General features: G+C 40.5%; 2 protein-coding genes across 2 annotated transcripts; one reads left to right on the top strand and one right to left on the bottom strand.

Moving 5' to 3' along the window:
* Window positions 1-22,858: 22,858 nt before the first annotated feature.
* LOC133533904 (uncharacterized) lies at window positions 22,859-51,663 on the bottom strand. Its single transcript, XM_061872986.1, has 15 exons — window positions 51,335-51,663; window positions 47,557-47,658; window positions 47,107-47,231; window positions 40,623-40,759; window positions 39,543-39,670; window positions 36,583-36,689; window positions 33,373-33,486; window positions 32,454-32,623; window positions 30,219-30,341; window positions 28,860-28,982; window positions 28,464-28,569; window positions 28,108-28,163; window positions 27,164-27,389; window positions 26,412-26,529; window positions 22,859-26,013 (listed from the first exon to the last, which is right to left on the bottom strand). The coding sequence occupies exons 1-15, from the start codon at window positions 51,485-51,487 to the stop codon at window positions 24,982-24,984; spliced, it is 2,820 nt and encodes a 939-aa protein (XP_061728970.1). The 5' UTR covers window positions 51,488-51,663; the 3' UTR covers window positions 22,859-24,981.
* A 332-nt stretch (window positions 51,664-51,995) lies between these two features.
* LOC133533905 (uncharacterized) lies at window positions 51,996-60,764 on the top strand. Its single transcript, XM_061872987.1, has 7 exons — window positions 51,996-52,132; window positions 52,284-52,508; window positions 53,643-53,785; window positions 54,560-54,719; window positions 55,005-55,176; window positions 58,810-58,911; window positions 59,597-60,764. The coding sequence occupies exons 1-7, from the start codon at window positions 52,111-52,113 to the stop codon at window positions 59,757-59,759; spliced, it is 987 nt and encodes a 328-aa protein (XP_061728971.1). The 5' UTR covers window positions 51,996-52,110; the 3' UTR covers window positions 59,760-60,764.
* Window positions 60,765-72,089: the final 11,325 nt, after the last annotated feature.

The raw sequence follows: 72,089 nt of genomic DNA, 5'->3' as shown, positions 1-72,089 counted from the left end.
ACCTTATTCAAGAGCACAAACACTTTATTAACAAATAAAATTACACAAATTACAAGCATATTGCATACATTTAGTAAACCAAGTTAACGTTATATTAATATTACTCACAACTGACTATAAAACTCGTCCAATAATTTTAACTACTAATAAAATAGAAACCTACCGCAAGTTGAACTTGAATTCAATAACGTCATAGAAGGATTTTCCTTTGGACATTTTGAGCACTAATGTTAAAACAGGAATAATGACTATTTACGCTACTGCCACTGTAGACCTAATCGGGTCGAGTTAAGGTCCAATTTTGAACGCCTACAAGTTTACCGTTTATTACAATATATATATTTAAAAGGAAAATTGAGTCATGACGTCGCTAAGTCGCTATATTTTCCCTTTGCTTGCTAAGCATAGGCATTTTTGACAAACTTTTATTTAACTTGCAATGTACAGTCAACCAATTTGAATCCTAGGCCACTATAGAACCTTGTCGAGATTTACATAGAAGGACGGAGTCACGGGCAGAGATAGACTCTAACCACGCTAACTTTGCACCTCAGTAGTAAGAACGCATATATTTATCTATAAGCTCCATACTCCACGTAGCATCCGGCATAAAAACTTAGCGTGGTCAGGGGGAGGAAACTAGAGCGTTCGGGCGTTCTCGGTTCCGTTCGGCGCAGCATTGCTCCGAGCAATTATAAGAGTTGGCAAAATTTGACGTCCCTTTGCGTACACAGCCACAGATAAGATACTCACTTGAACTTTGACAACCCTAAATAGTCAAAAGGGAGAGTTCCATTAATTAGAAAGGGACAAGATTCGTCCCTGAATCGCTGTCAAACTTCGGTTTTGTAGGAAGTTTCCTTTCTTTACGGTACTTATTTATTCTGTGGCGAGGTCTCTAGCCTTTATGAGCCCTCTAAGTGTCCTTGTGGTAGACTGGATCTTAATTAAAATGACAAAAGGTTTGAAAAACAACTACTATATGTTAATCAGGTACGAATGGTACAATACTGGATCAAACTGGCCCCAAGGCCACTCGTACGCGCTCAGCCTCGTTTTAAAACGATAACTGCCTGTGTTGATAACGCGCGAGGTTCCTAATGGGTTAAATTAGAGGGTTGTAATGGGACTTTGCTACTGTGAACTCTGTAGTTTAAATAAATAAACTATACATATTTTATACATATTTAGTTTATATTTATATTTAAGTTCTGATATATTTAGGTTTAGTTTTTTTATTAGTTTTATGTTTAGATATATTTTAGTATGTATATTCTACTCATAGTGTTGTGTTCCTGCCGGTGAGTAAGGTTGCCAGAGCTCAAAAAGGGGCGGAAGGGGGTTAGGGTCGGTAACGCGCATGTAACTCCTCTGGAGTTGCAGGCGTACATAGGCTACGGATACTGCTTACCATCAGGCGGGCCGTATGCTTGTTTGCCACCGACGTAGTATAAAAAAAAACTTGCTGTTACTTATTGTTACATATTAATGAATTATCAAACGCGTTATTCAATAAAAATACATTTAAAAAAAAACGATTGTAATTAATAATCAGACAGAAGTGTTTGTAGCAAAAACGAGTGCTTGAGAAAATGAAACACCGACAAATAATAACATCGATAAGTCAGTCACAGATTCATAATTAAAAGGTGTAAATTCTATTTGCTGAAATTGACCGGGAAATTTCAAGACTGCTAATCAATTACAAATCCGACCATAATTTTTTTCTTACATATATTAGGTATTTAAAAATAAAAACGTAAAATACAGTGTCAAAAAGTAAGAAAACTACCAATGGGTGTATCGAAGAAGATATCGAACGTGTTGTGTATTTCGCGGTGGCTATCTTTTTATACAATGTTAAAAATATCTATAACGCTAAGGTAACATCGATAATAGACATGTCGATATTTGATTTTGTCAATCACTTTATTTTCCACATTTTTTTTTATGTCTGTTAACAACTAATTGGGCCGCCTTTTTTTTAATAGATTTCTATAAAACTAGCGACTCGTCCCGGCTTCGCACGGGCTACACAAAACCTTAACAAATTACGCACCTAAAACTTCAAAATATCACTCTATTGATAGGTGAAAATCGCATGAAAATCCGTTAAGTAGTTTTTGAGTTTATTAATACAGACAGACGCGGCGGGGGTCTTTGTTTCATAAAGTGTAGAGATCTAGTAGATAGATAGTTCCCTATTCTGTATATTCTACTATATACAATACAATACAAATCCTCTTAATAACATTTACAGAGAGACAACAGGCGTTCTTATCGCTACAGAGCGATCTCTACCATTTAGGGTTACCATAATTATTTGGAACTGATACGGGACAATGGGTTAGTAATGGCGTTACAAATACGGGACGCGATCCTTCAATACGGTGACAGTCCAGTATATACGGGACGTATAAACTTAACTATATGTATAAGCGCAATTTCTAAAAATCTTCCACTGAGCGAAAAAGTATGGTATTTTAGTAACTCAACGAAAAATCATCGTAGCTCTCAAACGGAAGGACCGATTTCGATGTGTTCACGTGAAAGAGTTTCCTTGCGGTGTTTCTTAGCTATGGTTGATAGAAATCGATCCAGCAGTTTGAAGAGTGTCAGCTCTTTTCCAAAATTTCCCTACGCATTATTGGCAAAATTGTTTTTTTTTTTTTTTTTCATTAATTCCACGCAGACGAAGTCGCGGACAGAAGCTAGTATTTATAACACCTGTCTCACGGATGTTTCGTTAATAAAACAAGTCTTGCGCAGATAATTCTGAGCACACCGTCCGCGTAGTTATTTGCAGACACGCAAACCAAGGCCAGCAGTGACACCTGTCCGTTTTACCGTCTGTGCGTTCAGTCAGTTAGGAGCTATTTTCAAACCCATCTGAACTTGGGGCCTCCACAAGGCCTAGTGTGATGTAATCTGTGATTTAATCGCTCCTTGATAAAAAGTATGTGTCAATTATGATCGGTCTAGTTGAGGTATAGATTTAAAAAAAAAATGGTCAAGCGAAAATGATTCTTGCAGCTATGGTTAGGTATTATTGGGAGCACGTTTTTTTATCTCTACCAATTGATTCTGTGTACATAAAAACTAGTCTAGACACTTAACATAGTTTATACTATAGTATGTATATATGAAATAATATATACATAATTACTTTGGGTATAGTTTTGAATTACTCCTTTAGGTATAGGTGAACTGGAAGACTTTGATTGTACTACACAACTATGTTTTATCTGATGTAATCTATATTTATTTTTTCTCGTACAGTAAAGTGTTTACTTAGAGATCTGTATCAGTTATGGATCTGACCTGTCAGTGTTCAAGTGACATTTCTTCAACCAATAACGTCACTTTTGACACTGACAGATCAGGGCTATAGCCGCGAAATTCGCAGTTCGCAAATTGTGCCTTCATTGGAGAAAAAGAGAAAGATGCTCGCAATTTTCGAAGTTCCGTGTTCGCGGTAGGCCCTCTGATCCATAAATAACTGATTAAATAATAACTAATTCGTGCCTTCTTATTGAAATCATAATACGCCTGTTAGTAAAACTATTTCCGTTAAGGCAATTTCGCTAATAGCTCTTTAAGCCTTTAAGCTACCACCTACAGTAGAGTTACTAAGAGAACTACAATCATTATGACAGTAAATAACGAAGCGGAAATGAAGCAGTTGACATCAAATTATAATACGAATAACATGATCTAGAAAATGTAAATAATATATTTACAATAAAATAGTTACAGTACCTAAAAATCGAAATAGAAGTGCAATCACTCTGACGTAACTTTTTGCTTAGAGAAAACTTTTTAGTTTTACTTTAGACCGCAAGTAAGTTGCTTAAGAGGTGGTGGTAGGTTATTCCAGCATTTTGTGGCGGTGTTTGTGTCAGCATTAGTGAGATTGTACTGTAATGACATTGTTACGCTTTGTCATTACGAATGCCATGCAGAGTTATGTTGGTTTGACTATTTATGGACAATAACAATCGCATAGTCATTAGTGTCAAGTTTATATATGCAGAAGTGGACCGCTTTTAATACTTTTCAATTAACCTAAATAATGTTGTCAACAAGTCTAATGACTTGGACAGGCAATTGTTCTTTAAATAGGACACGTTTAAATGTGTACGACTATTTGTTTTGCTTCTTAAAGTGTATATGGTTAGCTGTTCGGGATACAAGTAAATGCACCCGGGACAATTGGCTACTTGACAGGTTTTTGTAAATAATGTCAATCTATCTTGATTTTCCTGAGGATCAAATGTCTATATAGGAATCATGGTATTTAAGCAACACAAAGGTCAGAAATGAGAGTTTTAAAGTCTGGCGCTCGTACTCGACGATTGAAACGCCTCTACAAAATGATAATGTAATGTGACGTCACATTACATTAGTCTGTGCTAATCGCCATCAGATATATCGGTACAACCGAGGTGCTCAAAAATATCTGAACACGTACTATAGCTCCTTGACAATAGAGGCGTGTTCAGATATTTGTGAGCACCTTGGCCGCTCTGATTTATCTGATCGCGAATGTACATTGTAGATCTGTAGTTGTGACTGTGGTTTTTTTTACCTATTTCAAGAGCCAAATATCTAGTTCACAAGTAATTCTGGACACCTACCATCTGTGTTATTCATATTTTATTTCTAATACTGAAAATAACTGTCTTCTGGCGTAAACAACACAGTTAACCTCACACCCACTCTAGATTCGGTCGACACCTTGAAAACATTCACAATGCAACCAGCTTATAAGACTTTATTTACAATAACAATATACGTAATGGATATATACAGAGGATTACTATAACTAGCTTAAATCTAAAATAGGCACTTGAGGACTAGACCAAGGATGCTGGCGGCATTTCCTCGTTCTATCACAATACGTTGTGCGAGGAAGCCGCTCTTCCGCTTATAAGACTACTCTTTATATTTAATTTTTGCCTATTACTGATTCGCTGTCCGTCCGTCCGTCTGTCACCAGGCTGTATCTCATGAACCGTGATAGTAGCCAGTTGAAATTTCTACAGATTATGTATTTCTGTTGCCGCTATAACAACAAATAGTAAAAACAGAATAACATAAATATTTAAGGGGGGCTCCTATATAACAAACAATTATTTTTTTTTTGCGTTTTTATAAATAATGGTACGGAACCCTTCGTGCGCGAGTCCGACTCGCACTTGGCCGGTTTTTACGTTTTAATCACAGACATTATGCCATGAAAATTCATATGAAAAGTAGATTGTATTCACAAAGGTAGACATCAACCAAAACATAAAGTGTTATATATAAGCGGTTACAAATTCATTTTCTTTAAAAGACACTGCACCTACTTAATCTTTCTGGTTTAACCCATTGGTTCACTGGTATATAGAGAATGCCTTAAGGCAATAAGTTCGCCATTTGTACCTTCATGTATTGTGCAATAAAGATTAAATAAATAAATATGTTGTCTCGATAGAAAAAAAAATGAAAACATGTCTAATTTTCATTTATTTTCAGTTGTATATCATTACACGCCTACTATAAATTTAGTATAAAATAGCTGGTGATATAAATAACCGAGAGATCTGACTAGCGACATTTTAAACAGAAGTTATATTTTTAGAGTTATTCAGTTAAAACCCGCAGAATGGGCATATCTTCCGTCGCAAGATTCGCGCGGGGCGACATATCTTTTGTTCCCTAATTCCCTCTGAAGAGTGTAGATAATTACAAGTCAAGACTTTGTGAATGTTCCAGATATACATAAACAAAAATGTGGGCAAACGTCCATGGCTTTGACTCTATTACGAACTGTTACGTTATTTTGTTGTATAAACATTGCGTATTTAAAAAGGTCGAAAGTACAATAATAATGGGTGTTCTAGTTCTATCGGCCAGTCAGTTATTCGCAAATGCTGACAATCGCGAATAACTGACAGGCTGATATTGTCCGGCGAACTGGGGCCCATGTCTCGAATGATATTAGTCTAATATTATTAGTGTGTTGCCAAGGGGCCCATTTCTCAAACGGTATTAGACTAATATTACTAGTCCGCAAACTGTCAAGTCATATGCGTTACCATGCTAACAAACTAGTAATAATTAGACTGTGTGTTTGTGTGTGTGTGTGTGTGTGTGTGGTGTGTGTGGAGACACTAGACACACGTTCGATTTATCTGTACAGTCTGAAATCGCTACGATATATCGTTAACGTGTGTAGCGGGCTTAATACCGTTCGAGAAATGGGCCCCTGTTCTTGGACACTAATATTATTAATCTAATACCGATCGAGAAATGGGCCCCAGGTAATCAGTGGACCCCTTTAGACTAATATTATTAGTAGTCGAACTGTCAAGTCGTATGGGTTACCATGGCAACGCACTAATAAAATTAGACTATATAATTCCTGCTCTCATCTTCGCCTCAGTGGAAATGCAGTCTACCAGGCCAATTCGAAGGTACACTGACATCAGAATTACATCTTACTGGAGCCCATTTCTCGAACGGTATTAGACCAAGACCAAAGACTAATGTAATAGACATCCAATGCAAAATATATCACAAGATAATTGTATATAAAATGACTTGTAAATGTAAATATTTACCAATAAATATCATATCATATATATCATATCAATATTAGTCCACGAACTGTCAAATCGTATGGGTTACCACGGCAGTACACTAATAATATTAGACTAATACCGTTCGAGAAATGGGCCCCTGATGTCATTCAGTTGTAGTGTATTTCGCTCGTACTTACTTGTCTGTACATGTATTGACTAAATAACATAATTCAGGGCTATAACCGTGAAAATCGAAGTTCGTCAATTGCGGGCATATTTCTCTGTCACTCTAATTACGTCTTAGTGAGAGTAAAAGAGAAAGATCCCGCAAATTTCGAATTTCGGTTTTCGCGTTAGTCCCCCAGATGTCAGTGTATATACGTTCGAAATGGCCTGTTGCTCCGTGTGAATTTAATATCTTACGTCAGTAGGTGTTTGCTTGCTCATTATTATTATTTGCGTAACTCGTCAAAATTAACATATTTTCGATATTCGAATGCTTTTACAACGAATAGCTTCGTTTGTTTTTATTTAAATATGGCCGTTTATCGTATTATTGAGTACATGTTAAGTGATACAAGGTCAAATGGTATTTCTGGCTTCAAGTTGTGAGAATAAAATATAGAAGTAAATATGTAACAGATGTCTTATTATTGTGGCAGTTCCAGTTAAATTGAGAGTTAATTCAATCGTTTGTAGCTCGTATTACCTTACAATCTTTTAAAAAATACCAATAGTTATTTTCTCGTAAGCTCAGAAAAGCTTATTTTTAATCATCTCTTTCATACCATTTTATAATCTTTGGAAAACCTATCTTTTGCGTTTTTCAACCCGCCCCGTAGTAAACAAAAAACAATACCTATAGTATATAATATACGGTCTAACTTTTCAGGGTATAGTGAAACATATCAAAATTAATACATACTGACTCACAAATCAACGGCAATGCAACTCTATACATCTCTAAGGATAATTTGATAAACGATATAATCATTTAGTTCTGACATTTAGAGATATTTACACCTCTAAATAATTTTAGATTTTTTTTCTATCTGTTGTGTTATTATTTTTTGTAATTCGACATTCAGAGACTTTATATATCTAAATAAATAGAAAAAAAAAAAAAAAAATATATCTCTTAAGTAATAATAATACTTTAGTTTGCATTAATGTTTTCAGTTAATTGTATTTTATAATTGTTGATGTGCTTGTTTTTACTTGTATGTAAATTCCATGTTGAAGTGTAAAAGTGCCCTTGTGGCCTATTTGCTGAATAAATGTTGAAGTTGAAGTTGCAACGCACATCCAGATGCGAACGTGCCGCAAGACGCGCAACCTCCACACAAGGCCGCGTCGTCAACTGTTTACTAACAATTCTGAACCTTACTACAGAGACATAAGGACTAACGATAGTTGGAGTGGGTACGTGCGCGGACGCAGCGGGGCCGTGAATTAGGTCGCTTGCGAAACTGGGGTCAGGCCACCATTGTTTTTGGCGACGATTAATGAATGCTCGAAGGACCAGTTTAGGTCAGCTGTTATTATACTTGCCGCAAAACTAACTGGCGACTGAGATCATAATGCTATCACCTTTACCCTTTTTAAGACCCACCAAGAGTGAAAGAGATGACATTATGACCTGACTCGACAGTTAGTTTTGAGGCAAGCTTAGCTTTTTGTTTTGGCGACGATTATTGTCGGGGTCGAAGGACCATTTTTGGACGGTTTTTAATATGTAGCTAGCTGATATACGTTTATGAATAAAATTAACACCTGAACTCAATACACTAACATGGATTGTATTAGTCGAAATAAAAATATTGAATAGAATAAAGTACTCATAACCCCAAAAATTATATACGCTATTCTGCAATATGATCCTTATTTATTTGTGTTCACTCGATTACCGAAGCAGTTTAATTCTTTGGCACACCAGCAAGTGTCATTAGAAGTATGTTTTGTATTTACCTATATAATAATAAAGCTATATATATTATTAATAATAATTCAGCCTATATACGTCCCACTGCTGGGCACAGGCCTCCTCTCATGTGCAAGAGGGCTCGGGCTATAGTCCCCACGCTAGCCCAATGCGGATTGGGGACTTCACATACACCTTTGAATTTCTTCGCAGATGTGTGCAGGTTTCCTCACGATGTTTTCCTTCACCGAAAAGCTAGTGGTAAATATCAAATGACATTTCGTACATAAGTTCCGAAAAACTCATTGGTACGAGCCAGGATTTGAACCCACGACCTCCGGATTGAAAGTCGGACGTCATATCCACTCGGCCACCACCGCTTATTTACCTATAATTATGACAATTATTTGGACTGTGACAGACGTTAGACGGGGCTTATGTTGATAAGATCGAATATTCACTCGATGATCATTCATTAAGTAACCTAGATTACAGCTGAATCAATAATATTTTCAGGAATTTTCTGCGAATTTATCGTGCAGGACGGATGACTGATAAAGAAATTAAGTTTCAGATCTAAAATTAGGTATAAATCTTATGTACATATATATAGGTACTTTCTATGTTTATATTTCTGTTTGTCAATCCACGTACCCTTGACATCTTACCCTTTTAACAGCGAAAATAAGGTTAATACGCAAACTTTACTCAATTTAAAATAACATTCCCTATATTTCAGTTTTTGGGTACTACAGAGTACCCGGACCGGAGAGCCGCAGAGGTAAAGGCAGGCCCAAGCTCAGATGATTGGACGGCGTATACCAGGATATCAGGACCTTAGGAATGACAAGTTGGAGAAGGAAGGCCACGAATAGATCGGACTGGAGACATTTGCTTGACCAGGCTAAGGCCGCGGCTGCAATGCCTCAGATGATGATGAAGATATTTCAGTTTTTCCATGGGGCATTTTAGATAAGTGTCGGGTATGCGAAATTATTTTTTAACACTTCTATTGAAGCTAAGCAGCCGATTTTTAACATGATAACCTTCGATAGCTTAGCTTTGAATTCAACGATATATAATACAGATTTATGCAGATTATTGGTAATAGCTGCCATACGAGCTCGACGAGAAAATATTCCGGGCCTAAAACACTTAACTCCTCTGACGCACTTTTTTACTACGGCTACGTAGTAACTATGTTACACGTGTATTATCTTCACTATTTTAAACATTTGATAGATTTTATATCTTTGCAATAAAGTTTAATTTTCGAATTCTCATTGAACTGTGAGGATGGGACACATGTTTACGCACGAAAATCCAGCACGCATAGCTAGCGTGACAAGTAACTCATCTATACTATACATACATATATGTATATATGTGACGGTCCACGGATACAGGGCTATAACCACTAAAATCGAAGTTCCTCAAATGCGGGCATTTTTCTCTGTCACTCTAATTACGTCTTAGTGAGAGTAAAAGAGAAAGATCCCCGCAATTTGCGAATTTCGGTTTTCGCAGTAAGCCCCGAAATCCCTTATGTCGGTAGTCGCATACGTCGCGTAGCATCGCATTAGTACAGAAGCGTGTTTAATCATAGAGTAAGCGACAGCCATAAAGTACCTTTTATCCATGGAACGTCGCATATTATACAATCATATCTTACCTTTACGAAAAGAAAACATTTTGAATGCGAGCTAGATTATATAGCGATATAGAAATATAAAAGTAATGTTGTTTTTATGTGTTATCTCTCACCTTGAATGTTTTTGCGCGCAAAAAGTAGAAGGAAACATGTTGAGGCCCGATAGGTTTGAGATATTAATTTTATGATTACTATATGCGTGTAACCTTTGGCTTTCAATTGAACTTATACAACTAATTATTTTATTTTAGCAGTTTAGCTGATGGTAACAATGATAAAATATACCCAGTCCTTCTAACTTCATATCAAATTTCATCTGTATCAATTCAGCGGTACGTCAAGAGGTGACAGACAGACATAGTGGCTTTCGGCGACTTAATATTGGTAGGAATTTTGTGTAATTACTACCTAAATAACCTAATTAAATTAAACACCTAAGGGTAATCTACTTTTAGTATGGACTTGTTTACAAAGTTGTAGGCGCGGTACGGTACAGTTTGCGTATTATCCTCGACCTTCCAGCATGTGACCTATTGTTGTATTGTAAGTAGACAGATGGTGTAGGCATTGATGTTTATAAGCTCTCGAATAACCTGTAACTTTAGCTGGTTTTTGAGTCTGGGACGTCATTTTACATACATACAGTTTATTTCTTTTAATTTTAAATACACGATGAAATTTAATCGGTGAATAAGAACCAATTTTTCTAATTTAGTCATGGATGGCGATCACCTTTAACTATGGCACCAACCCCGAAATCAGATAAAAATTGGCTGTTTCATACATTTCGGCTGGTCCAATGTTGATATTTTCTATGTCAATTGTTTTCGCGATTCTGGAGTTGGTTATTTAACATTTGAACGCCAAGAACACCTAAAGACGTCGTAACTTGTCGGGCCCGCAGCGCCAAGGACAACTTTTTTTTTTTTTATTATGCGTTAAAAATTTTGGGTCCAGTCCCCGCGAAGTGTACGGGCGGCTGGATCCGTAAGGTCTGTGTGATGTTTTATATCTCTAATGAATTAATTATGTGACACTGGGATGATGTTGTGTTGTTATGAAAGGTGATGGTGGTAATGAATGTTAAGATATGAAGATGGATGGTGTAGATGAGTTGTTATGTGTTGTTGAACTTTTTTAGACTGGACAACTATAGGTGTTATGACGGACGATGTCAAAGTAACCTTCACACTTTCGAGTAAGCTTCACATTAGCTCCTTTGCGCCCGGGAGCTTGGCGTTTGAGTGTGATCGCCATCGATGACTGATTAAATTTCATCGTGTACAGTGAAATTGAATAAAATACCGTAACTGATAATATAATTTATTCCGGCACTTTTCCATCAAAAAGCCAACTCAACGTCAACTCAACTTCCAACTTCTCAACCAATTCAAATTTCAACTTTTCAATCAAGACTCGATAAAAACGCATTCAAGTAGGTTCATGAGTTTGAGAGCTACGTCGCTCTAAGCCTCCGAGGACCTACCGCGAAACACGAAAAAATCGAAATTTAAATATATCATTCAAATATGCAAAAGATATCAAACTTTCGGGGGCTCTGGGCCTTAAGGTGATTCACAAGTTGCCCGGAAGTGGTCAAGCCAGTCTACAGGGAAGCAGATGCGCAAGGGAAAGGCTTCGTAAATCGATGCCTGCAAACGGGTTTGGGGCTGCTAAATGCAAATTTACTCACGCATAGGAAATATTAACTAAGAAGCGGACAAGGTGTTGAAAATTACTAGAAGGCCTACCGCAAACACCGAAGTTGGCTATTTCGAGCATCTTTCACTTTTACTCCAATTAAGGCGTAATTAGACTGACAGAGATGGTTGCTTTTTGGCTTGGATTTATATTCAATAAAAGTACAATTTTTTTATAATGCAATGCAATTGACATTTGATTTCAACAATACTTGGTCTGAAATGCGGAAGCTAATATGAGAGCTTTTAACTGAATAATATGGCATATATAGCTGTTAGCCGTTGCTCGAAGTACTAATTAAAAAAAATTACTTTAGTAGCTTGTTTATTAAATAATTAAGTGTGGTGCGTGTTGGTGTCTGTATAGTATTATATCAAATATGTGGAGTCGAAAACGGCCTACAATAAGATAAAGTACAGTCAGCATCAAAAGTAGCGGATCAAATAACGTTTCATAAGTATCTACATACTGTAACAGCTTAACAAAAAGTGATGTCTTTATTATAGAACAACAAAGACTGTAAAAGATATACTTTTGAGCGCGAATTTTAGAAATTTCTCTATATTTCCAAACGTTATCCGGAATGTCAGATACTTTTGGCGCGTTGTTTCATCCGCTACTTTTGATGCTGACTAAACACATACAGACTATTTTTGGTAATCGGTAAATAGTACCAGACATAGATACATGTAAATTGATTTTAAAACTAAGACGCGACTATGAATGAAAATCGTGTTGGTTTAATAACTATTATTACTCAAATTGACTAAGTCCCACGGTAAGCTCAATAAGGCTTGTGTTGCGGGTACTTAGACAACGATATATATAATAAGTACATATATATTTATAAATACATAAATACATAGAAAACAAATCAGGAACAAATATCCATGCTCATCACACGAATAAATGCCCTTACCAGGATTTGATACCGGGTCCATCCACTAGGCCAGACAGGTCGTCAAAATCAATATATGGAAATTGAATGTTCATGTCTTTCATACTAGTTCAGTTTGTCGTTATGAAATGAGAGCGTAACTCCAATTGTATGGCGGCGACTAGATTCGTATAACTTAAACCGTTTATGACATCATTAAACAGCGAACGCAAAAAACGACTTCGCGCATACACCGTCTGATAAAACATTAACTGGCTATTCACACGTAGACACTTAGGTTTCTAGACCAGACAATGGTCATGAGAATTACTGTCAGAGATAAGGAATAACAAAGACTGTCAAGTTGTATGTTTTGTCATTTTTGTAGGGCCATTGACTTTTTTAGGACACTGATAGAGCCATAGTTGTACGTCCAAAGAGCTGAGGCACTACCGCAGTAAACCTAAAATCTAAATTTCATTATCTGCCTGTCTATTAAATATGCAAAAAGGTAACCAAATTTCGATTTTCGTGGTAGGCCTTCTGCTCCTTGCCAACCCGTTCCCCTGCCCTAGGCCCTCAAAATGTATGACTTAATGTGAATCTACAATAATAATGAGAAACGCATCTTGTTTCGAGGCTACCAGTTTTCACCTTTAAATTGTAAACCTGTATGTCTGATTGCCAGTTTCTAACAACCATAGCTTTCAAAGACACATGATTATATGTTACAGGTCTCTTATAAATCCCAGTCTTTATAATTTAATTGTTGCTGACGCACACTAACTCTGATTATTAAATACATTTAGAAATCAATCTAAAATTAACTTTAACGCGCGTAAATAAGTCTTCTTTTGATTTGGTTCGCGCCGATTAGTTTCAGTTTTAAAGGGGAAACTAAAACACCCTTATTCTGTGTAGGTAAGGTTCGCAATCGTAAAGCAATGATGCGGTAAAATATTGTATGCTTTATTTTTTACGCGTTTAGGTGCAGATTTCATTGCAGTGTATGCAACAGATGTGCACGGTCGAAGGGTGTTGACCTTGGTGTATCCCTAACCTCTGTTTAAGACCTTGCATTACCTGTGTTTCATGCAGTTGCTATGACGATAGACGTGACAATGTCAGATGTATGCGTCATGCATTTATATTTTATCTTAGTGATGCATTTTAAGAAATATTTAGCTTATATTTTATTGGAGTGTCCTAAAATACGTTATCCTATATATGATTTTCTTCCTCGTGAGATTAGCCGTCCAGTAAATATTAACTTTTTACTAACTTCAGTTTTTACTCCGTTTTGTGGTATTTTGAGTAAATTCCTAGCTAAAAATAATCTTAAATTGTAGTATGTATCATATTATTGTACAATAAGTTCGTAGATTTAATACTTAACTGTAGTTTGTTTTGTACATAGTGTAGTGTTCATATTGTTTAATAGTTGTATGTAGTCTATTAGTTAGTCGTAATTTGTATTTCTTTGCAGATCGGATACTCCACCGAACACTGTCTATGACCGTAATAAGATTCATATACTAGCCGTGTCTTATCCAACCTCGACATTGGCAGAATCATCAACACCTCGATGGAGCCATAACACGAAAAATTGATTGATTGAGCTTAAGCGCTAGAATGGATGGACATATTTAGAGTTGCCATAATTATTCAGAACGGTGCAAATACATATTCACGTAGGTTTTCTGCTATATCACTTTGTACAAACTGCTTACATAGATATGATTGTGAACATTTATTCCAGCTATTCTACAGCGGTATTGATATATGGAACAAAAACGGGACAGGTGAAAATACGGGACGCGATACTTAAATCCCGTATATACGGGACGTATGGCAACCATAGACATAGTCAAGGGGATAGGGCACGAGGCGCTCATTGAATCACTTGTGACTTGTCATAGTAATGTATCCCACAGCCGCCTCCCGGGCGCCTCTTTCGTGCGCATACTGTTGCATATTCGAGCGAGAGAAAAAATCCGCCATAGACCCTCAATAAAATTACAGTTACATTGCCCAATCTACTACCCAATAGACATGCCCATACAAAACCAAATAAATTTGTAAACTGACAAATCGAATGGTCATAAGTATCTTGGTAATAAAAGCATAGTACTCAGCGTATAGTAGGTATTTCAGGGGCTAATGAAATACCAATTATACGCTGAAGTCATTTCCGAATACGGAAAATATCGTGTTTGCCCGCGGCAAACGTAGCTGAAAATGTAACTGCGTAATAAGTCCGCCGGCCACCGGCCACCTGGGTAAACACGTATTGTGTGGAGTTTTCGGATGAGAGCGCCGTTTTTAACAATGTTTTCAGAACGCTTACAGATTAAGTTAGCAGAGTTTTGAATGGCGATTAGTTGCCAAACGTCCCGTATTTTGAGTATAACGTCCCGTATTTTTTCCCGTCCCGTATATCAATACCGCTGCAGAATACGCAGAATACGTATATAAATGGTCACAATCTATTTCGGTTTAAACACCTATAACCTTTAAAGTTGTGTTAAGTTGTGTTAAACTCGGACCCGGGTATGTCCTTAAACTACGTCCAAAAGAGAGGTATGGGCAATGTGAATGTCATCTCGCCTTGTGTGGTAGGGCACAGCACAGCAGATGTCATTCCAGATCTAGAGCAGAGCCCAACTGGGGAAGTACCTCCACCTTACAGAAAACCGCAGCCAAATAACACTTGACCCTACTCATAGTGTTGTGTTCCTGCCGGTGAGTAAGGTTGCCAGAGCTCAACGAGGGGGGTGGGGTTAGGGTCGGCAACGCGCATGTAACTCCTCTGGAGTTGCAGGTGTACATAGGCTACGGAGACTGCTTACCATCAGGCAGGCCGTATGCTTGTTTGCCACCGACGTAGTATAAAAAAAAAAATGTGAATATGTATTTGCACTCCTATGTCGGCGGCCGATCGTAAGATCAGGTAGATCGTGATGTTCTTGTGTAATGTTTTGGCGGTAGGCATATTAAACCAATAGATAGGTAGGGTAGGTTCGTTAGGCTGCTTCAGATGCCCGCGGGGCAACCCGTCCAGTAATAGGAGATACGCGGGGCTCCGTCGACTCAGCGAACATGGCTATGATTTTCACAATACGCCTAAAAATTTCACGATGTGTCTGATCTTACGATCGGGTGCCGACGACATATATACATCGTGTCATTCACGAAGACGCGTGCCTTAATACGTATTGTGATGTTATTAAAGGTTAAATTTGACAAATCTGCGATAAGATGTGTTCCAATATACTTTGGCAATTTCACAACCTACACAAAACGGGGTCAGATAAGGTACTTCACACATTTGCCATATGTTCGGTCATAAATTTTTTTTAAACATATGGTTATCATACACGGGTACTGCCTTTTAGTTCTGAGCGGTGTTATCACCGTCCCAAATGCTTATCAGCATTCTAGTTGGATTATTAAAGGCTGTTTAAATAGAAACCATTTGCTCAAATTTGAAACCTACTTGAATTTATTGATATTGTGAGCCATATTAAATGAGGAATTAGCAGATAGCTAAGGTGTTCTAATGATATCTATTTCGGCGACAGTAGAGTTGTGAAATTCTCGTGAACGTTCTCCGTTTACTGTGGGAAATATTATCTAGCGAGCATTGACATATATATCTACACATACTAAATCTTGTCTGGACATTACAATATTCCAAATATTAAAGACCTATACATATTAAGCTAGAATGTAAGGTTGAGAGAACACTCTAAAAAACTAGTCAAACCTCCATGTGCTAGTAAGTTAGCAACCCTAGGAAACACTTCTTGCCAAATCGTGTAGTAAATGTGTGGGACTCTTAACCAGAAACTGTTGTTAGTGCACCATCGGTGAACTCTTTGAAAAATAGACTAGATACACATTTTAGAACATTAAAAAGTGCTAAATAAACACAAGTGCTGCGATATACACGCATCAGCTCCAAGAGCTGCTAGTGTATCAAATAAAATAATAATAATATCCAAGGTACGGACAATAAGAATGGGGCCAGTACAGCGGTGTCACGCACACGAATTCGAGCCAATTCGTGCAGTAACGTCGCAACGCGATTGGTTGGTGAGTTCGCACCAAGCGCGCGACTGGTCGCAACTAGTTACGTTAGACTGCACGATTGCCTCGAATTCGAGAGTGACACCACTGAACTAGCGCCATTCTTAGTGGCCGTAAAGCCTGTCCTTAGGTATATATATGTCAATGCAAGCGAGAATGTCGCCCATACAAATTGGAGAACATTCTCGAAAACGGCATAACTCTAGACGAGGGCTACTAAAGCACAAGTTTTACAAACAAAAATGTCTAGAGTTGCCTAAGTGTACCGACGTCAACCGCGACAATTGTTATTTTTTTTAAATTTTATCACTGGAACACCAAGCTTTAACTGGGGACGTATGGCATCCCTTGCCAAATTCTGATCATTGACTGGGACAATTTGCTTAATAAAGGGAACACTGGGACTCCAAGCTTCAAACGGGGACACATACCTACACATGTTGAAAGAATTAAATTATACCAAAGAGAATTATTTATATATTTATTAATTGATTGTGATAGACAGGTAAAGTCCATGAAAAAAAAGTACCCCCCAATTTGACATACAGAACAGATGGCGCTGTAGCTGTACTGCCCCATATGTTTTGTGGTCAACAAATTGTCAAACATCAACTTATGTTCATCAGAATTGCCATAAAATTATTCGAAACACGAAATTATCTTAGATTTTGTGCATCTTACTCAAATATGTATCTTTGATTATACTTAAAGACGAATGGCCAACATGCTCTTTAATAAACTAAGTGTCTAGCAGCCTATCAGAGAAAAAAAATTGGCAGTAATTTTTTTTCATAACTCTTCAAGTAGCATATGTCGTTTAGAGTTGTTGGAATTTTGATTTTATTTCAATTAATCAAATTTGAAATTTAAATGAAATAATCAGTTGGGAGCCGACGGCCTACCACTCCAAGGGATAAGCTATGACGATACTGTTCTCATAATTGGAAATGATGTAACATGAATTAAATCACCGTGCGGCTTTACAAGATTTTCCTCGCAACTGTGTCTATGGGATTAACTCCCAGACAAACTTCCCTCAAGAGAACACAGTATGGTTTTAAGAAAAAAGGAGTGTTCAGTTTTCACAAGTGGCCAAAAAGCATGTGACACCAGTGATGTGTTATCAGCATATATATGTAAGCAACTACCAAACGGATGGTCAGTATTGTTTCTCTTTTAACCTGAAAATTCGCTATTGCAAGAGCCAATTCTAGAAACTTAGGAATTTAGATGCTGTATTATACCATACTAAATATGTGACATGACTGAAAATGTTAAGTATATTAAATTGTTGAAAAAAAAAACATCCTCGAAACTTTGGGTATTCATATTACACCTATGACTAATAGGTACCTACCCTACAGATGATAAATTATTGAGCAAATTCCTCAGACAGGCTTGAACAAGTTCTCTAAAAATTTGGATTGGATATTTTTAGAAATTTACTCAAAATATTCCTACGTTATTATAAGAAAAGTTATATCTATTAATACAGCCTCATAGAAAATTCTCGAAATCATCAGAAATCTGAACAACTTGTTACTACGCGCGACTTTCTACCTACATCGAAGGCAGGCAGTCTAACAGATTTCACCTACGTAAAAGGAGCTCTGAGTGACGATTATGCAAATTTATCCAAGTAAACACTGAATTACTGACGAAGACGACACTGGTTGACCCAAAAAACGAGTCCTTACGGTTGTAAGACCCCATTCAGGTTAGGTTCCGAACAAAGACAGTTTTCGAACAAAACACAATGAAAATGATAGAAATAATTATGGGAAATGACAATTTTCCACTTACCCGGATGCCTCCGTGATAATTTTTCGCGTTTAAAACACCCTATGAGCGGATAATTTTTCTGTTTCCACCTCGGATGAATAAGACTGAACGCTTGACAGATGACTGGCTGTCCAAAAAAAGATGGAGGATGGCTAGCCAAATTACGTCACTCGGCGGGAAAATCAAAAATTGACATTTCACATACTTTTAATCGAAATATACTAAATTATAAAACATAAATAAGTTTAAAATAGGCTTAAATTATCAACTCACCTCATGAACTGAAGATTTATGTGGAGAAGTCACAATTTCGTGAGCTTTGCTAATACATCTAGATGGCTGGTATCAATCCGATTCCGTGCGCTGTTGCCAAATGGTTATTGCATCAGAAATTTGAGAACGTTCAGATTTACACATTTCAAGACACTTGATCATAACTTATTGTTAATTCCACAAAAATAATGTTAAAGTATCTGGCCAACAAGAAAAAACATCAAAATATCAACGCAAGTATTACTTTTCGTTGTCCCAAAACTTGTATGGCGGAACGGCAACGTCGCTCAGCTTGAAGCACTTTGAATTTATTTGAACAAAGAAAATTTGACTTTTTATGTTTAAAATCACTAGTAATTCATAAATAACTCTAGTTAACTAGTTAAAAACTACAAACGAACAAATTGATTTCAAAAATAACTACTTCTATTTTATAGGATAGTTATCGCTAGAAAGTGTAAAAATAACTGAAATCGGAGCGAGCTTGTTTTCGTTTGGGTAGGAGTAAACAAACAAAGACGCTGTGTTACCATACTCCTTTAAAAAAAACTACTAAAACTACTACAATTAATTTCACGGGAAAAAGCTATTGTGTTTCTAATTTGTTGGTCGTATTGGAATTGTATTTCATTAAATCTATACCTGATTTATAAACACGCCAATACACATATACATTTAAAGATCTTTTTTTTAATAGTATTAACAAGAACGAATCCTTTTTTGCATAGCTTAAATGAGCTTAAATTTATAAATGTAGATACATAATCGAATATGATACAAAATTTCACGAGAAACAGTTGAGAAATATCACTTGGAGAGGAAAACAGCCGAGCAGATATTTTTGTCTAAACTGAAACGTAGAGCTTGGAGCTCGCTCGCTCGGTTAGTTAGTATAATACGAAGAATGCATGGTGTAGTAGTAGTACCGCGATAATTTTGCTAGTTCGGGTTGTGAATGCACTGGGGCTACCGCCAACTTAGAAAAATCGACAAACTTTATCTGCCTCTTACTCACTCAAATGTGAGTATGACGCCATCTTAGATTATTCGTATAAAGATACAAGCAAATCTCGTCCTTATGACAAGCGATAAAGTGGGACGTTTTGACGGCCGCGGTCACAAATGTGCAACTATATTATAGGCAAAATAGACGGAGGATAGAACGATCGCAAGAAGGGGTTCACGGTAAGGCTGGGCTTCTGTACGAAGTAAACGTTGAGTCACACTGTTGATGTTTAGAATATTTTCTTATCTTTTTTTATTTATCCGTCTGATCTGTTGTCTTGATCTTAAAGTTTGAAATGGGAAAATTTTACTGATGGTAAGTATTTATTTATTTTTAAATATGTATTTTATTAGTTTTAATTTATTCAGTTCATATACTACATATATAAGCGGTGGTGGCAGAGTGGATATGGCGTCCGACTTTCAATCCGGAGGTCGCGGGTTCAAATCCTGGCTCGTACCAATGAGTTTTTCAGAACTTATGTACGAAATATCATTTGATATTTACCACTAGCTTTTCGGTGAAGAAAAACATCGTGAGGAAACCTGCATACATCTGCGAAGAAATTCAAAGGTGTATGTGAAGTCCCCATTCCGCATTGGGCTAGCGTGGGGACTATAGCACGAGCCCTCTCGCACATGAGAGGAGGCCTGTGCCCAGCAGTGGGCCGTATATAGGCTGAATTATTATTATTCTTGCAGAAATTGATTAAGTCCCACGGTAAGCCAAGAAGGCTTGTGTTGTGCGTACTCAGCCAAAGATGTATATAATATATAAATACTTAAATACATAGAAAACATACATGACTCAGGATCAAATATCTGAAATATAAATGACTTTATCGGGATTCGAACCCAGGACATCGGCTTCATAGGCATAGGCCAGACCGGTCGTCAAAATGAGTATAATTTTCCTGGTTATTACTAACGGACATGTGTTTGCCAGACTTAAATGAAAGTAATTTACTGCCCTTTGCAATTATTTTATTTCAATGATCAACGATAATTATGGTATCTAACCGGATGGATTGAAAAGTACCAATAGCAACGACACGATTTACCACAGTACTGGTATCGGTAAGTAAAGGAACAGCTTTAAAAAAACACAATATATACTACAGCAAATTACAAAATAGTAGTTTTTTCTTATTTATAACAACACTAAGTACTACATACTAATGAGGAACTACCATTCAAAACAACTACCATTAATTTTGTAAAATTATTAAATAAATTAAAAAATGATATTTTTTTCGTAAATTGTGCAATTGTAAAACTCAAGAAACATTTTTTTTGGTAAGACAGCGGGTTCCTGAAGGCCCACGGCGAAAATTTAAATTTCGTTATCTGCCTCTCTTTCGCTCGAATGGGCAAGAGTATGGAGGATAGAGACAGGTAGGCAAGAGTAATAGAGGCACACACGAAATTTTTAGTTTCGTGATAAGCCCTCTGGTAATTAGAAAATAAAAGCGACCAAGTGCGAGTCGGACTCGCCCATGAAGGGTTCCGTACCATTTATGACGTATTAAAAAAACTACTTACTAGATCTCGTTCAAACCAATTTTCGGTGGAAGTTTGAATGGTAATGTACAGTCAGCGTCAAATACTTCGTAGCAGTCAAAGTAGCCAAATAGTTCGGTACACCATATATTTAGTATGGTGTACCGAACTATTTGGCCACTTTGGTTGCTACAAAGTATTTGACGCTGACTGTACATCATATATATTTTAGACTTAGGTCTAAAATACAAGGCCTGTAATAATTAATCGGTGATTGTATTGTCAAACGTCAACTTTTGACAATCAAATTTATCGCAAAATGTATAGTGCTCATGGAAGTCATGGATCTAATGGAGTTGCACAGCGCCATCTCGTTTACCGGTCAAATTCTAAACACGAAATTGTCTTAGATTTTACGCTTCTTAATTAATCTAACTTTGATATGATGAAAGATTACCTTTGGGAAGCCGGGAGTATATTTAAAAATCTTGTTATTATTTGAAAAGTTTTATTCTATATTTCATTCTTGTATACTTTAAGTGTTAACTCCTCAACTGCTTACGTCGCGATAGTATAGAAATATATGCGGCATAAGCATTTCATATTTGAAAGAAAAAGACATACAAACCAAAAACGCCTAAAAATTAAGTATTTAAAATGTTGAATAGGGAGTATTACTGCAATGTTCTGGCGCCAGAGTGCAGCACTAGCACCTTTCGTAAACCATAGATAGCTTATAGGGACCGTGCGCGTTGGAGGGTCTGCCATCTTGTGGTCTGAATCGGAACCATAAACATGCACATTTACACGTCAAGTGTTTTCTTGTGCATAGTAGGTTCTGCCATCTTGTGGGCTACATCGGAACAAAAAACATCACATTTACGCCTCGCGCCAAAAATCTGACGGCTCCTGTGCTGCCGCCTACAGTTCATGCACGCTCCCTATACATACTGTGCCTTTTGACAAGTTTTCACAGATAATAAAATATAACATTGATGCCTCAAGGCAATTTGTTTACAAAGGGCCTATCAACAAACGCGAAATTTAGTTATCTGCCTCTTCGTCGCTCGAATACGCAAGAGTGATAGAGGTTAGATAACTTTAGATTTTCTTGTTTCGCGGTAGATCAGATTGTGGTAGTGGCGCCCCCTACGCAGAGTTTCGTGTAATATTCCCTATTGAGGGGTTAAAGTTGAATTCAGAGTAAATAGAGACTTCTAGAAGCGAACTAGGTAATCGTAACCAGTGTATTTGTAGTATTTAAATAAACTAAATTTGATGTCTAACAATAGATCGTGTCATTCACGACGCGTGGCGTGAGTCGTAATGTAATATTATTAAAGGTTAGATTTGACAAATCTGTGCGTCATCGTGGACGACACGAAATACACAATATAATATCCCAAAAATTTCTTGCTTAAAAAGGCACCTTCAAAAGTTAATTGTTAAAATATGTATATGAAAAAACAAGCATGCAATATTCTATAAAATTGGGTCAAAAGAAAATTTAATAGTTTTAACCATAATACACTTATATCCATATTCATGAAGATGGAACACATTAACAACCATATAAATATCTTATAATTAGGCATACTCAAGATATATAAAAAATTAAGATACACTGTAATACTAACTACTTATTTTTCAAATCTAACTTAGCTTAATATAGTTTTGGATATTTTAAGTCATCATCAAGAAATGGGCTAAGATCGATGTGGAGAAGACCGACATACATGGTGTAACACGAGGAACCCGAAAGATTATAACCACGCACTTCCGAGGCCAAAAGAAGAAAAAATATGAGTTTAAGTATATTTCACCGAAATTTTTTTTTTTTTTTTGAATTTGTACATAATAAAATTAACGTTATGGTAAAATTAGCACTGAAAATGAATTTTTACGATTTATTTTTATCAAAACCTAGTTATGACAATTTTTTACATCTATCAAAAAGGATATTTAAACTACGCCCTATAATGGCGTCATCGCCATCAAAAAGGCATTTTGCAGTAAGTTACAATAAGATTTTTATTAATTGGTATTAACTCTGACACTAGGCGAAATCCAGACAATTCTATATGACATTTTAGTCTCTAAATGGACCAGGAATACACTGTTATAATCTTTCGGTTTCCCCTTGTTACACCGTGTATAAAATGTATTGCTAGTAAGTCCGTCATAGAACAACTCTCGTATACATACATACGTCGCTTGGATACAGTCGGAAAGGAAGTGCTTTACTCCTGCTCTACCCACCTTCTGCAGTGGAGTATGGTAGGACACTGTATGTATGGTATGGGGCGACAGCGACACTGATCCTTTCGGGCATTCTCGGCTCCATTCGGCTCAGCATTACATTAGAGTTGGCACAACTTGACGTTCTTTTGCGTGCACAACCACATAAGATAATGACTTGAATTTTGACAACCCTAAATAGCCAAAAGGGCCATACAGTAGAAAGAGACAACATGATTCGACCCTGAATCGCTGTCAAAGTTCGGTTATGTAGGAAGTGTCATTTCTGTACAGTAGTACTATTATGTATTCTGTGGTATGGTATGTGTACAAACACAAGCGTTAACGGCGACGAAAGAGCCTGTAGACGGTCTTCCCTTATAGACGGTCTTTACCACATTGATATATGAGAATCACAACTCACATCAGATATCATGTTAGAACTAGTTAATTAAAATGTCAATAAAAACTACACACTATTGTGTTGTATATTTAAAATTGTGTAATTGTATAATATATCTAGGCACATAGGTGATTTTTTGAATATTGGGAGACAATATTGGTATACAAATATATTTGTAAAAATTCTAGAAAACGTCTTGGAAGCGCTGGTGTCCTAGCGGTGAGAGCGTGTGACTTGCAATCCGGAGGTCGCAGGTTCAAACCCCGGCTCGTACCAATGAGTTTTTCGGATGTACGAAATATCATTCGATATTTACCAGTCGCTTTTCGATAAAGGAAAACAACGTAAGGAAACCGGACTAATCCCAATAAGGCCTAGTTTACGCTTTGGGTTGGAAGGTCACCAGACGTTTTCGTAAAAACTAGTGCCTACGCCAATTCAAGGTTGCCAAACGGACCCCAGGCGCCCATGAGCCGTGGCAAAATCCCGGTACAACGCGCGGTTGATGGAAACTTCTTCAACAATTTCATAAGAGCAGAGGAATTGCCTTAATGTAAGCAAGTTGTCGGTATTTAAGGGAAAGAGGACGGCCAATTCTCTATAAAAAACGTAGTCCCCATTTTCCTCTCTGGATATTCACATTCTTGAAAATATTTACAAATAATTTGATTTGATGTATGATAACCATAGCTATGACGTAGGGGAAGTTTGACTTTTTTTCGTTTTTTTTTATTATTATATAAATTAGGAGCAAAAAAACAGATTTCATAAAAAAAATGCTTCTAATCTTATGCTATTCTAGCTGTGGTTGATATACAACAAATTGTATCAAAATATTTTCAATAATGTTAACATCCACAGGGGAAAATGAGGACTGAAAAGGCGATTTCTTGCGGGTCCTCAGGCATAAAGGCGTACAAACCATATGATATTGTCACTGCCAAATCACTGCAAACTTAGCGTAGTCGGAGTCTATTTCGCTTTAAAGAAACTCTGTATAGAAGTCTGAACTAGCTTGTCCGATGGTGACTTCTCTATCTTCGTATATTTCCTCTTCATTGGCGTAACATCGATTTCTGGCTTGGCTATATTACTGCTCAGTAAAGGCGAATATTTCAACACGTATTGCTTGTAACTCTTTACTTTCTGTATCTTCTTCAATTTCTTAGTTTTGCTATTTCCATCTTTAAGTCTTATTTTGATGCTTACATTATCTCTTATTATTTTCTTGTGTTCTTTAATTTTCTTAATTTTTTTGGTTCTCTTTTTTCCCGCTTTTTCAGGATCTATAGCTTTAATTTTCAGTTTAATTTTCTTGCGTTTCTTACTGTCTTTCTTTCGTTTCTTACGGACTTCTTCTTTCATTTCTAATTTTCTTTTCTTACACTTTTTGTCAGTCGAATCAACTTCTTTCTTTCTTTCATTTTTCTTAACACATTTGTCCCTATCTACCTCATTCAGGTACTGATCTTTAAAACTCTCAACATCCATATCAACATCAGTTTTTAAAGGCTCCTTGTCCAACGGACTAAATTTAAAAGAAAACATTTTATTCTTAACAGAACCCTTCAAATCTAAGTTTTTTACGAACTCATTTTCTCTCCCGCTGTCAACTTGCATTACGTCCACGTTAACAATCTCATCTTTCTTAGATATTTCAATGGAGTCTTGTTTAATATCGACCATTTTGAGTTTTTTCGGTGTGTCAATGATAGGCAAGCCGTCATCGCTGTCAGCTATAAATTCTGGAGCCAATTGGAAGGTGCTTGATGACGATTCGTCATCGCTTTTAACATTATCATTTCCATTGTTCTGATTTATATTATTCTCTTTGTCACTTGAGTTTCCATCAACTATATCAGATTTTTCTTCTCCTAAGTTGTCTCTGTCATGTTCATGTTCTTTTTTATCATTTTCTTTATCAACTTCCATGGACTTTTCTTCTGTATTTTCTTGAACCTCTTTATTTGTGTTAAGAGTTGGCTCCATAAATTCCTTTACTGCCTGTTGAGAAAAAAAAAAACAAAATATAGTGTATCAATACTAAAGTTAAATGCGAAAGACTTTTAATAATGTTTACTTCAAGGATAAGTAACATTTGTTATTGAGATGTATACTCTGTATCTTTAGGTATTTAAATAAAAGTAAACAAACAATTTCTACATTTTTGAATAGTTATAATATTTATTGGTAAACAACCAAATACAAAACCGCCTGATTCTGTCGCTGGACGACCTGACTTTAAACCTACATTATTTGATCGTGTAATGTTTCCATCTACCTTACTGGCTTAAAGACCCATTTGAGCTATTATATAATGGCTTGGTATCGATAAGACGTGAGTCGTTATTTGATATACGTTTTTGCCTCCGAAGAACCGGGCTATGGTTATGAACACTTACTTCGTTCATGACAGTTGTGATGTCACAGGATTTCTTGGGCGAGTTCCACTCCCGGACCGGATCTTTGCTCTTAGGGTTCTCCTTGAGCATATTCTTGAACAGGTCGTCTAAGATGTCACTGGAAGAGAAAATATATCATAAATTAACACATATAGTTATTTTACAGTTACAGCTGGACCCGGGTACGTCCTTAAACTACGTCCACAAGGTATGGGTATTGTGAATGTCATCTCGCTTTGTGTGGTAGGGCACAGCATAGTTCCAGATCAGGAGCAGAGCCCAACTGGGGAAGTACCTCCATTTTACAGAAAACCGCAGCCAAACAACACTAGACCCTACTGATAGTGTTGTGTTCCTGCCGGTGAGTAAGGTTGCCAGAGCTCAATGAGGGGAGGGAGGGTTGTTAGGGTCGGCAACGCGCATGTAACTCCTCTGGAGTTGCAGGCGTACATAGGCTACGGAGATTGCTTAGCATCAGGCGGGCCGTATGCTTGTTTGCCACCGACGTAGTATAAAAAAAACAGTAAGACCTCGCTTATCTGGACAGGCTAAAAACCAGCTGTTGATGTATTATAGTTTTCGGATTATCATTTACCGGCCAATAATATATCACATTTGTGTTTTTTTTGTATGAGCATGTATAGAGTATACAATACTTTCTCCAGGTACTTTTCTTCTAGCAGTTTGATGGCGAGAGGAGCTTGATTCCAGCTCTTTGGAGACTTGAGTGAGGAGTACGGTATATCACTCACTTGACGATCTTCTTTTTCACACTAAGTGGTCTGGGCTTGCTGAAGCGCAGCCGGATCTTGTCCAGCACGTCCCCCGGCAGCGGCACGTCGGCCTGCTGCCGGCGCGCGAGCTGCAGCAGCTCGGCGGGGGAGAGGAGCCGGGCCTCCAGCTCCAAGAGGCCGGGCGTGAGGAGCTTGGGGCGGCGAGGCGTCTTCAGGTTTAGCTCGAGACGGTCGGTGGGATGTGCTGGAAAAATATTTTTTTTTGGAATGTAAGCATTATAAAAGTCAGTGCCTCCAGTCAAATAGTACAGTAATTTGTTTACAATTAGGTAATGTTTTTGTTGTTAATATAGTTCTTTATTCTTCAATGTATAACCATCCGAGCTGGTATGTTATTTTGGTGTATTCCCATCCGTGCTTGCCCCCCGACTTTGTATAAAAATAAAGACAGAAAGAAACCGAGACGGTCACAGATGGGAAGGATTCATTGTCATTTGTGCGCGGCAGTGACAGATGGGAATGGATGCTTCCCATTTGTGCCCGGTGGGGACAGATAGAAATAGATCCTTGCCATTTGTGCCCGGCAGTGACAGATGGGAATGGATGCTTCCCATTTGTGCCCGGTGGGGACAGATAGAAATAGATCCTTGCCATTTGTGCCCGGCAGTGACAGATGGGAATGGATGCTTCCCATTTGTGCCCGGTGGGGACAGATAGAAATAGATCCTTGCCATTTGTGCCCGGCAGTGACAGATGGGAATGGATGCTTCCCATTTGTGCCCGGTGGGGACAGATAGAAATAGATCCTTGCCATTTGTGCCCGGCAGTGACAGATGGGAATGGATCCTTCCCATTTGTGCCCAGCGGAGACAGATGGGAATACACAAGTTTTGATAAATTAACAGTTAAAATATCAAGGTTAGGTCTAGAGGGAACTTACATAGTTTAAAATATAAACTTACATTCAGTCTTGATTTGAGTTTCGTGAGTCGGCAAAATTTGTGATGAACTTGAAGCACTGAAAATGTAAAAAATAGGAATTAAAAATATGACCGGCACAATTTACGTTTTTAAATTCTATACGAGAATTATTATGACTTTTCATAAAAATAAGTAGCTAGTTTTATTTGGACTTAAAAAAAAAACAATGTATACATGTATAATTTACCGCTCACAATCTCTCTGCTTAGCCTTAGGGTAGGCTGGTAGAGAATGCCTTGTGGCATTAAGTCCGCCTTTTGTACTATAAGATTGTTTTTCTTTTGTGCAATAAAGATTAAAAGTGCAAAGTCCGTCTGTCCGGTATGGTAATATATACCTGTGTGGCTGCAGCCGGCCCTTGGTGCGGCGCAGGGACATGCGGCTCGGCATGACGGGCCCGCTGCGCGTGCGCTCCTGCTCCCGCGCCTGCTCCGCCATTATTACTGCGAACCAGAAAGCAGCTAATTAAGAAATCGTCAATGGTCGTGACAACCAATAAAACAAAAAACAATAATTAAAAAATAATAATTAAATTAATTAAAGGCGTAGGGATGTGACGACCCCAACGTCCGCAATCAGTCAACGCAGGGCAGCTTGTGGTGAGTAGCTACCCCACGTACTCGAGTGCTCCTGGGGAGTTCTGTCATCCGAAGGAGGGTGGAAGGGTGCCCGCGTGCAGCCCCCAGCTGCCTCCAGCAGGCACAGCTGTATGTGCCACATGCTGCCACGTTACCCGAGGCGAGCCTGGTCTCCAGCTCGTCCATGTCGGTGGCGGCGGGGCGGCACGCGGCGCACACGGCGCGCTGGCCGCCGCCGCAGCCCGCGTGCAGCCCCCAGCTGCCTCCAGCAGGCACAGCTGTATGTGCCACATGCTGCCACGTTACCCGAGGCGAGCCTGGTCTCCAGCTCGTCCATGTCGGTGGCGGCGGGGCGGCACGCGGCGCACACGGCGCGCTGGCCGCCGCCGCAGCCCGCGTGCAGCCCCCAGCTGCCTCCAGCAGGCACAGCTGTATGTGCCACATGCTGCCACGTTACCCGAGGCGAGCCTGGTCTCCAGCTCGTCCATGTCGGTGGCGGCGGGGCGGCACGCGGCGCACACGGCGCGCTGGCCGCCGCCGCAGCCCGCGTGCAGCCCCCAGCTGCCTCCAGCAGGCACAGCTGTATGTGCCACATGCTGCCACGTTACCCGAGGCGAGCCTGGTCTCCAGCTCGTCCATGTCGGTGGCGGCGGGGCGGCACGCGGCGCACACGGCGCGCTGGCCGCCGCCGCAGCCCGCGTGCAGCCCCCAGCTGCCTCCAGCAGGCACAGCTGTATGTGCCACATGCTGCCACGTTACCCGAGGCGAGCCTGGTCTCCAGCTCGTCCATGTCGGTGGCGGCGGGGCGGCACGCGGCGCACACGGCGCGCTGGCCGCCGCCGCAGCCCGCGTGCAGCCCCCAGCTGCCTCCAGCAGGCACAGCTGTATGTGCCACATGCTGCCACGTTACCCGAGGCGAGCCTGGTCTCCAGCTCGTCCATGTCGGTGGCGGCGGGGCGGCACGCGGCGCACACGGCGCGCTGGCCGCCGCCGCAGCCCGCGTGCAGCCCCCAGCTGCCTCCAGCAGGCACAGCTGTATGTGCCACATGCTGCCACGTTACCCGAGGCGAGCCTGGTCTCCAGCTCGTCCATGTCGGTGGCGGCGGGGCGGCACGCGGCGCACACGGCGCGCTGGCCGCCGCCGCAGCCCGCGTGCAGCCCCCAGCTGCCTCCAGCAGGCACAGCTGTATGTGCCACATGCTGCCACGTTACCCGAGGCGAGCCTGGTCTCCAGCTCGTCCATGTCGGTGGCGGCGGGGCGGCACGCGGCGCACACGGCGCGCTGGCCGCCGCCGCAGCCCGCGTGCAGCCCCCAGCTGCCTCCAGCAGGCACAGCTGTATGTGCCACATGCTGCCACGTTACCCGAGGCGAGCCTGGTCTCCAGCTCGTCCATGTCGGTGGCGGCGGGGCGGCACGCGGCGCACACGGCGCGCTGGCCGCCGCCGCAGCCCGCGTGCAGCCCCCAGCTGCCTCCAGCAGGCACAGCTGTATGTGCCACATGCTGCCACGTTACCCGAGGCGAGCCTGGTCTCCAGCTCGTCCATGTCGGTGGCGGCGGGGCGGCACGCGACGCACACGGCGCGCTGGCCGCCGCCGCAGCCCGCGTGCAGCCCCCAGCTGCCTCCAGCAGGCACAGCTGTATGTGCCACATGCTGCCACGTTACCCGAGGCGAGCCTGGTCTCCAGCTCGGCCATGTCGGTGGCGGCGGGGCGGCACGCGGCGCACACGGCGCGCTGGCCGCCGCCGCAGCCCGCGTGCAGCCCCCAGCTGCCTCCAGCAGGCACAGCTGTATGTGCCACATGCTGCCACGTTACCCGAGGCGAGCCTGGTCTCCAGCTCGTCCATGTCGGTGGCGGCGGGGCGGCACGCGGCGCACACGGCGCGCTGGCCGCCGCCGCAGCCCGCGTGCAGCCCCCAGCTGCCTCCAGCAGGCACAGCTGTATGTGCCACATGCTGCCACGTTACCCGAGGCGAGCCTGGTCTCCAGCTCGTCCATGTCGGTGGCGGCGGGGCGGCACGCGGCGCACACGGCGCGCTGGCCGCCGCCGCAGCCCGCGTGCAGCCCCCAGCTGCCTCCAGCAGGCACAGCTGTATGTGCCACATGCTGCCACGTTACCCGAGGCGAGCCTGGTCTCCAGCTCGTCCATGTCGGTGGCGGCGGGGCGGCACGCGGCGCACACGGCGCGCTGGCCGCCGCCGCAGCCCGCGTGCAGCCCCCAGCTGCCTCCAGCAGGCACAGCTGTATGTGCCACATGCTGCCACGTTACCCGAGGCGAGCCTGGTCTCCAGCTCGTCCATGTCGGTGGCGGCGGGGCGGCACGCGGCGCACACGGCGCGCTGGCCGCCGCCGCAGCCCGCGTGCAGCCCCCAGCTGCCTCCAGCAGGCACAGCTGTATGTGCCACATGCTGCCACGTTACCCGAGGCGAGCCTGGTCTCCAGCTCGTCCATGTCGGTGGCGGCGGGGCGGCACGCGGCGCACACGGCGCGCTGGCCGCCGCCGCAGCCCGCGTGCAGCCCCCAGCTGCCTCCAGCAGGCACAGCTGTATGTGCCACATGCTGCCACGTTACCCGAGGCGAGCCTGGTCTCCAGCTCGTCCATGTCGGTGGCGGCGGGGCGGCACGCGGCGCACACGGCGCGCTGGCCGCCGCCGCAGCCCGCGTGCAGCCCCCAGCTGCCTCCAGCAGGCACAGCTGTATGTGCCACATGCTGCCACGTTACCCGAGGCGAGCCTGGTCTCCAGCTCGTCCATGTCGGTGGCGGCGGGGCGGCACGCGGCGCACACGGCGCGCTGGCCGCCGCCGCAGCCCGCGTGCAGCCCCCAGCTGCCTCCAGCAGGCACAGCTGTATGTGCCACATGCTGCCACGTTACCCGAGGCGAGCCTGGTCTCCAGCTCGTCCATGTCGGTGGCGGCGGGGCGGCACGCGGCGCACACGGCGCGCTGGCCGCCGCCGCAGCCCGCGTGCAGCCCCCAGCTGCCTCCAGCAGGCACAGCTGTATGTGCCACATGCTGCCACGTTACCCGAGGCGAGCCTGGTCTCCAGCTCGTCCATGTCGGTGGCGGCGGGGCGGCACGCGGCGCACACGGCGCGCTGGCCGCCGCCGCAGCCCGCGTGCAGCCCCCAGCTGCCTCCAGCAGGCACAGCTGTATGTGCCACATGCTGCCACGTTACCCGAGGCGAGCCTGGTCTCCAGCTCGTCCATGTCGGTGGCGGCGGGGCGGCACGCGGCGCACACGGCGCGCTGGCCGCCGCCGCAGCCCGCGTGCAGCCCCCAGCTGCCTCCAGCAGGCACAGCTGTATGTGCCACATGCTGCCACGTTACCCGAGGCGAGCCTGGTCTCCAGCTCGTCCATGTCGGTGGCGGCGGGGCGGCACGCGGCGCACACGGCGCGCTGGCCGCCGCCGCAGCCCGCGTGCAGCCCCCAGCTGCCTCCAGCAGGCACAGCTGTATGTGCCACATGCTGCCACGTTACCCGAGGCGAGCCTGGTCTCCAGCTCGTCCATGTCGGTGGCGGCGGGGCGGCACGCGGCGCACACGGCGCGCTGGCCGCCGCCGCAGCCCGCGTGCAGCCCCCAGCTGCCTCCAGCAGGCACAGCTGTATGTGCCACATGCTGCCACGTTACCCGAGGCGAGCCTGGTCTCCAGCTCGTCCATGTCGGTGGCGGCGGGGCGGCACGCGGCGCACACGGCGCGCTGGCCGCCGCCGCAGCCCGCGTGCAGCCCCCAGCTGCCTCCAGCAGGCACAGCTGTATGTGCCACATGCTGCCACGTTACCCGAGGCGAGCCTGGTCTCCAGCTCGTCCATGTCGGTGGCGGCGGGGCGGCACGCGGCGCACACGGCGCGCTGGCCGCCGCCGCAGCCCGCGTGCAGCCCCCAGCTGCCGCACAGCAGGCACAGCTTGATGTCCCAAGTGCTGGAACATCACAATGTGCATTCAATTAATTAATATTATAGGACATTATTACACAAATTCACCGAGTCCCACAGTAAACTCAATAAGGCTTGTGTTGTGGGTACTTATACAACGATATATATAATATAATAATAAATACTTAAATACATAGAAACACATGACTCGGAAGCCAATATCCATTCTCATCCACACGAATAAATGCCCTTATTAGGATTTGAACCCGGTACCATCGGCTTCATAGGCAGGATCACTACCCACAAAGCCAGGCAGCGAACAGATTAAGGATGGTAACAACAATTTACGAACAAGTGTTTATTTTAAGCCTGAAGTCGAAGGCGAGGGCTTAATTAACGCGAGTTCATCATGTCTAATGCACTATTACAATGTTTATTAACCAACTTCAATGATATTAAACCGATTTCAAAAAAGGAGAAGATTATTATTATTTTAAACTTTATTGCACATAAAAAAAGAGTACAACAGGCGGACTTAATGCCAATAGGCATTCTCTACCAGTCAACCATAAGGCAAAACAGAGAAACTTCAAGGTGGGTGCAGTGAGCTTTAAACAAAAAAAAACAAAACCGTAAATTTTAAGCGAAATAAAATTTCTAAATAAATACTATAGTATGTTTCATTATACCTTATGACTATGAGTACATAAATATATACATATATATGGATAAACAAGGATAGATACATATACATACAATTGCACGTCATCATGTCGTCAAGTTTTGTTTCCTTACCCGAGCTCGTCATGGCTCCGGCCAAAAGGGCACTTGCACTCCGCGGCGGCGCACGACGCATCCCGATTGTATATCTCTGCGAATGCGTTCTGCTCCAACTCCCATGCTGCATCTCTGCAATAAAAATATTAAAAATTATTGTTTTTGTCAACTATACAGGCCCTCAATGCCGATTACCGACTATACATTCAACCAGGGATCGGAACCGGTTTTTTGCAAAAACATCGAAATAACCATATATTTCGGTTTATTTTATACTCAAAATGTAGGACTCCGTTGTGTTTTTAGATAACGACTTCGTATTATTAGATTGCCCGATTAGGAATGAAATAATTAACAAAGAACGAAAAAATACCGTTTTCGTTCCCATACAAAAAATACCGGTTTCCGATCCCTGCATTCAACACTGATACATTTGATGAGTAGTCTGGCCTAGTGGGTAGTGACCCTGCCTAAGAAGCTGATGGTCCTGGGTGCGAATCCCGGTAAGGGCGTTTATTTGTGTGATGAGCACAGATATTTGTTCCTGAATCATGGATGTTTTCTATGTAATTAAGTATTTGTATATAAAATATATCGTTGTCTGAGTACCCACAACACAAATCTTCTTGGCTTACCGCGGGACTTAGTCAATTTGTGTAAGAATGTCCCTATACTATTTATTTATTTTATACCGATGGTTCCGGGTTCAAATCCTGGTAAGGGCATTTATTCGTGTGATGAGCATCGATATTTGTTCCTGAGTCATGGGTGTTTTCTATGTATTTAAGCATTTATAAATATTTCTATATTATATATATAATATATAGTTGTAATCATGGGACTTAGTCAATTTGTGTAATAATGTCCTATAATATTTATTATTTATTATACATGGTGCTCGCGAAGAACCCAAAAGATTTTAGGTGCTTAACTGATGTATCTCAAATACTAAAATAAGTTATAGTGCTCCTCATCGTTTTCGATGACGGCGACCCTAATAGTACATTACGATACAAGTGCGAAAAATAGGAAATTCGAAACGAGTGGCGATAAATTCTTCTCTCTCCCTTCTCCCTTCGGTCGTGTTTTAAATCGATACGAGTTGCGAGTTACCTATTCGCACATGTATCGTACAACGTTTTACAGACTTAGGTCTCTCTTTCCATAACTGGCGTTTTATGTCTAGGCTAGTGAGGCGGTTATCTTCAAATGCTTTGACACCGTTATGGATGGTAGAACAGAACGCCAAGAAGACCTCCTTCCAGCAAAATAAAATAAGTTAGCATATGTACAAAACGCCCCTTACTAAAACGCTTATTATTTCCGTAGTCGACATCTAGCGTGAAGTAGCTGATTTATCAGTACCGCTACTTGACACTAGATGTCACGAGTGTCGCGACTGACGAAAAGTGTATTGCTCAACAATTTATAACTAATATCAGAAGCAGAGGTTTTCCCGAGGGTCTACAGTATGAGGTTCTTCAAAAAAGGAGTGTACAGATTTTTAAAGGGTCGGCAACGCGCATGTAACACCTCTGGAGTTGCAGGCGTCCATAGGCTACGGTGACTGCTTACCATCAGGCGGGCCGTATGCTTGCTTGCCACCGTCGTGGTATAAAAAAAAAAAAAAGCAGAAGGAATTGAAAACAGAGTTCCGGTTAATCCGGTTTAGGGTTTGCAATATCGGACGGTTTCCAATTCCGGAACTAATTATCGATATCGGGTCCCAATTCCGGAACTGGTCCTAATTCTGATGTTTGATACCATTTTCATCATTCTTTTATGAGATTGTTTAATAAAAAACAACGTTACGATATATTACGTTTATTAAAGAAAGTAATGTTTTAGTGGAAATTTATTTGATGTATTATTAATCGAGAATTATCATTAAATTGAGTAGTGCCATCTTTGCATTTCTTGGCACCGATTACTATGGTCACTTTTATTCACTTCAATGATACGGAGTATTTATTTGGGGAAATTACGGATGCTAGCAAACCATTTGATGCCCAAGTTACCAAGATAGAGGTCTGATTAATTTTTCCTGTAAAATTTATAGTAATGTTAATATTATATAAAAATTTATTTATCTAAAAATTAGATGGGGGGGGGGGGGGGCAAGTTTACTGAAGAAAAATTATAAATGGTATTTTTTTACACATTTTTCTTCATAAATATTTTTTTTTTACAATGAAAAAAACATGTCTTGGTATATACAATTTGAGCAATTTCAAATGATACCCCACTAGACCTAGTCACAAGACTTTGAAATTTTGCCCATAAAATAAAATGAAAAATTATAAAATTATACTTTCAGTATGTCTTTTCTATTAAACTCGACTTTATAAAAGCAATGATTCAAAATTCAAAAAATTATTCTACAAGTAGGCCTCAAGGGCTCTTTTACAAGTCAATACAACATTTTATAGTAACATCATGACATGAAAAATACATAACAATTTATAAATACAACAGCCAATACCTGGGAAAATATTACATTATAATAATCTTAAAATAAATAATTACTACAACACAAAAGAGATCTTTTTTTTTATACCACGTCGGTAGCAAATAAGCATACGGCCCGCCTGATGGTAAGCAGTCACCGTAGCCTATGGACGCCTGCAACTCCAGAGGTGTTACATGTTTAGTCTCTATAGTTAAAAATCTGGAGATGTAAAAGGTCCCCAATGTCAGAGTTCTAATACTAATAAGATTTCGAGGTGTAAAGTCTCTCCAAGTGTCAAAATAAAATGTATACTAAATAAATAAATCGCGTCTGGACTGTTAAGCTAGCAGTCTCATAAACTAATGCTACAGAATCTTATACCTTTAAACGAGCAATTCTTGTATATATATATATATATTTCTGTGATCTCGGAAACGGCTCTAACGATTTCGCTGAAATTCGGTATATGGGGGTTTTTGGGGGTATACAATCTATCTAGATTAGTCTTATGTTTGGGAAAACGCGTGTTTTCAAGTTTTCATGCGTTTTTCTTTCGACGCAGAATATTATGGTCGCTAATTTCGTGTTGCCGGCCACTGTCCGTCTGGTCCAGCGGGTTATAACGCGGACTGCTAAACGAGTGTTATGGGTTCGAATCTCGCCCGGTGACTAACTTTTGTTTTTTTTTATTTTATATGTTCAAGTTTATTTTTTAATTTTTATAGTTATAACCGAGCAAAGCTCGGTCGCCCAGGTACTTATTATTATATGAGACTCACCGATCCGGCAGATAATATCCTTGCTCGCAGACCGCATCATAGAAGTTGTCCTTATCATTGCACAGCGGGCACTTCAAGTAGTGCATGCCCGCGCTTAGTGCCATTCGCTGAAACAATTGTTTTACTGAAATCATATACCCTTGCCTTGCACTTGGAAATTCTCATCAAAGGCGAAAATGATGATAATTTCATGCCAAGGGGGAATGGAAAGGAGTATGCTTAAAATAAGAAATATAGAAAAGATCACAGTGGCGGATTTGCAGTGTCTGCCGCCCTAGTCCCCTTTCTCAGCGCACCCATCATAGAGGTAGACTGCCGAGTGCCGCCCCTAATTATCTCGCCGCTCTAGGCGCAAGCCTACTTGGCCTTAGGGTAAATCCGCCACTGCAAGATCAGCATTCGATAATCAGAAACAAAACTAACAAGGAAAGGTACCCAACTGTCCGGTTCAGATTTGATTTATATATTTTAACAAATTATTGCGTCCGTTCGCTCACTTAAAACTCACTGACTAACTTTAAACTTAAATAAACAGTGTCCTATCACTCGAAACTCCCAAAAGTCACATCGTACAATCAATGGGGTTGGCAACTGTCAAAGGTTTGCATAGATGGCGCCATCATAGCTTGCCCCTGCCTCTAGTTTTGTTCTATGAGATTTGGCTTAAAGTACTGGAATCCAGGTCACAAAATTCCAAAAAAAAAAACAAGAATTTGACACAATTCTAGGTATTGACAGGGCAAGCTATGATGGCGCCATCTGTTTAATACTTCGACCGGCCAACCCCATTCACAGACAATAATAGCGCGCTTGTCTTGTCGGGTGGCACAGCTCCCCGTCCGACGGCCAAGCGGCGCCTGCCCCGCGCGGGCAACGCACAAACTTTAATAGTATCGATTTCTTAATAGTACATTACGATACAAGTGCGAAAAATAGGAAATTCAAAACGAGTGGCGATAAATTAAAACACGACCGAAGGGAGTGTTTTAAATCGACACGAGTTGCGAATTACCTATTCGCACATGTATCGTACAACGTTTTACAGTACATATGGCCCTTTAAATGTTCGACACAGTAACGTAATATGCTACTTCTCGCACTAGTGCTATAAAGTAGCCCCATATGTACTGTAATAGTATTTTATACGTGATATAATAGAGATCTTATCAGTCGAGTACCGTGTTTAGGCAACGAAGCTTGCCGAGTTGCCGAGATTGAAAAGTTTGATTAAATACTTTTTCTACGAGTCATCTAAAATAATACTTTTTTTTACTATAAAACCTAAATTTTTTATATATATATACTACGTCGGTGGCAAACAAGCATACGGCCCGCCTGATGGTAAGCAGTCTCCGTAGCCTATGTACGCCTGCAACTCCAGAGGTGTTACATGCGCGTTGCCGACCCTAAACCCGCCAGGCTCACCGGCAGGAACACAACACTAAGGCTTGTTCACGTAATAAAGTAGCCATATGCAAATGTAAATTAATCGTTTACTTCAAACGCTACAGATAACAAAAACAGGTAATTATATAAGAAAACATTTAAAAAATTAAATACAATGCATTTTTTTGCGGAATCCTTAAGAACTGGCGAATTTTTTTACTTTCTTTCGAACGCCTGCCATTAGTGTAGTTATTGACGTGTTAGTGAACTGACGAGCGGCTGCGCTCCATATTCTTTTGAAGTCAGCATCACTGTCCGCTACTGCACCTTTCTTGAGCAGGTATCGCTTGATGTTCGCCCAATACCTTTCTATCGGGCGAAGTTCTGGGCAATTTGGCGGGTTCATGTTTTTCGCCACATAAATAACATTCTGATTATCGAGCAAATTTAAGGTTGTTTGAGCGTAATGAGCTGAAGCTAAATCAGGCCAAAATATAGGGGGACGTTCATGTTTCCTATATAAGGGCAAAATTCGCTTCAGAATACACTCCTGTCGGTAGACATCTCCGTTGATTGTGCCAGTAGTAAAAAAGCTCGAACTCTTCAGCCCGCATGAGCAAATAGCTTGCCATACCAGGATTTTGGGGGCGAATTTTTCAAAAGCGATGGACTTATGCTCTTCCGATACATCCTGGCCAGCCACACACGTATAAAATTGAGGCCCCGGTAAAGTTCTCATGTCTTTTTTTACATATGTTTCGTCATCCATTAAAATGCATCAGTCGCGATTTTGATTGAGAAACTTGCTCAAAATTTTGGCACGACATTTTGCTCTTTCGATCTGAGCAGGGGTTTTTTTCGGGATTTTTTGTTTCTTTCTGGTCACAAGATTATTTCTCTTCTTAGCGTTTTGTACATTTCCAACCGATGTCTTTACCTTTTTGGCGATATCTCGAATAGAGGCCGATGGATTATGGCGGAACGAGGAAGCTATTGCGGCATCCAATTTAGGCTTCACGCAGCCTTTTTTTCGACCGCGACCTGGTAGATCATGTAGAATATGAAATTGCCCAAATTTATTGATCACTTTTCGCACACCATCCTTAGATATTTTATATCGTTTTGCTAATTGTCGTATCGAGACACCCTTTTCGCTGCAATAGGCGACAATAATTAATTTACGAATATTTTCATTTATTCTCGGCATTTTGATTCTATTTACTCAATGACATCTATTTTATACTTTTTTTAAACTTGATTATATATTTTTTGGAATGTCACGTACCAGCATTGCAAAAAGTTTCTATATTCCTGTGAAGACTTAGTTCTAGGTGGCTACTTTATTATTACGTGAACAAGCCTTATGAGTAGGGTCTAGTGTTATTTGGCTGCTGTTTTCTGTAAAGTGGAGGCACTCCCCCAGTTGGACTCTGCTCTAGATCTGGAATGACATCCACTGGCTGTGCCCTACCACACAAAGCGAGATGACATTCACAATGCCCATACCTCTCTTTTGGACGTAGTTTAAGGACGTACCCGGGTCTAGAATAATCAATGAAAATGGTCCTGTATACCTGGAGGCAGCTGCGGTGCAGCCAGGCGTCGCGGCCGCAGCACGGCGGCCAGAAGGTCTGCGTGGTGGGCTGGGCCTGCACCGGCTCGTAGCAGATCACACATACCATGGCCGGATCTTCCGGGCTCTCTAAAAATTTAGTATTCGTTTTTGACTATAAATTCATTTACAGTACATATGGGGCTACTTTATAGCACTAGTGCGAGAAGTAGCATATTATGTTACTGTGTCGAACATTTAAAGGGCCATATGTACTGTAAAACGTTGTACGATACATGTGCGAATAGGTAATTCGCAACTCGTGTCGATTTAAAACACTCCCTTCGGTCGTGTTTTAATTTATCGCCACTCGTTTCGAATTTCCTATTTTTCGCACTTGTATCGTAATGTACTATTTTAATACAGTATTTTATCGCTGACTGTACTTTTCTTTGAACAGGCAACTAATATTTGTCCAGACAATTCTAGCAAATCCAAACACAATTAGGTTGTGTTGTTTTATGACAGAGTTTCTATGACCACCTCCTGTCCATCATCAGATCAGCTTGATGCAAAAGCTACCATAATGTATGTATGTAATGTATGTGAAGTTTCAGCTAAATTGATTATGGGAAGTGGATCTAATTTAGCTTGCAAGATTTGGCCTGAACGCGGTCGTAGGCCAAGCGGGCTGCCTTATGTACTCTATATGAAGCCGCAAGCCCTGACATTACACCACTTAGTTGCAAATTGCCTTTCAGTGTGCTCAGTCAGACAGTCACAGATCATCTTACTCATAGAAATCGACTCCAAAATATTGATTTACGTTGAAACACACGGCAGAAACACATCCACTACATAGGCAAAAATAGAAAAATACCTTGGAAAAGGTTTGAACTCCTGCACCAACAATCAGCTCAAATTTAGTTCTAGATCGGTGGGATTTGGGATAGTTTCCGCGAGTTCTAAAGAGGCCTACTCATTACCAGTTCGCCGGACGACATCGGCCTGTCAGTTATTCGCAATTGTCAGCTTTTGCGAATATCTGACAGGCCAATATCAGTGGGCCCCTTTATCTTGGTCTGTCAGCTATTTTTCTTACCGGCCTGTTGGTTTCCCTCGCCACTGACGGGTATCTTTCCCGCTTTCTTCAGTTTTTCAATCTTCATCCTCTCCTTGGCCTTCGCCATGACGTCGTCTGATATCTTCTGCTTCGGAGCGTGGAGCTCGCAGAATGATCTGCAATAATATCTGTTTATGCATTTGTCTCTGAGGAGGGGAGTAGCGGCGGAGACGGATCAAGATAAACAACCGATATGTTCGACGTTACGTTTAATACTAATCTCTTAAAACTAACACACTACATGATATACCACGCCACACCACCGGGGTTGACAAAAAAAAAGAAAAATATTATACATTTTTTTCTTTTTTCGCATATATAAACAATGTACTTAGTACAAACATGTCACACAATACAGTTGTTGTTTTTATTTTAACAAAATATTACTTAAGAATTTTACACATTGTAATAGTTTTACATAATAAAAATATAGGTATGACAGTTAAGACACGTTAATTGTCTGGAACGAACAATTTAGTTCTATTAATATGAACAGTATCCTCTTTTCCGTTAAGAGAAATTACAACATTAGGATTTTCTAATCTAATCACTTTATATGGTCCTTTGTATAGCGTATCGAGTTTGTTACCAGTTTCACTTTTCACTAAGACGAGATCGTCCTTTTTATAACTCACTGTGTTCACTTTTGTATCGTAAGTACACTTCCTAAGCTGTTTACACTTTATCAAGTTTTCGCGCGCGTCTTTGTGTGCCGTCTGTAATCGATACTTTAACTCTAAACTATAATCACTAGGGTTATACAGTGGTTCAATTGTACTTCTTACTCTACAAGGTAATTCACATGATTTACCAAAAACAAGTTCAAACGGGGTGTACTTTGTTACTGAGTGTACTGAGTTATTATATGCGAAACACCAATATGGAAGCCAATAACTCCACGTTTCTGGATATTTATTACACTGTATCCTTAGATAAGAACCTAGATTTTTGTGACTATTTTCGAGGGAACCTATTGTTTCATGGTGATATGCTGTTGATTGTAGTTTATCTATTTTTAACAGTTTACATACCTCACTCATTGTAGACGAGACGAATTCGGTGCCTCTGTCCGTAACTATCGCCTTGGGTGGTCCATATCTTAATATAAAATTATTAACTAAACTACGTGCTACACTTACCGTATCTTTATTTCTAAGTGGGTAAGCTTCTACAAATTTGCTCAGCTCACACTGAATAGTAAGTATATACTTATAATTTTCGTCGTCCTGATCGATCGGTCCCATTAAATCTAAAAATACCTTATCAAATGCCGCCGAGGCTGTAGTCGTCACTACCATCGGCTCCACGGTATGTCGAGAGTGTTTGTATTTTTGACAAGACTCACACTTTCGCACGAAATCCCTGACATCATTTTCTATTGATGGCCAGTAGAAACGTCTCTTAATATTGTTAATCATTCTACGTACCCCCGCGTGGCCACTTGTGGGCAGTAAATGGTAGTCACTAATTATGAATTTTTTTCGTCATCATCGTATATTCTTTTTACTCCTCTTAATACACATACGTGTGGGCCGGACCACTGTTTACGACTATTTATTTCTTGTATTATTCGTTTGATAAAAAGCTCGTTTTCATCATTTTTAATAATACATATTTGTTTGACGTCAATTTCTTTACAGTACTCACTCAATTTAGTTACAAATTCGACTCGCGTAAAGTGTAATCTAAAATCGAGATTTACATATATTATATTTTTATTTTTATCATAACTGAAACATTCCTTCTTTTTTATTATTAATTGTCCTTTCTTTTCTAAGTTGCTTACTTTCTCGCCTTTTACTAACATCATTTCTACTGCATTTTCTGGTATTCTTAATATCTCTACAACACGCGGTTGATCAGGCCGCTTGCTTGTGTCGACATTAGGAATATCATTTTGCACGCTTTCCGATTGTAATCTCCTAGCTTGCGCTCTCGTTACCACTGTCATAATTTGATTACTCATCTCTTTTAATTCGTTAGAAGTAATTACTATACGTGATAATGCGTCCGCAACTACATTATCTTTGCCTTTCACATAACAGACATTAAAATCATACTCTTCTAACAGTAGTCGAAATTTTAATAACCTACTTGAGGGGTCTTTCATCCCGAAAAGGTAAATAAGTGGTTTATGGTCTGTCATGATTGTGAATTTCCTTCCGAATAAATATGGTCTGAAATATTTTATACCCCATACTACGGCTAGTAACTCTTTTTGTATCGTCGGGTAATTTTTTTCAGCTTTATTTAATGGTCGACTGGCGTACGCCACCGGTCTCATATCGTAATTACATAAAACCGATCCTACCGCTGTACCTGACGCGTCTGTTTGGAGAATAAAATGTTTATCTTCGCTAAAATCCGGATATTGTAGTATAGGTGGGGAAATAAGTTTATCTTTTAAATGTTTAAAACTTTGATAACATTCTTGGGTGAAATTGAAAGGTACATCCTTTTTACACAGATTAGTTAATGGCAACGTAATATTAGCAAAGTGTTTTATAAATTTTCTATAGTAGTTACAGAATGCTATGAACCGTCTAACTTCATCGGCATTTGTTGGTATTGGGTAATTTTTTACGATTTTAATTTTTTCAGGGTCCGGTAAAACACCTTTTGCTGAAACCACGTGACCCAAGTAAAGAAGTTCAGTTTTTAAGAATTGACACTTGGTCGGATTTAATTTTAAATTTACTTGTCTTAGCCTTTCAAAAACATCTAAAAGGTTTTTGTTATGAATCTCTAAATTTCGTCCAAAAATTACAAGGTCGTCAAGGTACACGAAACATTTTTCTAAATTTAACCCAGACATAGCTACTGTCATTACTCTAGAAAAGGTACTAGCACTAGTGCGCAGGCCCATCGGTAATCTTTTCATGGAATATTGGCCTGTATTTGTGGTAAAACTTGTGTATTTACGACAATCTGGGGTAAGCTTGACTTGATAATATGATTGGCTGAGGTCTAAGTGTGAAAAGTATATGGCACCAGAAAGTGAATCCAATATTTCCGTGATATTGGGTAGCGGGAATTTATCGTCTTCTAATTTCTCATTTAATTTACGGTAATCAATTACTAATCTCCACTCTTTTTTATCTTTATTCAATCCCTTTTTCGGTACTAATAGAATAGGACTAGACCATTCGCTTCGCGTTTCTTCAATTATGTCATCATCGATCATTCGTTTAATTTGCTTTTGTATTTCCTGTTGTTGACTCTTGGGCACCCTATAAGGTTTTACATACACCGGACTACAATTCTCTTTAACCTTAATCGTATGTTCGCACACAGAAGTACTTGTAAGTTTATCCCCTGGTAGATGAAATATGTCAGCATACTTAGAACAAATAGCTTCAATGTTTCCACGCTCATTATGTTGCAAATGGTCAAGTTTCAATAACGATAACAACTCTTTAGCCCGAACGGAACTTGAGTCGCACTTGCTGAATTGACACATGTTGTATTCGTTTAATGAATACAATGTAGGTTGAAATGTAGGTATTGTTATGTTGTTATGGCTAGCATTTAGAATTTTAATAGGGATTACATTGTTACGTGGTTTTACTATTAATCCTGCTAGAAGCACGTTTTCCTGTAACTCTTGCGGGCATACGACACAATCCTCTAGTATTGTTTTATCTAACCTAATATAATGAATAGATTCGCTGCGAGCGGGAATCGATAAATGATCACGGCTAACTTTTGTCGAACCGTAAATTGGCACAGTTGTCGATATGTTTTGGTTTCTTAATGTTAATTGAAAGATTTCTAAGTCAATGTTAGCTTTATTTATCTTTAAAAAGTCGAACCCGATAATTCCGTCTGATTTTACAGGTAAATTGTCGAAAATATGAAATTTATGTTCGATTGAATAGCCATTCGGAGTAAGTAATGAAATGTACGTATATGCATGGGAATGTAAAGTACCGCCTAGACCGCGTACCGGTATGTCTTGGTTGTATACAATAGTATGTTCCGGTAACGCCTCGGATTTAATAGCTGATAGCGAAGCTCCAGTGTCGACTAACCACGAACACTCTTTATGTGTTGTGTTTAAAAATACGTATCCGATATTATCGTCAAAGGTTAATACATGCTCTTTAGGCACGAAAAAACTCACCCGTACTTGGCTGTGTAAGTTCGTTGTTTACATGAGTCGTAGCAAGTACCTGTCCCCTACCACGAGAAACTCGACCGCGATTCGAACGCGATCTTACATAGCTGCCGCGGGACTGGTATCTGTTATACGTAGGCATGTTATAGTTACCTCTATACTGTTGGTAACCTCGAGTCGAGGCATTGAAATTTCCTCTATACTGTTGATGTCCTCGATTTGAGGTATTCGGAAGACCTCTATATGGTCTATATCCTCGGTATCCGTGGCCATGGTACTGGTTTCTGTGGAATGACTTACCTCTGAAATTTAACATCGTATTGGTCTCTGGCTGCGCTGACTCTTCGTCCTGTGCAGCACGTACCGCATCCTTGAAGTTAGTATAGTCTCGAGCCGCTATAATCGTACTGAGGCGTCTATTTCGCAATCCGTCGGCGAACTTTTTTATAGCTAGCTGCTCATTTATCGGCTTAAGTACCTCACACGCTTTTTCGTTCGTGTTGGATTGTGAGATAGTTAGGTTTACGAAAATATCCTCTATTTCATTTGCGTATTGCGAAATAGACTTCTCACCCTGTGAAACACTGTTTAGTTTAATGAGCAAGGCGTTAGCTGATTTTTTGGTCAGCAAGAACTTTTTCATGTCCGCAATTAAATTCTCGCAAGTGTCATACTCAGATTTAAGTTTTAATTTTGCAGACTTTGTTAACCTTGTGGCTAGGACAAATTTTATTAGTAGTTGTTTGCAACTACTTTCTTTCAGACATCCTTCATACATACAGATTGCATCAATCAAATTATTTGTTACATCTTCAGAACCGTCCATTACAGGCAACAAAGTCGCCGCCGTTTTTAATTCGAACTTGTCCATGGTAGTGGTGTTTGTATAGCTATTTTTAGAACAAGCAGGTTGCGTTATGTTACACTGATATGATAAAATCTTTTTATAAACGCACTCTATGTTATCTATTACATTTTCTAATGTATATTCTGCATACTCTATCGTAAAATCTTTCTTATTTAAGTTAACAAGGATCAGTTTATATTTTTCATACAGATTCGTGGCATTTTTTATTTTGTTACACACATTTAATGGGTACAAGTGCCTTTTTTGACCTAATTTTCTTAATGCAACTTGAATATCCTTTAAATTTTGAAATACGATATCAAGTTCTTCCATAAAAATAAAGATAAGAGCTTACTATTAGTTCTAACTGAAGACAATTAAAAAAAACTTACATAACTATAAAGCGCCACTTATTTTCGTCGAACCGTATTGTTACGCGCACACGTTTATATTGCCGGTACCGGTACCTCCTGGTCCTGGACGTCGCTGCTGGAACGATCACCGCGCCCCGACAGCCTTAAGCGAAGCCTCCGGAATGCGTTGTCCCGTAGTTCATGTCTCACCAGCTTTCTATGACAATTATTATATTGTCTATAGGCGATATATATGACGCCTGCTCCACATAGGGCCAGCACCACCGACAGCAAGATATTATTAACACTTGTGTGGGCCCTTATTTCGGCTCCGGCATCGTTCAAGTTGCCGTGCTGATTCACGATGACCTCCTTATTGTCGCACACACACTTTGAGCACTCTTTGCCCATTTTTGATAATTAAAAAGTTTTCTCTGAGTGAACGAAACACCGTCGCACCCACCACCACACACACCACATGTCCTTGTGGCCTATTTGCAGAATAAATGTTGAAGTTTGAATAATAAACATATTTTATTGTGTACTAAAGGCGCCCGGTCTGGCCTAGTGGGTAGAGACCCTGCCTATGAAGCCGCGAGTTCGAATTCCAGTAAAGGTAACGAATTTGAAATAGGGGTGGATTGTCAAAGAAAACTTTGAGCCACAGTAAATTTACAGCCATCTTTCGACACATGATTAAAACTTTTAGAACGCCATTTGACTTTGATCTTTATTATTTTACTGTTACTGTTACATTTGTTAAATATCAAAAAGTGGCGCCATCTAATAGATTAAAGGCCAAAGGTATTGCGGCATCGTTTCGAACGATGGCGCCATAACCTTTAGGTTGTGCCCGGGAAGATGGCGCCACTTATTGTATTTAACAAATTTAACACATATCAATGAAAGAGTAAGGATCAAAGTCAAATGGTGTTCTAAAAGTTTTAATCATGTGTCGAAAATTGGCAGTAATTTTACGTGGCTACAAAGTTTTATTTGCAATACACCTCTATTTCAATTTCTCTTTAGTTTCGGGTTAGGTCGATCTGAGTGAGATTGTTTCCAAATATTTATTTATTATTTACAAGGGTATGAATGACCCATAAAGAGCACCTGTCAAAACTGACCAAGTAAAAAGACACATACTTATAATTGCCATAGAAGAGCGACACAGCATTCTTCTGCCGGCCGCACGGCAGATGGAACTGCTTGCGGCACGCCGCCACCGAGCAGCCCAGGCTGGCGCCGCCGCGCCCGCAGTACGAGCATTTCTACAACAAGATTATTTTTTTTAGGGGTTTTTATATCTCATCTTAAAGCTGGGAACTGATGTTAGCTATAGGCCAAAGCCCAGTAGATGACATAAAATCAAAAACATACTTTTTTTAAATATTGCTGCACTTAATCGTTTCTAGTTTCAACTTGTTGCAAAAACTTTCTAACGATTCTGCAGGAAGAGTGTGCAGGGTTAAGTATTGCAGCTTCCTGCAGCTGCATGTAGGTGCTTTGTTTCAGATCAATGAGTCCTGCTGTTTCATAGAGTACTTGATTTGACATTTGACTGCTTAGTCTGCCATATTGCAATCGTATACATACATGTTTCTTGCTCCGTTCCACTTCAGCCAGGATGTCCTTGTACAGGAAACCAAACAGGCCTTCTGAGTCCCGTCCCTTTTGCACCAGGCAGCAGGATAACAGCTGTAACATAGAAAATGTATTGAATTACTTGCACTAAACTTATCAGAAACTATAGTACCGGCCAATAATATATCACCTCCATGTGTTATGGTACAACTTTTTCTTTCTTTTTTTTTAATGTAATAAAGTATTTTAATCACAGATAGTCTAGTTATAACTTTCAAAAGTTCGTTAAAATTGTTCATTTGACTTGAAATAAGTTACGCCTATAACTGCACTTAGTTTAATTAAATTATTTTTCAATTATTTGCGTGTGACTCCCACCTCACTACTCTCGCTATGCTCGTAGTATTTCTTTGTGAGCAATGAGAAAAATTGGTCTCATGTAATGGTTTTTTCAGAGAGGTTTTTTGTTTTGATGTATGTAGGTTGCACTTCATTTTTATATGTAGCTTGAGCTTTCTTAGTTATATGCTGAGTTTGCTATTGTAATTCACATGATTCCATTGCAGTATTCATGATATATTTATATAAAATGACTAGGGAAATATGCAATCTGCAAAGTAATCTATATTGTTTATTTACCCTATAATCTTTTCGGTTTGTGCCTGTGTGGACCCCGCCTATTGCCAAATATTGAAATATTGCGATGTCACACCAAGGGGGAGTCAACGTCAACAAGTGTGACAAAGAGGGAAGGTTCAGCGAGGGGGTTGGGGTTAGGATCGGCAACGCGCATGTAACTCCTATGGAGTTGCAGACGTACATAGGCTACGGAGATTGCTTACCATCAGGCAGGCCGTATGCTTGTTTGCCACCGACATAGCATAAAAAGGATAAGATAAGATAATTCTTTATTGTACAACCGTGTTACAGAGGTGTTATTTAATTACATGTGTAAGTTTCAACGGTAACCCAATTCGGGTATACAATATACACTTAAAACTAACTTAAAAGTAAGAAACAAACATTTCCATTAAACACATATCATATCAATCTATACAGAGTATACGGTATCATGACGAATATAATTCAAAAAAATCCTTTAGAGAGTAGAATTCATTCTTAATAAGCCATTTTTTTTAACTACGCATAAGTTCTACGTCATCTAACATTTTTAATTAATCTGGAAGTAGGGATTGCAAACCGGATTGATTTTCAATCCGGCCGGATCCGGCCGGATTTTGGCCATAGTCCGGCCGGATCCGGCCGGACCGGATCCGGATTGGTATAGGGATATTAAGTTAATTAAATGACATATTTTTCTAGTTTTCTGCGTAATACGTATTCCTGAACCTATAATTTGAAGTTAATACTTTAATTAGCTTCCAGATAGGGATTGCAATCCGGTCCGGCGGATCCGGTAATCCGGCCGGATCCGGCACTTTTCAGGAGCTACCGGATCCGGTAAAAAACACCGGATCCGGACCGGATCCGGTAAAATATTATATATTTGTGTGAAAATCCGGCCCTGTTTTTTACCTGCTCCTCGAGAAACATAACATTGCTTCCTTGGCGCTAGCTAGCCGTGCGCTCGCATTACCAGTGCAAGCGAGGTCTTCGAATACGTATCTTTGTTTCGGATCGCAGTGTCACAAGTTAAGCTGGTTTGAGAGCGTTTAGTCGCCTACCTTAGACGCACCAATAGAGATCAGACAGCTATTCTGTTAGAATTCTGTATTAGTTCATAATGAATCTTATTCCGTGCTCAATAGAGTAGTAATTCAATAAACGCTACCTATGCGGCTTGACCATTTTTTCATAGTGGCACGCGCCTTTGCGGTTTTTAAACAATAGATAAGACGATAATCCGTAGAAGCTCACGGAGGAAAATAGAAACTATAACGTTGACATCCATTGTAGTAACAAAAGAAGATATTTTACTTTTAACCAAAATGATATTAAATGCGCTCCAATATTATCTTAGACAATATTACTTACAGAAAATAGTCGACTGATTTAAAAAAATTGTTTTATCTTTAATTTAGAGAAAAGTACATTGTTCAAATGATAGGAAACAAAATACGACACGACGATCTCATAAGAAAAATAATAGAGTGTAGGATTGAAAACCAACGCGGAAAGGGACTCCCTAAGAAAAGTTACATGGATCAAATAAAGAATTGGCTAAACGTAGAGTAGCATGTACCAGAAGATGAAGGAAATAGCATAATATTTATTCAAATTGTAAAGACATTTACCATATATTCATTCACACATATTGATGAGCCCAACTCTAGTCGGTTGAGTATCGCCGACTTAATCCTGCTCATTTGTTTAGTTTAAAATCTTATCACAATATTAACCTTCTCTTTAGCATAAATTACAAATGCCTTCCATGGCATCTCCATCCTTTATTTGTTCCTTCTATTACACTTACAGTATTTATGTAATCGTCATATCGTGCCACCAACATGAAAGAAGAAGAAATCCTCTTCTGTTCCCAGTAATCGTCATAATAAATATATTTTTATCTTAGTAAATTTAAACTTTTTCATTAGTTTTTTGTTCTGTTCAACTTCATATCTCTCATCCGTCGTCTTTTTCTCATCTAAAATGCACAGCGCGTGCTGCATTTAGGCGTTTTTTTATTTTACCGGATCCGGTGTTTTTTACCGGATCCGGTAGCTCCTGAAAAGTGCCGGATCCGGCCGGATTACCGGATCCGCCGGACCGGATTGCAATCCCTATCTGGAAGCTAATTAAAGACTACTTATATACTACTTATATTGAGAGTGAAGGAGGAAGGGAGGGGTTAAAAATCCGTGAAATTTGAGTGATGTAATTAATGGATGACCCCATATTGGTTTTCTTGCGCTCCTGCTAACTGCACTGCCATCTGTCATGTTCACTGTTTGGGTTTTAGGATTTTACTTTCACTCAGGCACACAAAAACACATTCACTGCCAAGAACTCACTAGGTGGGTTCATTTTGTCCTGGAAATGGGACACTTGGCACTGAAAGTTTTAAATTAAGTAGTCAATTGCAAAATAACACGGAAATACAGTAGGCACTCAGTAATCCAGCACTGGAAAATGTTCCCCCATGCCAGATTATTGGACTGTACTGGTGCGAAACCTGGTTTGTCGGCAAAGATCTAATAACTTGGAACAAACTCCCAGAAGATGTGGTTACAGCACAAAATGTGAACCAGTTTAAAAATAAATGCATAAGGAAAATTCTAAGCATTTTTTGGCCTAACTGGATCACAAACACTAACTTATAGACAATAACTGGACGAGCACCCGTACACAAGGAGATCCAAACGAACAAATGGCATAGGATTGGGCATATCCTCATGAAGCCTGACACCCACCTATCCAAAGTGGCCTTGAAAAAGTAGCCGGAAAAACCTCACGTGATTTGTGTACAAGCTCTAACATAAATCTTATCAGATACATAGAAGCATTATAAATTATGCCTGTTTATAGTAGGGTTAAGCAGAGATCCCATATTATCATTTGCTATGATCCAGTATATCTTTTGCTTCATATAAAATACTTGATTAACCAATACAACAATGTCTAAAGGTAAAAATAGTTCAAGTTATTATTATTTCAGCATTTTTTTTTACATTTGCAATAGTATTCAACGAATGATCTTGCATGTTTCTTTTTTGGGAGAGAATATCTACGCTAGTGAAGAATAAGCTTCTAGAAATCATACAGTACGTATACATTTCTAAGAAGGGATGGGCCACACAATTCCCGTGATGGTGACAAATCTGCAGCTTACCACACAGAAGTAATGACATTGTATGTCTCCGTAAGAGTATAATTTGCCGTAAATCACTTCATCGTCCACATCCTGATTGCAGAAAACACAAGGCTTCCTGTTTTCAGTAACAAGCTTAGCCACTTCCCGTTTTTTCAGGAATTTAGTAGCCATTTTGGAAGCCGTAAATTGTACTTTAAATTTTTTTTTTAAATGTATTGTTGTTAATCACTTTAATTCACTCATTATCAATCACTTTTCTCCCTTACAATATAAGTAAAAGGCTTTCACTTGTTGCAGTACTTTCAATTGTCGCCTGTCTCCATTTATCAAGGTGTCAAATCAAAACATGGCGACAAAATTTGGCGGGAGTTTTTTTTTATGTTGGAAATGTTCCCCAAGTCAAATGTACTAAATAATAATAATTGAAATGACTAGATATAATTTAATAATAAAAAACAAAGGAATAATATTGACTTTGAAACACTGGTGAAATCTATATTTTTATAACGTATTATGTTTATAGCCAAGTATGACCTGTCGCCAAGTTTTACTGGAAGTGTACCTTAATCTTGGCAGCGCAGCACATGTGTGTGGGCTTTATATCGAACAAAATGAGTTTGTGATTTGTCTATGCACTTTGTTTTGACACTTTGATAGTGTCGTACCGTTACTTTGAACGTTCATTTGAAATTAATAATTAATTTGTAGTTTGTGGTAATGAACTTATCTTTCTAAATTTTAAATCAATCAAAAGTGAGAGTTTCTTATTTTGATTGTGATTAAAAGTCTCCAAGATGACCGCTGATCCTAAATCTAGTAAGTGTTAGAAATATTTAACTGCATTTCATGTAAACATTTAGTTTGAACGCCTTTCGGTGTATTTCTTTGCTTTTCCCACATAACTACTTACATAAACATTTGTAATGTGTTTCTATCTCAAATAACTATCCTATTATTTTGGTTTCAGAGTTATCCGAGCTTCAAGCGACGATATCTAAAATGTCGCTGGAGGCGTGCTGTGTCGCGGTATTACCGGAGCTAGGGCTCTTCTGGGGCGACGTGTCACGCGCCATGCGCGACTCGAGGATGCCCATGACGCCTACGAGCGCCGCGAGGGTGCTGAGCAGACATATAGCTCGCTCACTGCCAGCTGAAGAATATGATGACTTGTTGAACCGATTGAAGCTTAAATGTAAGGAAATCATGATCAGATTTTATTGAAATATTAATTTGAAGAAGGCCTTCTTTCGTATTCTATTTCTTAAATTAACATTAGCTTCAGTGGTGGATTTGCATTAGGGCCAAGTAGGACATTAGCAAGACATTATTCGGAATCTACCTATACCTGTACCCAACAAAGTTTCTTCTTGGCTCCCTTTTCCCTTACTGCTCAGGCGGAATTACCAGCTTCTAGTCAAGGCATGCCAAGCTTTGCTTTAACACATTCACTGCCAAGAACCCACCTGTTAGGCGCTCGTGAACTTTGTTCAGATGCCGGACAACCCGCTGGGCAGGTTTTTTTGTACGCAGCTATAGACCACCGGTTTCTGGGGTAGTGCGCCGTTTTTTGTCTGGCAGTGAATGTGTTAAAAGGTGGGAAAAAAATCCCTGTAGCTACCACTGGTAACAACTTGGTGGTGAATAGTGGGAATAACCTGAACAAGTTGTTATTCTCCTTTCAGAGACCTTCAGGGTGAGTCAGCAAACGCGCCAACCCTTCATTTCTGGCATATGCATGACACCACCCTTGTAAAACGTCCCTTTGAAAATGAAGTCCTACAAACATAATTTCCCTTCTTGCAGAATACTATTTCTGTATCTGTAACAGGATATTTGTTCCTGAGTCATGGGTGTTTTCTATGTATACAGGGTGTTTATTTAGTCACCTGCAATAATTTAATGGGTGAATATATAGGCCATACTGAGCAACTTTTACTATGGGATCAACTATTGTGACTGTCTGACCTTGACATTTTCTATGGGAGATTAAATTTTTTTCGCGATTTCAGGATGGATCCGGCTCACAGTAAATTAAAAGTATTTGTAAATTATTGCAGGTGTTTAAATAAACAACCTGTATAAGTATATATTTAATGTATATTACCTAGGTCCCATAGTACAAGCTTTGCTTAGTTTGGAGCTAGGTCAATCTATGTAAGATTATCCCCAAATATTAATTTATTTAATAGGTAAATATAGACAAATCCATTCGAACCTATCTCATATCTACTATTTCCTAAGAGGTTCAAATGCATTTATCACAAATTTGAAATTATTGTAATGTACATTGGGCAGCATGATATTAAAATTAATGAATAAATTGCAGTGGTAGCAACCCAGAGCCGAGTCTGGCACCTGATCTCACTGTCGGAGCCCGAGTCGGAGGAGCCCGTGTCCGCGGCTGCCATGACGTCGCGCGTGCGGCATGCACTGCGGAAAGCAAAGGCTCCTAAGAATATGACCACTGTGGTATGACTTACAATATAGACTGCATACTTAATTATTTCATAAGCGGACAGGAATCTAGTTAAACTACACAGGATCACTGTGAGCTGACACGACATATTCTACACCTGTTTTTTTTATTTCCGTTAATTTCAAGGGTACATTCCTGAGCTTAAATTAAGTAACCTTCTCAAAGACACTATTCTAATTAACTCCATTTTTTTTCCGAGATAACCAATAATTTATTTTTATCTTATAAGGCACCTACGAGCGTGTACACGTGCCTTAGGGCCTGTTTACATATTGATAAGTGTTTAATATGAGTTAATACATTTGCTACTAAACTTAGTACAATCTCAGACGATTGATGTTTGAAATGTCATAGTTTTCAATTGTTTGGTTGAGTTTAATGTAATGCCCGTTAGTTTCCTTACTCATGCTCGGAAGTTAACGGAATTCAATAAAAACACGGTGTATAGTTACAAAAAAATGGTGTTCATCACAAGACGCAATAGACGCATGCTAATAGCCAACTAGGCAAGAACGTGTAACAAACATCAATAATTAAAATATTAGATATATTAAAACTGGTCTCTTGACATTTTTTTTTTATAGAAAACTGGCGTGCTCAAGAAGTTTCAACAAAATCCACACTCTTGACGGATCCACGCGTGAGAGAATTCCTTTTAATATATTTAACGTCCGAGTCTCACGAGAGTATGTTGATAAAAACATCATACAAAATTTCGACACTTCGTCAAAAACAAATTAGGTTTATAAAGCCATATTTTTTTGAAGGTGGAGTCAGTGAACATCGGTGACCTGGTGTACTTCAGCGTACAACTAGTATCCGCGACCAGGCAGGGCAACACGCTGTACTGCGCAGTCCCCCCGGGGCGCCCTGTGGCCCTGCTCAGCTCCCTCGGGGCCAAGACCATGCTGAAAGCTATTGTTGAAGGTAACTTAAGTTTCTTTAGCATTCTGCTCCTCATCATAGCCAGTTTTGTATCCTTATAAGTTCGCTTTTGACAGTAAAACTTCTAGAATTTGAGAGAGTGCTAGTTAGGAAGCAACTGGTATGTATCTTAACATAAGGCTTTTAAGACAAAGGGGCTTCAGTTTGGAGTAGTCATAATGTTTTCCTTCACTGACCTATGATGGATTTAGTTAATTATAAAATGAAAATTAAGAGTTTGTAATTTCTTGTTTACAATATACTATCAATAACCACTTCTGATCTCAGGCCTCGGCTACAAAACGTACACGGACGAGAGCCTCCACGGGCGCGACATCCCGTCCCTCCTGCGCATCCACTCGCGGGGCTCCGGCGACGACAACGTGGAGCTGCTCACAGGCGCCCCGGAGTACCGGCCGCAGCCGCTGCTCACTGACAACGGCATCGACTTCACTTACAAGTGAGTCCTGCACACAGCATCCACTCGCGGGGCTCCGGCGACGACAACGTGGAGCTGCTCACAGGCGCCCCGGAGTACCGGCCGCAGCCGCTGCTCACTGACAACGGCATCGACTTCACTTACAAGTGAGTCCTGCACACAGCATCCACTCGCGGGGCTCCGGCGACGACAACGTGGAGCTGCTCACAGGCGCCCCGGAGTACCGGCCGCAGCCGCTGCTCACTGACAACGGCATCGACTTCACTTACAAGTGAGTCCTGCACACAGCATCCACTCGCGGGGCTCCGGCGACGACAACGTGGAGCTGCTCACAGGCGCCCCGGAGTACCGGCCGCAGCCGCTGCTCACTGACAACGGCATCGACTTCACTTACAAGTGAGTCCTGCACACAGCATCCACTCGCGGGGCTCCGGCGACGACAACGTGGAGCTGCTCACAGGCGCCCCGGAGTACCGGCCGCAGCCGCTGCTCACTGACAACGGCATCGACTTCACTTACAAGTGAGTCCTGCACACAGCATCCACTCGCGGGGCTCCGGCGACGACAACGTGGAGCTGCTCACAGGCGCCCCGGAGTACCGGCCGCAGCCGCTGCTCACTGACAACGGCATCGACTTCACTTACAAGTGAGTCCTGCACACAGCATCCACTCGCGGGGCTCCGGCGACGACAACGTGGAGCTGCTCACAGGCGCCCCGGAGTACCGGCCGCAGCCGCTGCTCACTGACAACGGCATCGACTTCACTTACAAGTGAGTCCTGCACACAGCATCCACTCGCGGGGCTCCGGCGACGACAACGTGGAGCTGCTCACAGGCGCCCCGGAGTACCGGCCGCAGCCGCTGCTCACTGACAACGGCATCGACTTCACTTACAAGTGAGTCCTGCACACAGCATCCACTCGCGGGGCTCCGGCGACGACAACGTGGAGCTGCTCACAGGCGCCCCGGAGTACCGGCCGCAGCCGCTGCTCACTGACAACGGCATCGACTTCACTTACAAGTGAGTCCTGCACACAGCATCCACTCGCGGGGCTCCGGCGACGACAACGTGGAGCTGCTCACAGGCGCCCCGGAGTACCGGCCGCAGCCGCTGCTCACTGACAACGGCATCGACTTCACTTACAAGTGAGTCCTGCACACAGCATCCACTCGCGGGGCTCCGGCGACGACAACGTGGAGCTGCTCACAGGCGCCCCGGAGTACCGGCCGCAGCCGCTGCTCACTGACAACGGCATCGACTTCACTTACAAGTGAGTCCTGCACACAGCATCCACTCGCGGGGCTCCGGCGACGACAACGTGGAGCTGCTCACAGGCGCCCCGGAGTACCGGCCGCAGCCGCTGCTCACTGACAACGGCATCGACTTCACTTACAAGTGAGTCCTGCACACAGCATCCACTCGCGGGGCTCCGGCGACGACAACGTGGAGCTGCTCACAGGCGCCCCGGAGTACCGGCCGCAGCCGCTGCTCACTGACAACGGCATCGACTTCACTTACAAGTGAGTCCTGCACACAGCATCCACTCGCGGGGCTCCGGCGACGACAACGTGGAGCTGCTCACAGGCGCCCCGGAGTACCGGCCGCAGCCGCTGCTCACTGACAACGGCATCGACTTCACTTACAAGTGAGTCCTGCACACAGCATCCACTCGCGGGGCTCCGGCGACGACAACGTGGAGCTGCTCACAGGCGCCCCGGAGTACCGGCCGCAGCCGCTGCTCACTGACAACGGCATCGACTTCACTTACAAGTGAGTCCTGCACACAGCATCCACTCGCGGGGCTCCGGCGACGACAACGTGGAGCTGCTCACAGGCGCCCCGGAGTACCGGCCGCAGCCGCTGCTCACTGACAACGGCATCGACTTCACTTACAAGTGAGTCCTGCACACAGCATCCACTCGCGGGGCTCCGGCGACGACAACGTGGAGCTGCTCACAGGCGCCCCGGAGTACCGGCCGCAGCCGCTGCTCACTGACAACGGCATCGACTTCACTTACAAGTGAGTCCTGCACACAGCATCCACTCGCGGGGCTCCGGCGACGACAACGTGGAGCTGCTCACAGGCGCCCCGGAGTACCGGCCGCAGCCGCTGCTCACTGACAACGGCATCGACTTCACTTACAAGTGAGTCCTGCACACAGCATCCACTCGCGGGGCTCCGGCGACGACAACGTGGAGCTGCTCACAGGCGCCCCGGAGTACCGGCCGCAGCCGCTGCTCACTGACAACGGCATCGACTTCACTTACAAGTGAGTCCTGCACACAGCATCCACTCGCGGGGCTCCGGCGACGACAACGTGGAGCTGCTCACAGGCGCCCCGGAGTACCGGCCGCAGCCGCTGCTCACTGACAACGGCATCGACTTCACTTACAAGTGAGTCCTGCACACAGCATCCACTCGCGGGGCTCCGGCGACGACAACGTGGAGCTGCTCACAGGCGCCCCGGAATCCTAGCCCTGCTCACAGGGGCTCCGCTGGTGTTGCCAGTATAATTCGCGTTTCGTTTGCATTAGATTCCTATAATTTCGTGGAGCAATGTTGTGAATTGTGATTTTTATTTTTTATTTTTATTTTATTTATTCATTTTAATTAACACAGTATAACAGTTAAAACTAAAGCACTGTGAAATTACATATTGAACCTAGACAATCTAGACATGTATAATTGGAAAGAGTTGACATGAAACATCAAAATACTAATTAGAATACAGGTGACACTTATATATGATAATACCAAGTTTCTTGCGCCGGTATCGTCAAAAGTGTAGGGTTAGCAATAGTTGTTTTTCTTTTTGACATCCACAATTTACACCCATTACAAGGGCATTGTAATGGGTGTAAATTGAGGAAAAACACCTATGTTTAACAAACAAACAAACAGTTATTCAGCAAATAGGCCACTTTTACATGTCAATTTTTTACAACCATATAAATAACAAAATACAATTACAAATATGGAATCAATTAAATATTAGATACTTTAATAGAGGTGTATACAGTAGTATACAGTCTCTAAATGTCGAATTACACAAAACAAAAGATTAAAAAAAAATACAATCAACAAATACTAAAATTCTTTAGAGATGTAATCTCTGAGTGTCGGAGATATAATAAAAAAAAGATCTTTAAAATATCCTTAGATATGCAAAGGGTCTCCAAGAGCTGAATTCTTTTATAAATAATTATAAGACATGAAATTAACAAACAGACAAGAACCGAATGAAGTGCCTCACGTTAATGCCACTCAAAAGTAAATTTACATACTTATAAATTTGATTGACTGACATTGTATAAAGTAATTATGTAATCTGTTTTGACATTTAATTTATTTTATTTATATTGTTTTACCATATTCCTGATTTTATTTTCTTGTTTTCTTAGAGTGTAAGTAAAATGATAATTTCAATTAGTTTTGACATTTTTATGCGCATGATTTTTATATTTTTGTATGTCCTTGATTCAGCATTATTAATTTATTATTCTTGATAATTTATGTTTTCCTAGCATGTAAGTGAATTGGTCTGACACTGTAAACTTGCATTGTGTTCAATAAATAAAATAAAATAAAATAAATAAAATACCATGTAGCCCGTGTGTCCATGTGTGGCTTTATATTTGACTTACTTCACCAGGGGCTACAACGAGGAGTACATGGAGCTGGTGATGGGCCCCAACCCGCCGCTGATGACGGACCTCAAGATACAGACATCCGAGCCGTTTTTTGATCCTAACAGGTAATATTATTTACAATTTTATTCCATGCTACCCATGGTCTATGCCGGACCTATATTGGCCAGTGCCTGTTAGCGTCTTTAACATTTCGTACAAATTAATTGCGCGAAATGAAATTTTTAATTTACTATAATACCTAAGATATTCGTTTAAATTGTATGGTGTAAGGTACCAATTTAATCTGTAACAAATGCTTAATATAACTAACGAAATAGTACATTATTGCAGAAGCCGGGAAATGGCAATTCGTGGATGAGTTTCGATTTTGTCGGAAGACGCGTAGCGGAGTCCGACAAAGAAGACGAATCCATGAATTGCTGTTCCTGCCGAGGCATATATAGTGCTTTTCTCCAAAAATGCGAGGAAATAAAGTAAAATAACCATCAACCAGCACTCAAATCGAACCTTCACATCAAAAACGTCAAAAACAATTTCCCTCTTTAATAATTAAAAAAAAGTTAAAGGCACAATTTATTCTGCCATTCAGTACCATTCAATATTCGTTCATTCAATATAATTGTGCAATATAAGCGGTATGCGCACGCACGAGATCCTTAAAGAAAATATAAAAGTTATATAGTCTTTGATTTTACTAAGCAGTTTTTTTCAGTCGTGTTTTAATTTATCATTCGTTGTGAATTTCCTATTTTCTGCACTTGTATCTATCTATCTATGTATATTTTGCAGGTTGAGGAAAAACATAAACCTGACCATAGAGCTGAAGAGCCCGGACATCGCGTCCACGCTGAAGGAGTGGGTGAAGCTCGGCGCGCTCGCCCCCACCTCCCCGCTCGTGCAGATCTTCCAACAGACGCAGAGCAACAGCATCGCCTACCAGCGAGATGATTGAGACGGCACAGACTTTGTGATGACAAATGTGACAGTGACAGCATAAACGTCAATAGGGTCCACACAGAGCGAGCAAGATTACGAGGAAATTTCCTCCCGCGGCAAACTCCCCGCCTCGCGCGTCCTGCTCGTGTAACTTTTGCCTTAGCACGCTTGCCTCACCCGTGCCAATTTGCTCGGCAAGATGGCGTCACTCAATCAGCTGTTCAAAATGGCACCGCACTTAATGACTGCAGTGGCTTAAGTTTCTTTTATTTTGGTATTTAAAGCAATTAAAAAAAATGAGGAAGAAAAGAAGGACACGACAATTTGCGACATTCGTTATTATCATTTTTTTCCAACTTTGTCATGTTTTGACAACTTTAACGTAAGTACGAACAGAATAACCACACGCGCCATAAACAAACACGTCTACAATGGCGCGCGGCAACGTCTGGTCGGGCGAGGAAAACGCATGCGCCGCCTCGGCCGAGGCACGTCTACACTGGCGGTTTTGTGCGCGGAAATTGCTTCGCACGTATGCTCGCTCTGTATGAACCCGCCTAATTTTGTTCTATCTGACCGTTTTTAATCGCATTTCCCTACTTTGTTTTTTTGAAATAGGTGCGGTGTTATAGTTCGTGTCACCCACGACAACGCGCAGATTAGTCAAATCTAAACTTTAACAATATGGTATCACGAGTCAAGGCTCGTGTCGTCGTGAGTGACACGATCTATGGCCCTGTTCTGCAACAAACGCCGTAAGTCGCGTCCGGCGTGACGCTGTACGCGACGTACGAATGCTTACTATGGAAATGCACTATAGTGGTCTCTCTCACACGCCAGACGCCGTGCGCCGCGTGTGGCGTGACGCCAACGGACGCGGTTACTCTCGTCTGGGCAACCGTTTTGTCACGAACAGGCGGAAATCGTAGACATTTTGAATAACGCGCTTTTTCAATGACGAAAATAGACTATAAATAAGTATATTTCATGTATTTGACTAATAAAGACTGATATAAAACGACTTTGTTTATTTGAAAAACGACCTACACAATAGAGAGAGCGGCCTTCAACTCGCAGGTCGTTGACCGCAACCGCGGCGGAACAACGCTAGGGTTGACTGCATTCATGTGACCATAGAGAAATAAGAAGTACATAGAGTGCTCACTCCATACATCAGTTTTGGTACCAAAACCCTTATTATCGTCCTAAAACCTGCCCAGGAATATATGATCACGCGCCATATTGCGGAATTTGATTGGAAATTTGGAACTAAATTTTCATACTAAACTGAACTGTCACCCTGTACATGAGAATAACAGCGCCCTCTTGACAATGATCATATATTTCTGGTCGGGCTTTAGTCGACATCTAGCATCGAGTAGTGGAACTCTCAGTACTGCTACTCGACAACAGATATCGCGGCAAAGTCTAATGCTCAACGATTTACTCCTAACATTCCGGAACTCTGTTTTCAACTCCTACGATTCAATTCAATTCAATTCAAATATACTTTATTCATGTAGGCCTAGCAACAAGCACTTATGAATAGTAAGACAGTATTACATATAATTATCTTAATCTAATTATCAGAACAATTTATTGATGTTGTAAATATTATTCCATATATAATACTAATGAATATAATTCATAGATCAAATTTAATACTAAAACTTTCACAAAATACAGTCATACAAAAAAAAAAAAGTATAGTAAATACTAGTCTAGATTGTTTCTAGAATAAATTCTACGCTTACTCTGGTTATAATATTAGTTGAAAATCGTTGAGCGTTAGAATTTTTGTTTGCCGCGACATCTATTGTCGAGTAGCAGTACTGAGAGTTCCGCTTCTGGACGCTAGATGTAGACTACGAAAATAATAGTATTTTTGGTAACAAAACCGTTGTATGGAGTGAGCACTCTTGGTCTTCTTAATTCTCTTTGATGTGACTAAACAACACAATATAAATAATTTGAACTTACAATTATAGTCGTCGGAACTAGGCTCCTGAGGGCCTACCGCGAACCACGTTCGACGTGTTGCCTCTCTGTCGCACTTGTAAATTCGTGCGTAAGTGTGATAGGGAGGCAACACGTCGAACGTGGTTCGCGGTAGGCCCTCTGGTTCGTAATAAGAAATGCTATTTTGATTACGCTTTGTACGACTCATTTTAAACGTGAGTCAGAATGGCGGATGTACCTAAATAAATAATAAAAAAAGCTTACCGTATTTTTGTACCTGAAAGTACGACATTCGGAAATGCTAGATGAAATGGGCGTACCGGACCGTGACTTTGATCCGGACCGAGGCCGGTTTGATCGAGTGGAAGGTATCATCGTACACGTGTTAAGGACTTACTTTACACTTGTTAAGGACAGAGAGCAAGAGATATGCTTACCGGGCCAAAATCGCGGTCCGGTACGCCAGTTTAGCATAGCTTTAATATAATTTTGAATTTCGTACCTGTTTTAGTATTGAAGATGGTTGATCCGTTTGTATTTAGTATAATTACTATACTAGTTTGTGTCCTTGACTTTGTCTATGTGGAATGATGATGGATCGATAAAAAACTTATAATTCTATGTCCTTCCCCGACCTCAGTCTTCAATTCTTCATACTAAATTTCATCAAAATCGGTTTACGGATGAAGGGGTAAAGGACAGTTACTTTCTCTTTTAACATATTAGTAGGGATTACAACTGATAATTTCCATTTCATATAACATGCGATAAATGGGGATTTTATTTATACCCAGTGGCAGCGGCGGGCCAGGACCTAAATTTAGTGTGGGCAAGGTACATTTAGCGAGGCCTTCTTGGTGGCGCAAGACAACGAATATTTTTTATGTTGTTATAGGTAATAGGTACGCGTATTTGAAGTGCGAGGCCGTAGGCTGCCTCATAGCGCTGCCTCTGTCCAGTGGTATGAATAGGGTTGTTTCCAATTTTTTGAAACGCTTGTATTACGTTCTATATTAACTAAAAGTTGTCCTAAAATTCAACTTTTATACTAAAAATGGCATTAAATATGTTAAATTAACAAAATATATTTTGACAAATGATTTCGCGCCCAAAACGGTCATTGAAAATTGTGTGACGTCACAGTTTACGGTTTGACACATAACTACATACACACGAAGAAGATACGAACTGTCAACTGACATTTGTCATTTATCGCCTAACTGTCAACAATGTCAATATTTACAAAAATATGGTCATTACAGGTCCCCTAAAAGTAGTTTAACATGTTCTTATAATCCAAAAGAATTTATTGGGATACAATTCTGCCCTAAGATTTGTAGATGAAAACAACCCTATTGGGAATGAGTCTTTCTTACCTGTTGCCATTTAGGACAAATTAAGCCAGGGATACACTAGGGACAATCTTGAGACACGTGTTGCCAGTGACGTCGGGTTAAGTGGCGCGACGTTGCCGTACTTCGCTCCACATATCTGGCAACACCGCGCGACATGTGGTGACATCGACGCCGGTTGAAGTGCCACGACTATGAAGGGTAGAGGTAAGGAGAACAATCTATGTGTATGAAGTGTCCTTCAAAAAACCTTAAATAGGTGGCGCCACAATACATCGCGAACTTTTGATAATAAAGAAAAACAAATCGCACTGACAGCGCACGCACTCCGTCAACAACGTCTATAATAAGTTCATGTCATGGCCTTGTGCTACCGGAGAGAGTTCATATTATTATTTACAGCTGCCAGCTGGACACTATAGCAACAGTTCTTCCATAAGAGATTGTTCTCCTTACCTCTATCCTCCACAGCCGCGACGTTGCCGGACTTGTCTCGCATTGTCGATACCGACTTAAGATGTGTTATGGCGTGCAAGGTGAGAGTCAGAATGGCAAAAGGTACAAAAATTTGGCTTTTATAGAATTTATCAATATCCACGGGAACATAGCGTAATAAAGTACACCCGCCATTCTGACTCAGGATGGCGGATGTTCTGTTTTCTGATGATAACTTTGTGTACCGTGAGGTACAATTTTTTTTAACGGAGGTACTAAATAGTACAAATTAGGTACAAAAATATGGTATGCTTTTCTTTTATTTAGGTACACCCGCTATTCTGACTCTCACCGTGCAAGGGCGTTGCAAGCCAGTGAATTGGGGGGGGGGGGGGGGGGGGGGGGATTGATATCACCGGAGGCCTAGGGGGAAGGTCAGAGGGGCATACATTGTATGTCAAATTTGAGGTCCAGGGGCTCCCCCCCTGCCTGTACCTGCTTACGTCCATGATGGCGTGTCGTATCTCAAGCGAAATAGTTCGACTTCGTTTGACTTCCCGCCTACACATGTCGTGGGACGTCCCTTAGTATATCCCTGGCTTTAGGATTAAATGTAGGTATGTGTGGGGTGTTAGGGATTACTTATGAATAAAATTAAAAATAAAATCAAACATCAAAGGAACATTTACTAATATAATATACTTAATAGTAGCATATAATATGACAAATAAAAAATAGATTCTTTTCCTTAAGCAAATTAAAAATAGCATTTTAAAGTAATATGGCAACACTATGATTGCACCCAAAGATCTGATGACACGGACAGAGATCATTTTAAAAAGCAAAGAATATCATAGACTGACTACATAACCTGGAGAATTTCGGTTTTCGCGGTAGCCCCCTAGAGAAGGGCAACCTGGGGGCCTACCGCGAAAACCGAAATTCGCAACTTGCGGGGATCTTTCTCTTTTACTCTCACTAAAACGTAATTAGGGTGACAGAGAAAAAGATTTTCGCGGTTATAGCCCTGTATTATCGCCATCAGATATATCGGAGCGGACAATGTGCTCGCGTCTTCGCGAATGACACAATCTGTAGTTACCGCGTATACAGCGCCATCTTCGGCTATCCAATTTCCTGCTACATTTGCAGCGCCTTGACAATAGAGGCGTGTTAACATATTTGTGAGAACCTTGGCCGCCCCGATATATCTGATGGCGACTCTACAGGCCGCCTTTCATCGTCACTTACTGATAAAGAGTAGGCCAATGAAAATATTTAAAAAAATTGATACAAGTTTTATAAAACAACAAATGTCTTTCATGTAACATAATTTCTATTCATTAAAATAACATAATAACTTAAAACGCTAGAAAAACCTAGTGTAAAATAAAAAAAATGGTCGCTTTCAGTAAACATATGTGTTTAATAGTCTCCATATTTAGCTCCTTGCACTACCTGTTGACTTTTGTATGAGTTCTAAATTTCCTGCTACCTAAAGGTTGTCTGGAAGAGATCGCTTTTTAGCGATAAGACCGCCTGTTGTTACCTGGTTCTATTTTCCTTTAAAATTCATTTGTAGTTTTACATGTATGTAAAATGTATAATTGTTGGTGCAATAAAGAATATTTACTTACTTACTTAAACAAATTATATTTAACAACAGTGTTGATTGCGGCGAGTTTCCTGATTTAATGAAACATAGTAAAATAACTCCTTTATTTAAATCGGGTAGCAACTCTGACCCCACTAACTTTAGACCGATATCTGTGCTACCAACGTTCAGTAAGATTTTTGAAAAATTAATTCTTTCTCAATTAGTACGACATTTTAACGTCAATAATTTAATGCATAATAAGCAGTTTGGTTTTACACGGGGTCGCTCGACAACCGATGCTGGTGTTGAGCTAATTAAGCATATCTTCGATGCCTGGGAGGAGTCACGAGATGCTATAGGTATCTTCTGTGATTTGTCTAAGGCCTTCGACTGCGTTTGTCATGAAACATTAATCAGGAAACTACACTATTATGGAGTTAGAGGAGCGGCACTGGATTTACTTAAGTCCTACTTAAATGGTAGAATACAAAGGGTCGATGTGAATGGACAGCGATCACCGGGGTCATTGGTCTCTATGGGTGTACCACAGGGGTCAATATTGGGACCTTTCCTGTTCCTTATCTACATAAATGACTTGCCATTCCTTGTAAAGACCCACCATGATATAGTATTGTTTGCAGACGACACTTCACTTATTTTCAAAGTCAAACGACAGCAACAAGCTTACAATGATGTAAACGATGCTATTTCTAAAGTAGTAAATTGGTTCAATGTTAATAATTTATTGTTAAATGAGAATAAGACTAAATGTATTAAGTTTGTCACTAGTAATGTAAGGCATGTACAAACAAGTGTCATTGTGAAGGATGAGGAATTGGAACTAGTTGATAGTACAGTTTTTCTTGGTATAACTTTAGATTCTAAACTCCAGTGGGGTCCCCATATTGCTACTCTTTCGAATAGACTGAGTTCTGCAGCTTTTGCAGTAAGCAAAATCCGTCAGTTAACTGATGTCAAAACAGCTCGATTAGTATATTTTAGTTACTTCCATAGCATTATGTCATATGGTATTTTACTGTGGGGTGGTGCTTCAGAGATAAATACCATTTTTGTTCTGCAGAAGAGGGCTATTCGAGCAATATATAAAATGAACCATAGAGACTCACTGAGAGATAAATTTAAGGAAATTGACATCATGACAGTGCACTGTCAATACATTTATGAGAATATTCTGTATGTGCATAAAAATATTGCCGATTTTAAGAAAAATTGTGACATTCATAATATTAATACTAGAAATAAACATAAGCTCGCCGTGCCCTTCACTCGGCTCCATAAAATTAAAAAATCATTCATGGGTAATTGTGTGAGATTTTATAATAAACTTCCAAACCATATTACTGAGTTACCAATTAATAAATTTAAGAATCATGTAAAGCGTAAACTTATTTCTGAAGCTTATTATACCACACAAGACTACATGAATGATAAAACAACGTGGGATTAATTGTGATTCGAAATGATTAATTATTTATTATATTTGAATAATGATGATGAAATGGATATTCCAATGCATGTATTTCCTTTGTTGTTTTTATTATATTTGTTTGACATTTAGAATTTATTCTAGAAACAATCTAGACAAGTATTTTTTATACATTTTTTTTTTGTATGACTGTATTTTGTGAAAGTTTTAGTATTAAATTTGATCTATGAATTATATTCATTAGTATTATATATGGAATAATATTTACAACATCAATAAATTGCTCTGATAATTAGATTAAGATAATTATATGTAATACTGTCTTACTATTCATAAGTGCTTGTTGCTAGGCCTACATGAATAAAGTATATTTGAATTGAATTGAATTGACATATTTGGGTCAAAATTACGTTTTATCCCATTTTTCTTGAAAAAATGTTTTATAACTTTTTTTTATTTGATGGTAAGCGATTACCGCTGCCCATTGACTGACAAACACCAGAGAGGTTGTGAGTGCGTTGCCGGCCTTCAAGACAGTACGCTCTTTTCTTGAAGGTCGTATCGGTCCGGAAATACCACAGGCGACAGTTCATTCCATAGTTTAGCAAAAAAGTATAAAAATTTGGCAATATTAACGTCCTGCATTAGCAATCTAGTGCATGAAATTTCTATACGAAAGTACCTACTGTATGCTATTTTGTTTTTTTTTTTAATTCCATATTAATTTAACTTGTTTTTTTTTTATTAATTAATTCATGTACGTTATAAGATGTAATATTTTGAAATGATGTTTCCAGGCGTGTTTCTTGCCGGTCCCATATTGGGATACCCTCCTCCAATTTAGGAGGGATTTAAATCTTCTCGCGTAGGTGTAGGGTTAGAGCCGGCATAGCTTTATTTGACGTTCATAAGCGCATTGTAATATGCCTACTTGGAAAATAACTATCTTTATATTTATCTAAAAGCAACCATTGTGATTATAAAAACGTGTCGTTTCATACAACTTGTATCAAATTTTCAGTAAATACCAAATGTTCATTAATGCAGAGCAGATCCTTATCTATCTACATTTAACTATATTACCTTTCCATAATAATTTTATTGACTAGCTAAAATCAAATATACAGTGCGACAAGACTTAACCGTTTCCAATATTGTATCAACATTATTATTTAGTTCAAATGATATAGAATTATAAATAGTTATTTTCACAAGGGGGCTAAGCTGTTTAACCGCTCGTGCTAATAAAACAAACTTTCCCTCCGAGTGAAACACGAAATTTTTGACCACACCAACGCGAGGAAGATACCAAAAAAATCTAAGAGAATACATTAAAAGTGTAATCTGTAAGCGAGTCTAGTGCGCTAATAGTACATTACGATACAAGTGCGAAAAAAAGGAATTTCGAAACGAGTGGCGATAAATTAAAACACGACCGAAGGGAGTGTTTTAAATCGGCACGGTATCGTACAACGTTTTACAGTACACATGGCCCTTTAAATGTTCGACACAGTAACGTAATATGCTAATATTCGCACTAGTGCGGTAAAGTAGCACCATAAGTACTGTAAAAATTATTTCGACGGTACCATTTGAAAACTTTCGTGTCCTAATGTCATCCATATATTACGTCAAGCAATTTTTTACCAACGGTTTTTCTGATCTCTTAAACACCTACTGTCACGTTTGCAATGACCCCCCCCCCCCCCCCCCCCCCCCCCCCCCCCCCCCTTCTGTTGCTGTGATCGACCGATATGTGGATGACCCATTATCCCGTATCGCAAGAAAAGCTACTTTTATTATTAAATATAAAAAAAAACATATATATTTTTTTCGTCCTTTAAGTCTTGCCCCACCGTGTAGACAAGCGGAGCGAAATAATCATACAATATTTTTCAATAAAATTAATAATTACTTAGCACCAATAATTTAAAAAAGAACATACATAAAGTATGAGAAACTTAATTGAAACTAATTATTTTTCTTACTAGCAACACCTTAGCATAGACAACAAAAAACACTTTTTATCGCAACATTTTCAACATCCAAAAAACACCGTCGTACCAAAAGTTCTAACTACAGGACTGACTTATTTGGGCTGGCTTTGAAACCATGTCTTAAGTTGTATACCTATACTCTGTACCTTTAGGTATTTAAATAAAAGTAAACAAAATCTACCCTCAAATGGCTCCTTAAGCCAGTTGAGGGTAGATGAAAACATTACATGATCAAATAATGTCAGGTCAGTGACAGATCCAGGCGGTTTTGTATTTGGTTGGTTAACGAATAAATATTAAAACTACCCGAAAATGTACAAATTGTATGTTTCCTTTTATTTAAATACCTAAAGAAACAGAGTACATTAATGTCCGCTTAGGCCTACGCATGTCCGCGTTGTAACATACAGATCATTAAGAGAGGCGACACATCACTTGCGTGACGTGTGCGTGGGCTCCAAAATGTTTGTGCTAGCACGTGCACGTGTGCTTTGGCCGATAGTCAAGTCTGCACAGACTTGATAATCGACAAAGTGTGCAAGCGCCACCATAAACGTCATTTCTATGAAAATATAACGTTTAAGTGTCCTGCTCACTTTTTTGGTACTCACTGGCGATTACAAAATGGTGTGACAGGGGCAACATAATATAACACCAATACCACTAGGCGGGAAACTGCAGCGTTCGGGCATTCTCGGTTCCGTTCGGCTCAGCATTGCTACGAGCAATTATTAGGGTTGGCAGAAATTGACGTTCCTTTGCATGCACAATCACAGATAAGATAATGACTTGAATTAAGACAACCCTAAATAGCCGAAAGGGATAGTGGCATACATTAGAAAGGGACAACATGATTCGTCCCTGAATCGCTGCCAAACCTCGGCTTTGTACGAAGTTTATTTTCGTACGGTAGTACTATTATTTATTGTGTATTATGTTATCCCTGTCACACGATGTACGCCAGCGTGAGAGCATCATTAGTCACCGCCAAGTCGTTGGAGACTTAGCCTAGGCGGACTTTACAGTATATTTTCGATGGCCTAAAGTTTTTTTAGTTGACCATACGCCGCAGTGGATTTTTTTAAATAGTGTTGCCAGCCTAAATAAATCAGTGTACACCCCAAACCTTATTCACTAACTAGAAAGAGATAGACATTTTTCTTGACGAATTTTAAAAACACTAATTTTTAAATAGAATTTTTGTACTGAAAAACGGCCAATTCTATTCATTAACGGGTTTGCCATAGACAACGTTATTTTTTTATTTATAGCCCTTTTAAAAGGCGGCCAAGTGCGAGTTTGACTCTTACATAATACTTTTATTTTTTTAATGTTAAAATGCTTAGCATATCGAACCATAATATTTTAATACAATGACATGCCAAGCGACAATGGTCCAAGTTTAATTACTTATTTCGCACATGTACGTTAAATTAATTATTTCGCATATGCACAAAGGATTTTTTATCAATATTCTCAAGGATTTTTATTGTAGGCATAAGAAAAGGTAGCTCTCAATTTGTTTGTCTCTGGATTCCCTACGTAAAAGAATTGAGCATTTAGAAAAAGAACACCTATTGCGAATAAAACATTTATATGTTCTTGCACATTTATATATTATATATATATCGTTGTCTAAGTACCCACAACACAAGCCTTAATGAGCTGTGTGGGACTTAGTCACTCTGTGTAATAATGTCATATAATATTGATTTATTTATATTTGAGCAATAGAGAGGCAGCTAAAGTCAGACCAAGCTAAGTTAGCAGCGATTTTGTTAGCCTAGCATGTGCAAGTGTTAAGTAAACGTCATTATTTCATAGAAATTTGACGTTTAAAATAACACTTGCACTGCCTCTCTCTCGTTTTTCGCGAAAGGCCGCTGGCCTTCCTCATTGGTCTTTAAAAACATTTGAAAGTTTTTTTTTTAGGTTATGTAACTCAAAAGTCCCGATCAAAAAGTATTTGTCTATGGCAAGCCCATGGTCATCGAGCTAAACTACGATCACATTATGCCTTCAATCACAGATATTTGACCCTGCCGCGGGGTATATTTCGTGCTGTCTTGAAACTGCTCTGCGGAAAATTCCGTCCACCAGTTTTTTTTTTTCAATCATAAGAAATATAACTCATCTGGTTTTGACTGCCGAAACGAAAAAAATCGCTGCTTTTGTAATTTCTCCCACATGGATTTAACCGCATCGGGTCCACACCGGGAGCGAGCATACGCGCGAGGCAATTTCCTCACGCACAAAACGACTGAGGCACGTCTATACTGGCCGGTTTGTGCGCGAGGAAATTGCCTCGCGCGTGTGCTCGCTCTGTGTGGACCCGCCTATTGGCATATTTTTTGTTTAAATGAAAAAAATACGTGTCAATATATTTTGATAATGCAACTGACGGATTAATTACAGTAAAATCTCTGTAATCCGATCCGGTACACCTAGTAACATTACATTATCACTCTTGAATAACTTTATAAATGCCTAAAATCCAGATAACCGTACAATTTTCATTGACTTAGGATATTAGGATGTATTGCTTCGAAATACTGAAAACACATCAATATAATAAGCAATCCGAATTTTCCAGTAATCCGGTTCTATGATCAGCATTAGTGCCGGATTAGTGATATTGTACTGTATAATGTTTTTGGAGACATTAAATTTACCTCCGACGTTTCGAGGACGGCGTTGTCTAGGTCTCGGAGAAGACTGGCTAAAGTTGACAACAACATCTTCTAGTCGCGCGAGTTTTTCGAACTACCCGCACTTGGTCATGGTCTGTCTTGTCTTCCAATTCTATATTCGATGGTTAGTGAGTTCAGTAACCCATAGATCTTTGCCATGTGAAGTCAGTTCTTGTTTTAAAAGGGAAATATATCACGTACCCATACAAAAAGAAAAAAATGATTTTACACTTCTGAATATTTTCCATTCTTCATATTTTTTTAGTATGTTATTGACACAATGAAAAACTAGGTTTAGAGGTTTACTTTTTTTTTTTTTTCATAATTTGCAATTAAAAAAAAATCATTTTTTTAAAGCGAAACCTATAAACCTAGAATATATTATGCAGTGATTTGCAAGATTTAATTAGTGGAAACCGTTTTCTCCCGGAATGGAAAATTCATAGAAAAAGTATCGTTATTTCGTTAGGATCGCATAGCTATTCCTCCCTATTAATGAAAGCAGTGTTTTGACAAACCAAGACAGCACGAAACAACCCACAAATGCTTCAATTCCCACAACATATCACTTCAACCATTTTTAAAACGTCCAAAAATCACACCGAAATCCTTAATACTACGAAACAAAATATCTTTACAATTAACACAAAGTTAAATGTGCGGTCGGCTAAATATATAATGAATGCAAGTTCGTACAAAACGTGAACTGGCTAAGTCGACGCCGAACGCACATTTAAGTTTGCAAACGCGATTCCGTTTTCGGAAATCCACTGGTATTTAAAATAATATAAACAACATCATATTCAGCTTTTCGGCCTAAGTACAGCCGCCACCAGATATATCGGAGCGGCCAAGGTGTTCAAAAATAT

This window comes from Cydia pomonella, unplaced genomic scaffold (assembly GCF_033807575.1).
Source record: "Cydia pomonella isolate Wapato2018A unplaced genomic scaffold, ilCydPomo1 PGA_scaffold_212, whole genome shotgun sequence".
NCBI classification, from domain to species: domain Eukaryota; kingdom Metazoa; phylum Arthropoda; class Insecta; order Lepidoptera; family Tortricidae; genus Cydia; species Cydia pomonella.
Note: the sequence above shows the minus strand (reverse complement) of the source record. Positions and strands in the feature narration are given on the sequence as shown.

What these genes read in the sequence shown, in the direction of transcription:
- LOC133533904 (XM_061872986.1), bottom strand. Translation starts at nt 51,487, where the DNA reads ATGGCTACTAAATTCCTGAAAAAACGGGAAGTGGCTAAGCTTGTTACT. An exon ending in GGAGACCAGGCTCGCCTCGG is followed by an intron (nt 28,983 to 30,218) that starts GTAACGTGGCAG and finishes TGGCACATACAG; the next exon opens with CTGTGCCTGCTGGAGGCAGC. An exon ending in GGAGACCAGGCTCGCCTCGG is followed by an intron (nt 28,570 to 28,859) that starts GTAACGTGGCAG and finishes TCTGGTTCGCAG; the next exon opens with TAATAATGGCGGAGCAGGCG.
- LOC133533905 (XM_061872987.1), top strand. Translation starts at nt 52,111, where the DNA reads ATGACCGCTGATCCTAAATCTA. An exon ending in GAACCGATTGAAGCTTAAAT is followed by an intron (nt 52,509 to 53,642) that starts GTAAGGAAATCA and finishes AATAAATTGCAG; the next exon opens with TGGTAGCAACCCAGAGCCGA. An exon ending in GGCATCGACTTCACTTACAA is followed by an intron (nt 55,177 to 58,809) that starts GTGAGTCCTGCA and finishes TTACTTCACCAG; the next exon opens with GGGCTACAACGAGGAGTACA.